The sequence below is a fragment of the Emydura macquarii genome, unplaced genomic scaffold (assembly GCF_026122565.2).
Source record: "Emydura macquarii macquarii isolate MOO-44397 ecotype Brisbane River unplaced genomic scaffold, CSIRO-AGI_Emac_v2 contig_1477, whole genome shotgun sequence".
Taxonomy (NCBI): Eukaryota; Metazoa; Chordata; order Testudines; family Chelidae; genus Emydura; species Emydura macquarii.
In genome coordinates this window covers 14,977,579-15,049,667 of record NW_027131614.1, presented here as the reverse complement: position 1 = coordinate 15,049,667, position 72,089 = coordinate 14,977,579, and the positions used below count along the sequence as shown (strand labels likewise).

At 39.1% G+C, this 72,089-nt stretch overlaps 1 long non-coding RNA gene across 1 annotated transcript; it reads left to right on the top strand.

Annotated features, from left to right (window-relative positions):
* The first annotated feature begins 45,961 nt into the window (after positions 1–45,961).
* LOC137156843 (uncharacterized) lies at positions 45,962–65,189 on the top strand. The gene is made up of 4 exons (XR_010920925.1): positions 45,962–46,046; positions 61,740–61,777; positions 63,449–63,578; positions 65,055–65,189. It is a non-coding gene; the product is annotated as an uncharacterized lncRNA (long non-coding RNA).
* Positions 65,190–72,089: the final 6,900 nt, after the last annotated feature.

Genomic DNA, 72,089 nt, shown 5'->3' with positions numbered 1-72,089 from the left:
TCAGCTCTCAGAATAGATAATGGGCAGCTTGGGTAGACTGTTGATAAGACCTAGATTACGGACAAAAGCTGAAAAAGTTAAAAAAAATTATTTAGACTGGAAAAGATCCATTTGTTTCAATGGATTCTTAAAAAATGAATGTACTGAAGGTTGACAGAAGCAGGACTAGAAAAGAAACAAAGTCTGGAAGCCTGAGTCACCCCTGTGGTCTTCTAGTTTTATGCCAGCATAAGTTAAAAAAAGAAAGAAGCCTGTTTCTCTGAGCTTTTTGAAATGCTTATAAGCAGCTATGAGCCAGCTTCCATTAAAATTAATGGGAGTTGGATCAGGCCCTGTGTTATGAAGATTTATAGATTGAATATAAAGCCATCATTTTCATATAAAATAAAATATTATATATTTTTATATATTATATATATACATTGGGCTGTATTTTATGTCAGGTGTGATGTCATGACATAATCATCTTGTTCTGCCCTTAATGTATGAATATGTCTCTGAAGATGTGCAGAAATATCAATGTTTTCCTGTTAAATTGCATGGGTCTTCCAAATTTCCAATAGGAAATTCAGTCATATGGAAAATTCCTGTCAGTAGTGTCGGTGATGACCTCAATGGGAGATGCTGGTTTTAGGCAGGTCTATCTCCTGGGTTGAGAATGCAGGTCAGTCTTCTCAGTTGTCTGTTATTCCTGAAGCTGCTGCTTTCCTGTAAGAGTAAAGCCAAGTAAAAGAGGATAAAAGCAGTATGGAAGTTAATAAAGAAAATAAATCTGAGAGGAAAGACCCAAGTAAGGAGAGTACCCTAGTTCCTGGGCCTTCTGCCCTGATGGCACCTTTCCCCTCTAGGATTTTGCCCCACTTTTCCTCTCAAGCACTCAGAGTCCTTGCCTCTTTGCAGAGTAGCAACCTGGGTTAAGTACTAAATGCTCCTGGTGGCTACCAATCTTGAAACCAGTTTAGCTTCTCCCTGTCCCCCTCACTTTTCAAGTTAGGAAATATTCTTGGATATTTTAGCATCAATTTCTTTTCTGTGAGACTATGATGGGCTCAGAACGTATAGAGTTCAGGCTCCTGGAGGAGAACACCAAAGAAGCTGAGCGTCTTTTTAAAATACAACCTCAAACTGAATGTGTGTGTCTTGGGGCAAAACCAAAAGGGGCCAGTTAATATATATGAGGCTGAATGAAATGTATGCCAGTCTAGAGCAATGGGCAGTTTAAAAGAAGTTCAGTTTAGATTCGGGAACATAAGTGAGATTTGTAATTTTATAGTGAATTGAACCGTGCTTTTCATTAGCTGTTAATGAAAAATTAGGAGATCGTTATCTTACTCACTAATTTTATGAAGGTCCTTCTTCCATGTCTTGTTGGCAGGGCAGTTGTCAGGAGTCTGTGAGATTCATAAACCCTAGGGGAGGAATTTGGCCCAGAGAGGCACAGACTCTGAGCTCTTGAGTGGAGCAGGGAAAATGTGCAGGTTGGTGCCGCTTGCTTCCCTTTGCATGCCTGACCAGTCTACAGGTTATTAGTAGTGGAGGAATTGTCTCCTCTCTGCCCATTCCCTTTATGGCCATGTCCCATCCTGGGGATGTAAAGAATGATTAGGGACTGGCCCTTGTATAGAAGGGAGGTTTCTCGCAGCCTACACCTCGCCCCTTGTAAGGGCCAGAGACAATCTGGACCCTAGAAAGTAGCTGTTTTCAGAAGTGGTTGAACCTGAAATTTTGTATTCAAATCTTTTCACTGTCAAGCACTGCATTCTGAATGAAGCCACTTACTTTAATCATTCTCCTTTCCTCCCACCCTCCCCAAACTGTGCTACCTTTACCACAGGCTATTTTTTGGTCCTACAGGCTGCACAAGGAGCTCACTCTCTTCACACAGCCCACCTCTGACTATTGGTTGTCTCTTTCTCTTTTGGGGCTCTTAGTGAGTTGTTAGGTGACTCTGTCTAATCCCCATCTCCTTTTAGAGTCTTCCAAAGAGCAGGTTGCTTTTCAGCCACTTTTTTCAGCAGCAGTATAATTCTCCTCTGGTTCGTCCGCTGCCACTGCTTTGAAGATCATACTATCTCATTTGGGGCATGATGTGTCCCTGAATACACCACATGATTAAAGAGAAACCTACTATCCCCTGAAGAGCTCAAGAGGGTGGAAGAGACCAGATGGCTACCCCCAAAAAAGTCAGGAGGAGACAACTGGATTTTTCAGACTTCCAGGCTCTCATCTCCCAGAAGATGCCTAAAGATAAGGAAAGGGGCACTGAAACTTGTTGAGGGAGAGGTTGTGTAGAAGGAAGTAGGATCCTGAGTAGCCTTGATGAAGGTTGGGGTATTGTATTGTATTGTATCAGCCTAAATCTTCTCCCAAGTTGAAAGGAAAACTTGGAGATTTTCAAGTTCACACTGAAACTCACAACTAGACAATGCCCCTCACCAACTCAGCAGAGGAAGTGTGTGACCTGACCAGCAGTAATGGACCCCCAACTCCCAGAAAACGGGGAGAACTATAAGAGGGGATATCAAGGAAATGGAGACAATGGAGCTCTGCCCCTTCCTCATGCCTGAACAGCTAAAGAACGTATCTGAGGGATAGAGATGGGGCTTCTCTCCTTCCATTGGCCAAATGGGGGGAATAGGTGAACCAATTGGACCCCTGCTCACCCTTCCCAATTTAAGTCTTCTCCTGAAGCTTTTAGAAGCCATTTTACCTCACTTTATAGCTCCATGAGGGCTTCCATTGCTGGGACTCAGTTTGCCCCAATGCAATGCAGGGGCAATGCAGCTGCAGAAGCACCGAATAGAGGGGAGCCTGCACCCCAGAGAGAAGCGGGGCCCTTTGCTGGCTGCAGTGGTGAGTAGAGCAGTGAGGTGATACTCTCAACATGTGGGGGCAGTGCACTTAAGACAACAGAGGCTTTTTTTAGCAGACAATCAGGCTGATGGCCCATCCCAAAGAATCAGGCAGCACATCCTTCCCTATAGGTTTCTGCACAGAGGACATAGGTGCTGATGTTAGGGAGCCATATGTGAGAACTGATAGACCTCTTGAGGTCATTTTTAGGCTGTTAAAGTTTGGAAGAGAGAGTATGTGGATGTGTTCATCTTTTTGTGTTGGGAAAATCAGGTGAAATGTATGGATGGAAGAAGGAAGGCGAGAAACCCAGCTAGCCCAATGGCTAGGACATTAGAGAATTGGACTGCAGCCTTATGTATATGTGCAAATGTAATACACAAAAGGATCCAGATCGGAGTGTCTCCCTTCTCAAATTTTTAGTTGGGCTATTATGGGCACATACACGTAGAGGGACAGGACAGGGCATGGCTGAGATATGATGAGGTGTTTAGACTCAAGGAAGCAAAGGAGCCAAACTTGCCCCGGGTTCAGAAGGCTCAACATCCCTGGGTAGAATTCAAGACTCAGTGCCACCTGATCCTGCATGTTACACAGACAGTGGGCTACCTGTACCAAAACTATGGGCTTCAAAAGCAGGTATCAGGTCTAATATCTGTTTTGCATTTAAAAAAAGGAGTGTTTTTGTTCCTGTTGAAAATACAAGCATTGGTGTAAGAAATGTGACGGCCAACGTGATTCCCATATTTATTGTGTGGCTAGAAGAAAGGCCCAGTCTGGTGAAAAGCAAGGTGGTCATTCCTTGCCCAGCACTCCAATAAGAGCAGTGGAAGGAAGCAGCAGTGCTGGGATAAAGCTCATGTCCGGTTAAATTAGAGGTCTTAAGGACCTTGTTATGGGATTATCCTAACAAGACAGATGCAATTTATTTATGGAAAGGGTTTTTGGTAGGTTTTCAGATCCCAACCGGGACAACAGCTTCAGGTATGGGCAGAGAATTTGAAATTCATTAAAGGATTATAAGGAATAGTTTGTAAAAAGATTCAGGTGGAGGTAGCAGCCAAAAGAATAGCTGGGCTTTTTTACCAGTGCAGGACCTATAGCTATTCCCTCTGGGTGTGTTGCCTGAAAAAGCTAAAGGAGAATACAGGATTATCTACCATTTATCTAATTCTTGGGGAAGCACGATATGGATTGTGTTCAGTCTGGTGTTCTTTATTTGATGCAGCCATTGTTTAATAATGCGACCCAGGGGCACAATTAGCAAAATGTTACTTTTAGTCTGCATTTTGATTACTTCCTGTTCATCATTGGTTTCTTCCTGTTCAAGATTTTAACTTACTAGGTTTTGAGTTTTGAAGGATGTTACTGTTTTGACAAACCTATGCCAATGGGTTGTTCCTTGTCATGTTTAGCCTTTGAAAGGTTTGGAACAATGCTGGAATGGGCAGTCGTGTGGGAAACAAACTTGCATCAAGCCATTTACTATCTCAGGGACTTCCTGTTTGCAGGGCAGGTGACTACACCCACCTACTCGTTGCAGGAGAGGGCAGATGACTTGTGCTTCCCATTAACCTCACAAAAAGTGGAATTCCCAACAAAGAAGTTAATTGGACACAATGCAGAGTGTATCACCACGACCCAATGAAAAGTTAAATTGTGTCAGGATGTTGATAAGGAAATCAGAGTTCTAGGAAAGTTACGTTAAGACAGGTACAGGTTATCATGGGTCACTTAAACTTTGCATGTATGGTGCCAGTAGAAGGTAAAGCCTTTTATGCCCTCTTGGCAGCTACCATTTGTGGAGTAAAAAAGGCCTTTTTGTAAGGGATACCCAGGAAAAGGAGGAACATTTGGGGGTATGGGAAACATTTCTAGAACCGTGTAATGGGTCATCAATTTGGTGGTCTGATTGGATGCTAGGAACAGAGCTTCAGGCGCAATCTGTCACCTATGGAAGAATCGGTTTTGGGGTGTATTTCCAAGAGAATTGGCATGCACAGAGGTGGTCGTAGGAGTGGACAGGAGGGCATACCAAGAGAGATGACTTTTCTCAAGTGTTTTCTGAGATTGGTTCCAGCCACTGTCTGGAATGAGAAATTTAGAAATAAGTGAGTTCATTTCTGGTGCGACAACCCAGCAGTGGTGCACATTTTAATTGGCAGTTAATGAAGTTGCTACAGGTAATGTAGCTGGTAAGGGCATTTGTATTTCACTCCTTTTATTTTAGCGTACTTTTCTGGTGTTGATAATGGCATTGCTGATGCTTTATTTTGATATAAGGAGAGCAGATTCTAGGAGTTTGTGCCATTTGCCAGCCGAGACCCACAGGTGTTCTCTTCCTGTTTGTGGAATCATGGCTTCTGACTGCTTTAGGATTGGAGGAAAGCTCCATTGCCCCAAGGACCTTCAGGGTTTACAAGGCCAGTGTTGCTGACTTCATTGAATTTAGTTAAGGAAGGTCCCCAGCATGTTTGGCCCATCCCCTGGCATCAGGTGGTGAGATATGCAGTGTCTGTGGTGCACCATTGATTAGCTTCATCCGCAATATTTTTTTCATTTTGTTGGAGGCTGGCAGGATTTGCTGACCCAGATGGAGAATTCTTACTAAGAAAGTGCTTTGATGGATGGTCCAGAGATGATTGATGCAAAGAAGACAACAAGCAGGCTATAATCATATAGGTTTTGTTAGGATTCTTGAAAGCTTTACTTAGAGAATGCGGCAGTGGGATGGAAGCAGTTCCATTAAAGCAGCATTTGTGGCAGTCTTTTTTGGTGCTTTCAGAGTTAGTGAGCTGGTGCCATTTCTTCACAATAAAATGTGATGATCAGCTCAACTTCTCCTATACATTTCAGAAGCTGGAACGCTCAGCTTTACACATTTCATTGTCGTACTTAAAAGAAAATCTTAGCTCACAATTGGCCTAAATCAGTGGCAAGTCAGTAATTTTCCATGGTTTAATTTTCCTGCGAAGGACCACACTTCTGAAGTCTGGCACAACATTGATCAATGATAGCGTGCAATCTCAGAACTCAGTAGTGAACTTGTAGTGCAGCCAATCATATAGATAGTGTATGCAGTTTTCTGCTTCCTCATTGATTTATCTGAAATCAGTTCAGCATTAAAGCATTAAAAGAGGCGTGTATATTATGATCTAATATAATGACATACCATGGCAATTGTTCGGCATGAAGCAGAAGGCAGAGTGCTGTAAAGCACCAAAACATGCCATTGTTAGACCACAATACACACCTTATTATGATTATAAATGGGGAATTTCTAAAGAAAAAAATGCAAGATGAGAGGGGAAATTACAAATATTAAAAGAAATTACTTTTTAAAGGAGGAATTAGGCTGAATTTGAGGAAAATATTCTCGAATACTTTAGAAGTTTTAATCATAAACCATCAGTATTTTAAAGAGATACAGTTATAAAAATGAATAAATCATTCATTCTCTACATTGTACTTGAAAGTGATAATTTTAAAAAGTCTGGTAACATTTTAGTAAGGTCCTGATTCTTCTAACTTTATTCAGGTAGAGTTAAGACTGCTCTGCAAGAAATCCCACTGGGACTACTTCTGAGTAAGGGGACTAATCAATATAAGTACAGGAGACAGAATCAAACCCTATTTTACTAAACAGCTAAGGTCAGATTCTAATAGCATTACTCATGTTGAATAATACCTTACTCCAGTGGTTCCCAACCTTTTTGGCTTGAGGGCCACAGATATCATTTTTGCAATCCTAAAGGGCCACCGGTCTCTGCCAGCAGGCCTCTCCCCTCCCACAGCCAAATGGAAGGAGTTCTCCCATCTCCCTGGCTGCAGCAGGAAAACCACATATGTGCTGAAGCCCTGCTCCATCTGGGTCCCTAGGCAGTGGCTTCATTCTGTAACCAGGGGGATGGAAAATCCGTGGTCCCCTCCCTCTCACTCCAGCAGGGACCCCAGCACTTAGGGACCCAGGCGGAGCACTTTGCCGTGTTCCCTGCTACAGCCAGGAGGAGGGGAGCACTAATCTCCCATCCCCTTGGCTGCAATAAAGAGCCTGCACTGGTCTTTTAGCCCCATAGATACACGCACTGTGTCTGTCATCAGGCAGCAGCTTCCTTCTGCAGCCAGTGGGAGGGGAATCGCGGGCCACTTGAAAAGCTCCCACAGGACACTTTTTGCCCCTGGGCCACAGGTTGGGAACCACTGCCTTACTCAATTAATAGTCCCATTGAAGTCAATGGATTCATGGAATAAATCATAGAATTATAGAAATGAAGGGCTGGAAGGGACCTCAAATATCATCTAATCCATCCTGCTGCACAGAGGCATGATTAAGTATTCCCAGCCCAGCCCTGATGATGTTGTCTATCCTGTTCTGAAAAGCCTCTGTTACATGGAAATAATAGCATCAGCTTCTGACCCTGAACTGAAATGTTGTTTATATAGTTAATTTTCAAAGTTGATATGAAGATTGCCATGAAAGGCCAAAACTTTTGCCACATGTTAGTGGAAGGTCATTTGACGGACTTGTTGAGTGGTTTTAAATCTCAGTTTCAGTTTAGAACAAACAATTACCAGTATTCTCTTGGCATTTTCAAAGTGATTGAGGTTGAGAGGAGCCTGGTCAGAAAAGTCTGCTTTTAAATAGTTTCTCTCTGATTGGATTTAAGTTTTTGAGACTTTTGAGCCTGACCTAAATTTAAAAAGTATTTTTTCCTTTGAATGAGTAGGCTTTCCTGAGCATGTTGACTTTTCTCTCAGTATCAATTAGTTTTCAGCAGTCAATGGACACGATATACTCCATTTGAGCACCACTAGAAAAGGTGTATTGATTTTAGATATGTTGAGTTTTGGACAATAAGGAAGATCCAAACTATGTAGTTTAAATAATCACAAATCATTTAAGTGGTGCATAAAGCCTTGTATGAATGTCTTTCATGAGGATGAATTTCATCCTTTTATGCATTTAAAGGCTGGTTTGAGCTTTCAGTTGTAAGATTTGGATGTTTTCTTCAGAGCAATCACATATGAAAATTGGGGTCCGGGACCATGATTTTCAAAAGTGACTAGAAAGTGATCTTGGATGATTCAGTTTTTGAATGATCAACTACACACACTTTGAAGTGGCTAGATTTTTATTGCATAGGTATGCAGCAGTTGTCATGAGAATATCTAGAAATCTCTGCATTATAGACATGAATCTCTAAAGTGTGTTAAAATGTTTTTATTTGTTTGGCTGGTTGGTTGACTTATTTTTTTTTTTTAAACTATCATTCTGAATCCATTAAGGAGGGGAGGAATCAAGAGTTATAGCAAACCAAGATTACAAATTTCCCAATTTTCAAATGTAGTTCCTAAAGTAGACATCCAAATCTTTCCATTGTCTTCATGAATGAAGAATATTATATTAAACGAAGAATATTATATTATCAATATTACATCTTTTCCAGATGGAAATCATCATGCATACGGATGAGTGTAATCTATACCTTGTTTTATGGATTCACTGTCCATGCAAAACAAATCAATGTGATGATCCTGAATGAGCTGGATTATAGAGCCATGTTTATAGATTCTATCCGTAGTTAAGGCTGTAAAAGCTATCCCATTTTAAGTAGTATTGAACCTTTTCTAACTTTGCCACACAAAACAAACATTTTTCTTTTGACTTGATTCTCAAGTTTAGGCTCAGGTCAGGTCTTTAATTTAGCCTTATTAAAAAGCATATTGTTTGCTTGTGCTCAGTTTACCAAGCAATCCAGATCATTCTGGATCAGTGACCTATCTTCTTCATTACTTATTAGTCCCCCATTTTTTGTATCATCAACTTTATCAATGATGAGTTTGTTTTCTTCCAGGTCACTAATAAAAATGTTAAGTAGCATAGGGCCAAGAACCTATCCCTGTAGGACTGCACTAGAAACACACACCTGTTCAATGATGATTCCCCATTTACAGTTACATCCTGAAACCTATCATTCAGCTAACTTTAAATCCATTTAATGTGTGCCATGTTAATTTTTTATCATTCTAGTTTTTTTAATCAAAATGTCATGTGATACCAAGTGAAATGCCTGACAGAAGTCTAAGTAGATTACATCAACATTATTACCTTTATCAACAAACTTGTAATCACATCCAAAAAACATATCAAGTTAGTTTGACAGAAGGTATTTTCTATATGTTGATTGGCGGTAATTATATTCTCCTCCTTTAATTCTTTATTAATTGAGTCCCATATCAGCTTCTTCATTATTTTTGTAGGGATCGATATCAGGCTGACAGGCCTATAATTAGTTGGGTCATCCCGTTTACCCTTTTGCACGTTATCTGGACCTGCTGATTTTAAAATGTCTAACTTTAGTAGCTGCTGTTTAATGTCTGCTGGAATACTAGTGAAATGGAAAGAGTGTTATCATATGATATTACTACATTATAATTTTTTCCCCAAATATAGAACAGAAATATTATTGAACACTTCTTCCTTTTCTCCATTATTATTGATAATTCTACCATTTCATTCTACTAATGGACCAAAACTATTATTAGGATTCTTTTTATTGCTAATATATGAAAAAAAACTCTCATTCTTAACTCTGCTGCCCATGGAGTTCTCCTTGTGTCCCTTTGCTTCCCTTATCAATTTTCTAGAATTCCTAGCCTCTGATTTGTATTCATTATTATGAACTTCCCCTTTTTTCCATTTGTTATTCATTATTATTCAACTTTTTTTATAACTGCCTTTACTTTCCCGATAGCCCAGCTCATTTTTTAAACTAATGTGGCCTTCTTTCTTGATTGTGGCTTTTGGGGCATCTACTAAAGTGTTTTTAAATTCCCAATTATCATTCACATTTTTCTGATTAAATTCTTCCTCCCAGCTGATTTTGCTTATCATTGTTTTCAGCTTTGTGAAATTGGCCCTTATAAAGCACCAAATATATATATTACTGGTCTGCTCTTTATTCTCTTTGTGCATTATAAATGTGGTCAAATCATGATCACTTGCATATAAGTTACCATTAATTTTTAGTTCCATGATCAGTCCTTATTAATCTCTCAAGACAAGGCCTAATATAGAATTCTCCCATGTGCAACACAGAACTTTTTTGAGTTAGGAAATTGTCATCTATAATACTTAGAAATTGTAAGGATGTTTTAATAATGGCAGCATGAGATTTCCAGCTGATGTCACTCAAACTGAAGTCCTCCCTGATCACACAGCTTTTTTCCTGCTGCTTGGTTTCTAATCAGTGTGAATTGCACTGGTGCAAATCTTGTTGCACTGATGTAAACTATGTGTATGCTGGGGCAGGGGACGGTCGCACAAGTACAATGGCTTTGGAGGCTAAAATCCTATTGTAGACAAGACCTGAGAGACAAGGAAAGGTGGAAAAGCAGATGTCCTGAAAAGGATAGAGCAGTGGAGTGAAAGTGACTTTAGAAGTGAAGGAAAAGGGAACTAGACTGAAGAGAATGAAACTATTATCTGAAATAGACTTGGGTGAAAATATTGAATAAAGGAATTGGGGTTATACTTTGCTGCTGGTACCTATGGTACTGTGCAGCAGCTGAAGCCTCCAGGAGGAATTCTACCTTTCTCAGACCAGCAAATCTACTAAGCCACAGTTCCTCCTTGGGGTCTCCCAGGCAAAGTGCTCCATATGTATGTATTCTCACACTCATCATCATGATATGTGAGTGTTCTCCTCTCTGCACCCAGCCAGCTATTTTGGCCACAGTGGAAATTGACAGAAGCCTGGCCCCACCCATGTTCTGGCAGCTAGCATCTTCTGGTGTGGTAGGAAGGGGCAATCACATTGTGCTAGGCCCAAGCACAGGGATGCAAAGGGTAGGAGAAAGAGGTTCATTGTGCCCTCTCCTCCATCTGCATACCAATTCCCTTAGGGCCAATCCCTAATTGATCAGGACTAATGTTATAACTGATCCACAAGAAAATAATGGATGTTAATATCAACAAGAAAGACACTCTAAGATTTTTGCATTTCAATAAGATGTATAGAATTAAAAATCTGGAAATGACTTTAAAAAAACTGAAGATTTACTTAAACTATATTAAAAATGCAAGATATGTTTAGAGAAGGAATCACTGAGAAGATTTATAGATATATAATTTCTTTCAACAAAGTCTTCAATTTAAAATTCAATGAGTCAGTCTTTGCTGTCCGGAACTCATTGAATTTAAATGAGAATTTGGTCTTAATAAAAAAATTAGTACCATAACCAACCACAAAATGAACATTAACTGAACTCTCCATCACAGAATGCCTCTTCCAAAAGGACTTATCTGCATATGTGTATCCCTGTGGTTGTACAATAGATAGCTTTCTCAAAATTGTGCCAATCAAAATTCAGCACATCAAAAATTCAGCGGCATGCAACCTCTGTGAAATTTAATCCTGGTGCTGCAATCGTAATGCCCATAAAGAAGCCAAAAGGCTTTTGGCTAAGTTTTTTGTTTGGTTTGGTTGGGACTTTGATTTTGTTTGTTTGGTTGTTTTTTTGGATCAAGTACAAAAACTGCTTTAAATTTCTTCAGTGGATATGACAGCTTTAAAATTCTGAGAAAAAGTAGTGTTTTTCCATCATGAAATGGGAATCTACTTAATTCATTTTTAATTGTTGATTCTTTTGGGTTCATGTGGGATAGATATCTAAAAATAAACGTATGGACCCGTATTTATCCTCACCAAAGGGTTCAGAGTGGCTGGTGTTCCACTCTCACTCCTATATACACACAGATACATGCTCCTTTAATATCTATCTACCCCACAAAAGTGGCACATTGTAATGGTGGGTAGAAAATACAACACATTCCACTTTTAATCTTGAGTTTCAGATTTTGGTTTTTTAATATCTCCGTGAATGTTGTGACCATTTAAGGTCCTGGGTTGGTAGCCCTGGAAACTGAAGCCACAGAACAGCCATGGCATGGGCAGCGAAAGTGAAAGCTTCCACACACCTTGCTCGAGTACCTCAGCCCTAATGTGGATTGAGCATCCATGGGGTAAGTGGTTAGTTCAGTTTCCATACTGACACTACCAATGGAGATGCTGATTGTGTGAAATGAAATGTTGACATGAACTGGAATGAAACCACTAACTTATTTCACATAGGCCACATAACAACCATGAAATGGTGACATGTTACTGGTTACTTTTGCCATCTAGACCTTCAAATATTTGTTTACTTTATACAGAAATTGAATCCATAGTTAAATGCCCTTGCTATTTCATATGGGTCTCTTTAAGATTTCTGCTCACTATTTCCAAAGCTGAAGATATCAGCAGTTGGGTTGGATGTACATGCCTATAATAAGAAAACTATGCAACCTTCCTATGGAGGTGACATACAAAGGGTTTGTACACTATCAAAATAAAATGAAGTATTATACAGGACCAAGTTTCTCTTCCTACAATCCCTTCTCTCCCCTACAATCAAGGGGCGTGCCATATGACAAGGGATTGCAAGAACAGTGTATCTTTCCAAATCTGATCATTGCGTATGATTGGAGACTTAGAATGATCAATTTGTGGGCCTGCAGGACATTATAGCAGTATATAAAATAAAGAATGGTATAGACAAGATAGATTTCGAACATCTGTTCTGATGTAACAACAGAAGAACAAGGGGACAGTCAATAACATTAAAATATGGGAAAATTAAAACCGATAAAAGTAAATATTCTTTCGCACAACATGCAATTAAACTGTGGAACACATTGCCACAGGAAGTCTTGGAGGCCAATAACTTAGCAAGATGCAAAAAGGGATTGGATATTTATATGCATATCAAGAATATCCAAAGTTGTCATAATTAATTATAAAAATTTAATGTAAAGGATATTAAACCACATCTGTCCGGGCTCAAGCCAATCTCTGCTTCTTATAGATCAGAATGAGTTCTAATATAATTACCCCACATGTGCCTGTTGCAGTTTTCTCACACCTTTCTGAAGCATCTAGTTATGACCACTACTGGGGACAGGATACTGGACTAGAGGGACCTAGATTTGATCCAGTTGGACGATTCCTATATTCCTAAAACATTCGCATGCTTTATTTTTTATACAACCACACTTTAACCTATGGGTTTAGTGGCAATTAGTGAATTTTCAAATGAACAGAAAATAGGCTCAATTATAGAAAATAGCACAATATGATATTTATGAAGTGCCAATTTTGTATAATTAGAGAAAAATCAGTAATTATCTGTGGATCTATTCATTAATATTTGAATGTTGGTAAATAGAAATGTCATTTATTCATTAAAATTCAAGAAAACAAAAGAATAGCTGATGATTATTGTGCATTTGATTCTGGCCCTATGTATCTTGTAACAAGGTGGTTAAGATAATGGCACTAGTAGCGCTCATCTGAATATAGGTCGTCGTCTTTGATGTGTCAGATAATATTCTGCTGCAGTATGAAATAAATAATAATGCCAACAACCACAGTAAGAAAAAAAATGATAGCATGAGAATTAATCGCTTAATAACTGTAACTATTAGTATAAGGCAAAAGTGATCCCATTAAGTTATATAAAGGTCACAGGCCTCTTGGTTTATTTACTACCATGAAAAGAGCCATTTATCACCACCTGATTATCACCACCGTTCAACCTAATTTTAGTTATGTGATAAGTATATGAGTGAAAGTATTCCAAACAGACCATCAAGCTTGAGTTGATCACAGCGCCATTGAGAAAATGTGTAAATGCCTTTTAAATCTCATTCCCAATAACTGCTCTGAACTGTGATCATGAGACAAAATGTTTCTGAATATTTGAACCAAACTATAAGACTTTATTGTCTTTAGTAATTTCAAAAGTAAAGCTGACTCATGGTTCTTATTGAAGATCTATAATTACATGATGAAGGCTATCGACTTCACAAATATATTTCGGGTACCCATAGTTCACAATTAGCGCGAGACCCTACTGGTGACAGGGCTCAAAGCACTTGACTACAGATCCAATAGACAGTAGTTTGGAGACAGCAGAAACTTATTGCAGCTGATTTGGGAGTGTTTTATTGCTCTGATCTTGGAAAGTCGTGACTACAACTATTCACAATTGTGCCTTTACTGCAGATAGACCATTCCATGTCCGCTACAAGATACTGAGCTCTGTGGCCACCATCCAGCAAATCACATAAACACATGCTTCACTTTAAGTATGTGAGTATTAGTGATCCTATTGACTTCAACAGCATTTCACCCATGCTTAAGTGTTTTTCTGAATAGGGACAAGCAGGGCTAGATTTACTCCTTATGCGCCCCTAGGCACAGCATCTTCAGCACTTCCCCTGCCTACAGCAGACTTTCATATTTTCCATACAGAGGGGCAATGAGGGAGGTGGGGAGAGAGAAGGGCTGGGGTGACTGGCTCGGCCAGCTTCAGGAGGGGGGAATATGCTCACCCTGAGCTCTGGTTTCTGGCCTGGCCAGGGGATGGGGCCTAAAGAGGAGGAGCAGGGCAGTGGGGCCAGAATTTTGGCGCTTGTGCAGGGCCCCCAAATTGGCTGGGGCTCCTGAGCACGGGACCTGTTGGCCCGTGCAGTAATCCACCACTGTTTAGGTGCTCCTAGAATGCCAGCGCCCCTAGGCGCATGCCTACTATGTCTAATTGAAAATCCGGCCCTGGAGATGAGCACTCAGTACCCTACATGATTAGGAGCAAGTCCTGGATGGGGGCAGAATTCACTGAACCTTTTCCTACTAGATTTTTATGGAGACTACTTTGAAGGAATCACTATGATTTCTTATAAGATTTCAATTAATGTGGTTTTCCTAGTTAGAGTTTGGATACATCCTAAATTTTTATCAGACTTTTATCAGACTATTATGTTTATTTAGAATTAAATAGAAAATTATTTCATTTTCTGGTAACTACTTAGTTGCATACTCACCGCAGATGGAGTTTTTGCAGATAACTAAAGTAAACTTTGCGTAGTCTGTTTAAGGATCTTATGGAAGTGTTGTTCATGACTCCATAGTTGAAGTTGGATTCCATTTTGCACTTAAAACAAGGATCCAACCGTTTTATATGTATGAAGCCTATAGTGTATCCCCAAAATAACAGCAATTACTATCTGAGCATAGAATGAAGATTCTGAGAATTTACAAGTAAATTCAATAAGTGTAGAAGTCAAAATTAATTAAACACTGGGTCTTTTAAGAAACTGGGCATCTTTGTCAGTCTTTTCTTTGTCTCGAATGATCTTAATGGAATAATGCAGACTCTCTATATTTTCCATATAGTTCAAATTAATTAAAATCTTCTTCACAGGCTTTATTTGGTTGTAGTTTATATAGTTTATAGTTTATTAGGTTGTAGTTTATATAGTTATTAATGTTTTTGTATCAAATTGTTATGATTATATAGGCTACTGACAGGTTGAGGTAACTCTTAAGTGAGTCCACTGTGATATCAAAAGTGACTCAAAGAATACCACTCATCCTCTGCAGCTAATTTTTATTAGTTACAAAGACTTAATGGTATGAGGGAGACTGGACACATGTTCAGAGTTCTCACTGGTAGATTAACTGATGCAGCTGCCACTGCTCTTTAGAGATTTTGTTGCTGTGTACAAAGTGGGCATCAAGGCTTGAAATGTTCCTTATGGCACTGCTACCTCAGCAGCACTGCCAGCAGAACTGAGGCAGGAGTACAGAGACCTTGGGACGTGGGGATTAGAATCTCCCTAGTCCCCCTTTACATAGCACCAGTCTCATTAATGTAACCCTCTAAAACAAATAAGTCAATTGCAAATGAAGGGCCAGATTCAATGGTACACTGCAGCTGCTTTGTGCTGTTGTAGTAATGCAAAGCAGCTGTACGCTCAGCTTAGCTGGCTGTTTGCGTTACTTTGGTGTATCTGTGAATCTGCACTTAAGGTAAATTTTAAAAAAATTAATATTGTTAATACATGTCTTCTGATCACTAGATTTATCATATAGCCATGTTTTCTTTGGGTTTCCTGTTTAGTGTTTGTGCATAAAATTTTTAAATAATTTTAAAAACTAAGGAAATTCCCAGACAAAAAATTACAGTAATGTGGAGCTAAGGTTGAGGGCTAGGGTTAATTTAAGGACAAAAAATGTTACAAGGATATTGTATTTTGCCCCAAATCAATTATTATAACCATAAGAAATTAAAGGTTAAAAGAAATCTAAATATATTAACCTAACAAATGGCTTGTTAAGATACAAAACTTTTCCCTAATGAGGGTGAAAAATATGGGGAAAAAAATTGAATGTGTCATTTCAAATCAGTTAATCTAATCAGGTATTACAAACATCAAAAAGCCTTAACCATACTCATGTAGTTATTGCATAGTGTCACTAATAAGGAACAAGTATAAGTGCTCAGATACTATGGTAATGAAGGCCAAAATATGTAACTGGATAGATAGAATATGCTTTGAAAGATACTGCTGGTATTTTGACATTTTGGCTTATCAGTCTTGCAGTATTTGGATTTTAATACAGGCTAACAGAACAATCATACAAGGTGGCATGTACCTTAATATAAAGCAGCCTTAGGGGATTTATATGGAGAACATCCATTAAGCATCTACATACCTCACCAACATCCTACTTTAAATTTGTGTTATGTGATTAAAAATGTATTATTAAATACAGATATATATGAGGAAATAAACATATCTGAAATAGTTACATTATGTTTGAAGACAGAGAGAGAGAATATCCATAGAGGTATTACTCTATTCTTGCTGCTGGTTAGCACTAATGTCAGTTTGACAGAGTGATATTCCTACGCTAATCTCATTTTTAAACCCAAAAACAAACAAAAAAAACCCTTTTGTGAATAAATATATATTGTAGTAATAAATTAATATTTAGGATTCGTGCTTTAAAATCTTTCCTGTAGGAACAAAAACTAAAAACAGCCAATGTCTATAATGCAACTCTGAAGGGAAAAACGCTCCACTCTCACTTCGCTGTAGTTGGTATTGAGCATCACAATGCACGTGCAATTGGGTCTTACTTTTATACTTCAAGGGTTCCATACTATTTCTATTTGAACCCATTTTTTGATATGGCTCAGCTCAGCAGTACTAGCTGCCTCTTGTTATGCAGTTGAAAAACTGTGGCCATTAAAAAGAGGATACGGTGTGATTTTGTTTTGCAGCACTGTATGGAAAATCAGTTGCTGTTCATAACAGCTCTGTGGTTGGTTGATTTATAACAGGAGGGTGACTTCGAATTGACAAGCAGGCAGTTCATGAAAAAGAATATTGTATCTTTAAGGCTTTCTGACTGATTGTGTTTAACTGCACTACTCAGCAGGCAGTAATTAGGCTGTAGCTTTGCTGAGAGACTTAAAGCAGGGACTGCGTTGCTCTGTGCACTTGATTTTTTTTTTTTTTTTTAAAGCACAACAATTTCTGAATTTGAACAAATGGGATTTTTACTGTTTTTTAACCAGTATGGGAGCAAACAGAAAGCAGACCCCTAGAGGCTCCTAAAGTTATCTTCCCATGCAGATAGTCTCTAGGGAATTATGGCTGCTTGCAAAAGGAAGCAATGAGAACCATTATAGACGCACATGACACTATTGCTGAAGGTCAGAGTAGTACTGGAATAAAAGAGAGGCTGCTGATACAAAGTGACATGGCTGCCCTGTCTTTTGGCCCAGTTCACAATCGTGATTCGAATGTAGCTCAAATACATTGTTAATGTGATTAATAAATAAAAGTGCAAATAATTATGAGGGGAGTGAACTGGTGCTTACCCACACTGCTGCGGGGCGAAAGAGAATGGGAATCTCAGTTAAAGAAAACAAACAGGATATGCAGTTAGAACTGCAGCCTGAGGAAACGTTTGAGTTGGAAATACTGCTGCAGTTTTATGAAGTGGACACTGCAGTGAACAATTGCAAACAATGTCACATTGCATGTGAGAACGACTTGTCAACCTTTTCCTGCAGAGCCTGGCGATAGTGTAACGTAATGTGGAGGGGAAATATCACAAGCTTTATAATTCAGTCTCCATATAAACAGCACAGAATCCTCACCACTAAATTCGTTTGGCAACATTGTTCTCCACTCAGACCTCCAGCTTTTGTTCTTGTTGTTTTGGTATTTGTGCTCTGAGATATCATCAAATAATACCAGTTAGGCTTTTGTAACACTTGAGATTTTATTACATAGTTGCTCTCTGAAATATAAATTAGATATATCCTCTCCTTCTCTACTAGTTTTGCTTTAAAAAATTATACTTCTTGGTTTTTTAGCCCTATTATAGATAGAGAAGAAATTATTCTCTTGGTGGTATTAGCCTCTACTGTGTTTAGCTACAGATACTAGATTATGCCAGTGGATCATATTTCAAGTTGGAAGAATAAAGGAGTACTATGTATATTTACTCCAGATTGCAAGATTTTTGTGCAGGGTCCAACAAAACTGTTTTGATGAATATGACTCATTCTGAATAACATTGCTTCTAATAATCCAGATAATAGTGCTGCTAACTTTGAGGTAAACTCATGTTTCTTTTAGAAATTAGTCTCCTTCACCCAACTCTGCTGTTAGATCAACCTTTTAGTTTATCTCCTCAGTTCATGTTAACAAGAAAGTAAACTAGCGTGTAAATTGGCAGGAGCAGTGCATTGTCCTGAGGTCTGTAGTTTTTAAAAAGGTTTGATCTAAGTACATTATGAAAGTTTATAAAAATTCTCTCACTGAATGATAAGAGCAAAAATTACTTTCCAAATACAGCTGGACTTGCAACAGCTAGATGGATTCAATGCCAGTGCCTAAGATTCACCTTTCTATATTTCCTGTTATTTTCAAGGTTGATTCATTTTGTTGTAGTTGATAAATACTCTTTGGAATCAGGGTATACAGAAGATCACAGATTAAATTGCAAAAGTATTTTTTCCAAATGACAATGAACCTAATTCACTGTCAGCTAATGGCAGGTGTCTCCTTCCCCCCTCCCCCCCCCAGTGCTTCAAAACAGTGGCTGTACAGGACACCATTCATAGAGGCTTAGTGCAGGAAGGAAAATGATTACATGAAGCTGAATAATATGAATAATTCATGACATCACATTTTGTAATCCTGGTGTTAAGCATAAAACCAGTGGTTTATTTTTCAACAAAATGTTTTTGTATCATTTCAGAGAGCACATAATGCAAAACAATAACTGCATACATAATGGGAAAAGTGTACTGGCAAATAGGACGCCTTATAGTGCTTTCAGTGTCATCTGGGGTATCACATTAAGCATGCTTTAAGGCAATGCCTGTGGGTGCCCATCACACTTTGGAATCTTCTGGGGTCAGTGGAATGGCTGACTTTTAATTTATTTTTTAAATATTGCCCCAGATCTTTACTTCTTGATAAAAATACATATTTCCCTATCCCATAACCCCTGTTTCTTTCCAGAGTTATTCTACTGAGAATAAACACAAAGTGATTAAGCACTCTTTATTTTTCCATTACATACAATATATATATAAATACAATATATATATAAAACTGAGAACAGTGATAGTGCATTGAGTGAATGCTTGCATAAAGTGTTATTCATTCTTAAAAAAATGTATGGACGTTTTAACAAAACTTTACATTTTTTCTTTCCTGCCCTGAAATGTTTGTTATGTAGAATAGTGGGACAGAAGAAATTGTAAATGAAATACAATCCAGTGTTGTTTGAAGCTTGACGCTATCATCTGACGAAGCATCTTTCTTTCTGGAAATGACCCTACATGAGAGAAAGGTTGTTTTATGTCCTCAGTGTAAAAATTTCCAGGTCACAGTTACTGTAACAATGCTCTTACATGGGGCTAATATTTACTCCATCATCCATGCTGAAATAATTGTGTACCTGGGCCATCTGTGTCTGCCTTTTCCAGCACCTTCCTGTGGACAGCTCCAGGGCACTCACTTGAGGTTGGAATGGACTCCTACTGGGTTGTCCACATATTTGTCTTATAGGAAAAACAATCTGTCAATGGATTTCAAAGCTGTTTAACAAAACATCCACTGCTTCTAAATATAACAGCACCAAATATAATACATTTGTAAACTCCAAACAAATGTATCTATATAATTCAGCAAACATGTCAATTAGTACAGTTATAACTACTAGAATGGCATTTTAATCCATTTTATTATTTACAATTAAAAAATGATTATTAATTATAGTAGTCAGTCATCTTCAAACTGGATTAAGAATCTGGAAGGCCATGAGAGTGATATGTGGGTATTTGTTTCACATTTAGACATGTTATAGCCATTTTTGTCTTGTTTATATTTCTGAAAACGTAGCAGAATGAATTTGTAGAATTCAGGGTTTTTAAAAATGATTTTAGTGTATTACTATATAAAACAGGTATTTTTAATTTAGTCTTTTATTTAAAGAAATGTTTTCACCCAATATACTAAACTAAGAACATTATAAACGTATTCAGGGCAAAATGTAATAGATTTAGAGTTTAATTATAATATTCTGTTAAGAATTTTTAATGGAAAACCTGATGACCCAATTATAGAATGAAAGTAGAAAATCAGAACACAGTATCTGGATTTGAATATAAAAATGCTGAGATGCATAATACATAGGAGTTTGAGATCTATTCTGCTTCTTGTCAAGAAGGTATAAAATTATCAAGAATTAACAGAGAGCACAGACATCAGACCCTGAAAAAGAACTGATCATTCTGTGGAAGAATATAAATTATATTTAAAATCAGAATAATAGTACCATAGAATTTATTCCTAAACAGCTTCTCAGTGCAATGCCAAAGAAGTGATTTTCTTTTTCTCCTGTGCTGTCATCCCATAATTCTCTATAACATCATTGCTTATAGTATCACAGGTGTTAGCTTCTGTCCAAGACACTCCTGCCACTACGGACAATCGATTGTGGAATCTGCTGGTTTGGGGAGAGATTTTTGAAGGCATAAAGGCAATCAGTCACTTGACTGGAAAGCCAATGGGAGCTGAGTGCTTAACTGCTCTTTGTGCCTTTGAAACCCCCCCCTTACAGCATAGATCCTTCTAATACCTATTCTCTCCCTCCCTTTCTAAAAGAATAGCTGCATAATAAAGACTCTTTGCACAGAATGACAAAAGAAGACAGAGTAAGAACTTTTAATCAAAATGTACCGGTCCCACGACAGGATAGTGATCCACTACTATATGGTACTGAGACAAAATATTAGTCTTCCTTCAAGAAATGATACTTTGGGTTCTTCTTAAAGGTGGAAAGGAGTGATTGAGTGTGGCTCTGGTGATGTCCTGATTTGGGGAAAGAGGTTATCAAGCAGAGTTCTTAATAAATTACCCTTCACTTAATGAAAACATGCAGATGTGCTAGTGCTAAAGATAGCAGACACATTAACAGCATGACATGTACCAGTTTTTTGTAGGTGGTCCTAAGCTCCCAGGTTCAGAAAGGCATCATCTTAGATCTTGGGTCTTTCAGTAAAAAGGGCTTCATCTACCTGAGTTGGTCCCAAATTGTGCGCATGGGAGGTGATGGCTCAGTCCCGTGTTGGCTCTGTGGCACCAACCATTCTTTGGCAATCCTTCCTTGTTAGTAGGTCTGCTGTTGATCAAAGCCAGCACCTATAGAGGATTAGCTGTTGGGTGAAGGGTGTTGCCAAGTACAAACGGGCTATGACAGGCCTTTTAGTTCACAATGTGCAGATGTAGTTTCAGCCTCCTTTCTGGACTTAAATCCACCGGGGCTCGGCCAGCCCTTCACTACTCCAAGTGACACTCATTTGTATCCGACCTCACAGCTTTGCTTGTTCTTATAGTTTTTCACAGAGATGTGACAGGGGATTAAGCACCACTCTCAAACTGGATTATGAGCCAGAGCGTCATGCACTGGGCAAGCAAACACACCTTAGCTCAGGAGCCCATTCAATAGAGAGCCAGAGAATGGAGCATGACATTACTTATGACTGCCCTGGAATCCTTTGTCCAGGTGTCTCCAACATGGTAGCCAATGTTTTCAACCTGGAAATTCTACCATGGATTAAAAATTCATTACAGGCTTTGCTGATGGAGTATGTTAGCTAAGCTCAAGGTGGTTGGTTGGTCATGCGAAGCAGGCGTGAGTCCAGCTACTGTGCTGAAGAGGGTTGGATTTGCAGGGATTCCTATGGTTTATGTTGTTATACCTAGCTCTATTGACCCTCCAAGATTCAGAGTTCCTTCTGGGTCGTGTTGAGTACCCTCACCTCCTGAGTCAATTGGGAATTGCGGGCTGTCAGCACTCTTCAGAAGCTTCTCCGTTTCTTGTAAGATCAGGTTCCCGGGGACAGAATGCTGGTGGAACAAAGGTGGAGCCTTACTTCTATCTTCTATTGCCAGACCCAGTAAAGGGTGGGATCAGAATAGATAAGACTTCTGACTCCCAAAGAAGGTATCAGCACAACTGAACTATTGGCCCCTGAGCTACAGACTTGGGAACTTCAATTCTCTGATCTTAATCCCAAGTAAAGGTGTATATGGAGTGTTTCAAAAAGACAAAATAAATCCCAAATAAAATATTCAAATCTAACAGGTTCAGCCAGTCCCTAAGGCTCATTTTGAATAAAGCCTCAGTGTAGCCTAGACGGAACTCTATTTCCAAAGCTGCAAGTAACATAGGCAGCCCAGTGTGACCCTCAATCACAGTAGGATTTAAAATTACAGACTAAAAAAATATTTCAGAGTTACTGATCCAGGCATTTATTGAGTTTCCTACTAAGGAGCTTTGTTAGTATGTTCAGGAAAAAGGTACTTAGAAACCTAAAAATAACTATAGAACATTAGTTCTATATTTAGTTCTTGCTCTTTCACTTTGCTGGCTGGGTGCGCACAGGCACACACACACTTAAATACATATAACCCTGCAACCAATTAAGGCTGATGAGGTACTTATAACCCTCCCCCCCTCAACCCAAATAAGTTATTTCAGTAAGTCGAGCAATGGAGAAGTATCCTGTGGCAAAATAAGCATAGTTAAGTGGAAAACATAATCAATAATTAATCAGCTGAGTAAGATCATACATTTTTAATACATGTTTAGAAGAATCTAAGCATAATGCGCGACATTTGTTGCATACCAAAGAATTTGCAAAGATATGAAATGCACAGCATATTGTGTGCTAACTTTGAATAGTTCAACAGGTGAGATTGATGAAACATCATTGATCTTTTATTGCCTGTCCTGCAAGGTGTGGTGTGCCTACCCTGAAAGATGTGGAGCCCCATTGACTTGGATATTGAGGGTAATCGGGAGAAGAGCTTGGCACCTTTCAGCATCAGAATCATACTCACTGTTTCCAGACAAAGGATGGGTGTGTGAAAAGTTTTTATTTGCTTTACACATAGTGTGGAAAAGTGGCTCTTTATTTACTGCTGCCTTTAACGGACTGCAGCGTTGACCAACAGATTATAATAAGATTGAAAATTTTCTAGTTTCACAACAACTCAAAATTTCTTCAGAAAACAGATATTCTCCAAAAAATTAGTTGAGTCAAAAACCCAATTTTCTGTTGACAGAAAACTTTGAAGTGCTTGAAGTGCCTTGTGAAATCAGGGCCACAATTCATAAAAGAAGAAGAATGTAGTGTTATGCAAATCACCACAGAGTAATGCTATGTTGAGAAATGTAAATATCATGCAAACTGATTTTTAAAGGAAATTGTTGGGCTCTGTGCATGGCTCTGCCTCAAATTTACATACCCATGAGCGAGTCTCTTACCCTCCCTGTGCCTTATTGCCCTCATTTTACACAGACTGAGAAACGAATATCAATCCTGTAGAGGTGTTGTGAGACTTAGTTAATTGCTTATCAAGCAATTAGATCCTCCAATGGAAAGTGGTTCTGAAGTGCACAATGTCACTTTTGCTTTCAAAGCTAAAGATTGTTCACAACCTTTGCTGAGATGATCATATGACTCAAAGTCCCTACTCCTACTTACTGCCTAATACGCCGCTACCAGTATGTTTTGGAACGCAGCCCAAAGAACTGTTAGAAGCATAAGATTCTGGATACTAGAGAGAGATTTGTTCCCCTTCTTCCTGGGATAGTATACCTTGAATTTTGTCAAGCTGATTTGCTTGGCGCTTGCATAGAGGACAGTATGAATCGGTATGAACTGCCCCTTCATCTTGAAACTACCTGCTGGTCATTCCATGGAGCAGCCTTAATGATGACTCAAAGAGAGACAACATGTCCAGAGTTTAGGCAGGATCAATAGTGCTGTGGTAATAGTCACAGTAAAAGGGAGAAGAGTCAAATGGGGAGAGGGCAACATGGACAGATACAAAAGAGATGATTCCAACTAAAGGGGGATAATAATCCATTGTGGAATGGAATGCCTATAGGGTATGCCAAAACAAGACTGAACCTTCCAGGAAAAAAGGACCTTGGATGTTTTTACTTAAACCATTACATTGCCACTCTCCAGGCTGCTATAATTAATAGTTTTACAGTATTTCCATTATAATCCCTCTTTCTCTCACTGAACTTCAGGCTGAGAGAGGGTGAGCACCAAGGAAATAGTGAATATAAAGTGACTAAAATAAGTGAAGTTTCCAGAACTGGTAATAGAATGGAAGAGGTTTTTTTCTTTTTTTAACAGGAAGAAACACAGAAGCATCAAGACTAGTGAATATTGTAAACAAAACCTGACAGGCTCATTTACTTAGAGCCAACAGTATATTTTAAAAACACTGAGTGGGACTGAATTCTGAGGATGCACTACGATGCCATGGTGATGGACATCTTTATAACAACCTAAATAGCTAGCAAAGGAATCAAGAGAGTAAAGAGCAGCATGATTGATCAGTGAGAGATTGAACAGTGTGGAAGAATGCCTGGAAGAAAGATATAAGAGAGAAAGAGCACAACTTGGAGGAGTCAGAGGAATAGACTGAGTAGAAACAAAGGCAGAAAGAGATCTGGGTTCATAGAGAAAGAAGTCCACAGTGGAAAATACAAGGCTTAGAAAGAAGCAGTTAGCCTTGGGCCATCAAAGAACATCTGGAACTGAGTGAAAGAGATGCCTGAATAAGAGGGTGTACATGGGGTAAAGGGAAAAAAGCTGGATAGTATCTATACATGGGGGTCAGTGTGTTAGCTGGAAATGGTCCCAAGAAACAAGAGACCCTGATATTTGAAGATGTTGGGCATGGTGACTCAGTCAAGAGCTGACAACTGTTTCTATTGATGAGGTACAGTCCAATTTGTTTGTTTGTTACCAAAATTGTTACAAGGTTTCCTCTCTGTCCCTTAAAAAAGTGTGTTTCAATTAGATTAAAGACACATTCCTATTTGCCTTCACCTCAGATGTCTGTGCCTTAACCTTATTTCAGCGCAATTAGCTGCTCCCCTCAGTTCTAATCTCTCCCTCAGTGCTGTTCCTTGTCTTGTAGGCATGTGCTTTCCTGGATAACCTTTGCATAAGTGCAATAAGCAGACTCAATATTCTTGTCAAGCCATCTACAAAATGCTTATTCACATTTTCATATTTTTTGTTTTCTCTCAGGCTTCGGGGCTCAGGTGAAATTCACTCCTGTGCACAAGGACCATGCATCACTTTAGTTTCACATACATCCTCACAGGTTTTGTGCTGGCTTGCTGCAAAAGGGGGAATTTCACCCTCCGTACCTTTCAGTAGCTCTAAAATCTCTCTCTAGTGTGCACAGTGAAGTAAATGAATTTCAGACACATAACATCATCATGCCCCTCGTCATCAATTCTTGAACCTGACTGTAGACCAGTAGCTTCTTGTCAATACAGTAGGCTATAAGAGTGATGAATTTAAATCTCCCAATCTTTTCTTCTTTGTTTGGTTCCAGCAATATGAGTGGGACCTTCAACTCTCATTTTACCTCTTCTATCCACTGAGTATAAATATCAAAGCAAATTCATTGACAAAGATGCACTTTCTTACCCTACCTCAAACGCTGAATCAGCATTGGTACAAGCTCTATACTTTCCCTAGTAAGTACCTACTGGATGACTTTGTTCTAAGTAAGCAGCTATGTATTTTTTAGTGTAGATAAGCAGACCACTATGTAAACACTACTGTTTCTGTAACTAATATATTGAGAAATTCCCAGTGTTAGTTGGCTGTCAAACTCTTATTTCTACCTGTGTATTTTTAGCTGAATCTCTTATTGCCCTTGGTTACTGTAATATAAATTTCAAAAGGATCTCAAAGTTGTTCAAAAATTGTCAGAACTGATGAAACAGTTTGCAAAGGAACTGACACTGCAGTTCTGTATCCAATAACGCTGTAGGGGATTGATAATGGGGAAATGCTTGTATTCTGGGACTCGAGGTCAACCCAGCAATCTCCTGGAGAAAGTAAAAATGAGTAATCATTTGATCAATGCATACAATGAAGTACCAGAAGATTAAGGGAAGGTGTAATTTTTGCACTTAAATTTAGAATCCAAATATCTTTTAACAAGGACAGCACTTTACTGCTTAACTGGATCCCTCCCCCTTTGATTATGAAACTAAGAGCTAAAATGAGTATACCATCATACAGTTATATAAAAATCATTCTTGGAGAACATCTGCTATAACTGCCTTTTATAATACAAAACAAGACAATAGCCCATATTCTTATTTTCATCAGAACTCTGTGCAGTGTAGCTGAGATGGGGGAAGAGGTCATGTTAAGATTTTTATAGACATGTAAAAAGATAAGGTTGCTGCCCAGAAGAGCTCATGATGTAAAGCAAGGAAACTCAAGCCTTACTTCCTATGGAAGTCAATGGGACAACTCAAATGCTCAGTATTATGCACTTCCCCTCTGCCTTCATCACTCTCTGTTACCCCACTCGTTTTACATCTATCTTGAACTGTTCTCCCTTGCTTTATTCTGTGGGGTGTATTCTCTTGATTTTGCATATTGGTTATTAAATGTGTAATAAAGGTACTGAAATAAATGCAGTCTCAGGATACATAAGGTGTTGCCTAAGTTTTGTACATTTGTGCACAGTGTGATGTGCTGGAGGAAAAATATTGTTATGAATAGCAATGGGACGAGTAATCTGTTTGATGTTAGGAAACAGTGTGTGGATTATATGATGTTATAGATCAATGTAAGTGTATGTAGATTCTGAAAGTTTATATTTTTAACTATCCTGTGATAATTATATGGCATTATAATAAGTTAACTTGTAGATTTTATAGCAAGTCAGGTTATGATATTTGTTATTGTTATATTTGAAAAGTATAGAATAGGAAAAGGGACTTTATAATCTCTTAGGCCTAGATTCTGTAACCCTTCCACATGATGAGTAGCACTTTCTCGTATAACTAGTCCCATTAATTGAAAGGGATCCATTTCCAATATACCATATTGCTAACAATAAAGGCAAACACCAGGAAGGAGATAAGTTTGGGCTAAATATCCAGAATGAAATTCTGTCCCATTGAAGTCAGTGGGAGTTTTGCCATTGACTTCAATGGGGCCAAGATTTCACCTCCTGTGTTTAGTCTCTGTGAATACTGGCATATTAGAAACATTATTGCCCTGTGCAATATGTGAAAACACCTATCACTTACTAATAGAATGACTTAGAGTGCTAGCATAACCACTAACAACTGAAGTGATACTGTGCAAGATCTTTAGCTTGTGTAAATTGTCACGGCTCCATTGAACTATCTGAGAATCTGTACCTATAAATGCTCTTGTCTTATTATTTGGATATACTAAAATTATATGAATATTCATCCTCTCTGCTAGATATTTTTTATTTTAATCTGGTTAAAAGTTTTGTACATTATAATATATGTTACATATTAATTTACCAGTTGGTGACATTTTAAACATAATCTGATTAAATTAACTCTTTAGCTGCTTTAAATTTTTATGTTGAACAGCAAATCTAGTTATTTGATGCAAATATTAACATAAGAGTTGAACAGAATGGTTCTTGAAAATATACTACAAATCAAGGACCTTTATAGAACGACACTCTATTGTCTTTCTTTGATGATAATTCTAACATATAAATGCAGGTGTACATCTCTTTTGTTGTTGTATGTAATATGGTTTAGTTCTAATTGATTGGAAGTTGTGCAAGTCTGATTTAGAACTGAATATGTAAAGAATAGCTAAATACATAATATGGGAATGTATTTTAAATTTTCAGTTCTTTTGTTCCCCTCTTAAGAAAATACATTTAGCTCTGAGCTGAACAATACTGCACTTCTACCATTGCACAAAGGCAATAACATATAAGGTCATTGTTTCTTTACTATTTTTTATTATAGCTTTACAAACTGTACAAAATAGGAATGGCTGTAATATTAGGGGACACCTAATTTCAGCATGGTTATAGGACAGTTTTCATCTCCCTGAGGAAATAATAAACAAATTTGCAGAGTAAGATTTCAGATGCAGAAGTGGAAGTATGAATGCTTCCCCCTTTCCTTTTATTATTCACTTTATGAATTAGCCCTAGTTTACTTGTTTCGATTGGTGTCGACATATTTTTGAATACTATTAGCATAGCAATCAGGCCTGTTCTCAGGTTATTGAATGGTGTGTTGACTTCCGAAATAAATAGATATGCAGAGTGAAGGGTGAGCTGTCACTGTGGGAGAGCTTTGCTGAGCTAAATTAAAAGGCACTTCTAATTGAAAACTGTAATAGCAGGAGAGTTAGGGAGACAATGGAACCACTCAGTACCTTTCAATTTTTGTGGGGTTCTGTTAGGAAATATAGGGAGAGGAGTAACATGACAATATTATATTACAATATAAGTAACACTATTAAACTATATTTACATAACTGTATCGCTGTGATGCACCTTCAGATATTTCCTTCAGACCCTCATGATACTTTACTTTTACCTAGAATACAGCTTTATGGTACTGATCCATACAAGGTATGACTTGTGCAATTCCCGTTCAAAGCAATGGATGTTCCTGGTGCCCAGCATGCCTTAAATCCAGCCTCTGCTCTGTCATCTTTGTTTCAATTCATTATGGGCCCAGTCCAAAGCCTACTGAAGGCAACGGAAAGACTCCCATTGACTTTAATGGATTTTGGATCAGGTCCTAAGGCCCTGATTCTGACGGCAGGAACACCAGTTTTACCATTATGTTGTAACCCCATTGACTTCAGTAGTCGCTCCTCATTTACGTCTGTGTGTGCATGCCATCTGAACCAATCTCACTGATAATGAGAAAAGCATCTTTATCCATGAAGCAAAATAAATAAATAAAGGCATAAATAAAGTTAAATATTTTGTATTCTTGTGTATTAGCTTCTGTCAAATGTTTATTGTAATTGTTGTGAATGGGTATTCGTGTGGCACTGATATACGAAATATCGTACTCAGGATAGTTTTGCAAATAGCTACACTTCTTCATCAGTTTTCCTAGTTACAAATTTTTTTCCAAAAAATAAGTTCACTTAAATAATTATGGAAGGCTAAACTAATAGCTAAAATAACCTATGATTTCTCTGATTTGAATAGCTACCAGCTATCTGAGCCTGTGTTTTTCCTTTTTTATTCTGGTCCTCTAAGGGTTAACAATTGAGGCCTGTCTATAGCTCATTTCTATAGTAACAGCAAGACGGAGACTTTTTTATGGGCACCTAATAATTAGAAAGTGCTAGAAGGTATAACAATATAATGAATCAAAACTGATAGACTTGTGGGTTTCCATAGAAACATGTATAATTATGATAATCGGTCCCTGGCGTACCCTCAGAATCGTATACATTCAGTTAAATGCAATAAACATTAGGCACTATTTAGTGAGCTGTGATGCAGATTAACAGTGTGAGATACAGGGAGGCTATGAATAAAATTGCTGTACAGTTTATCTCAAACTAATTTCCCAGATTGCTTTAATAGGCATGCTATGTGGATGTGAAGAATTGAAAGTGTATTTTTGTTAGTGGTAAAGCTAACAAAGATAATATTTCATAAAGTGGCTGACTGATTGTTAATTTCGATGCAGATCAAAATTTACTGCCGCATGTTATTACATGCGGGATCACAAACCCACAGAGCAAATTACATGGTGGGGTTCAACTGATTTATTCTGAAAAATATAAAGCATTCTTGTTTCCAATTTTACCCCCTACTTACTGGTTTTTTGTTTGTTTGTTTTTATTTACCTTGCTCTTATTTTAGCAACACATTCCACAATGCTGACAATAACAGGACCAAACGCTAATGCCAGATTATCTAGGGTAAAGCAAAGATTTAGCATTTTGGCATGTGACTATTCAATGTTACAGGATCTCCCTTTTGGTTTTCTAGGTGCCCTATGTTCTTATTTTTTCTGGCTTATGGATAAAAAGGATCTAAAATTTTGTGATTGCTGTTAATTTTAGATATATGGCCTGGGTGGGTAAAATGGAAGTCCCTGACACGGCTCACTAAGAATAAACTGTCCGTAGAGGATAAAGACCTTCAGGAAAACAATATTGGGGTGGGTGATGGAGCCTTGAGATCATGAATTCTGGATCAGCTGATCCATTTTATCATACTTTAATCAATCAGAGTAAAATGCACCCCCATTGCAGAGGTGCAGCGCTTAAATCCTACTTAATCCATTGTTTTGGAAAAATAAGTGGGACTTAAGTGAGACATTGATCTTGTGCTGTCCTTCTGCACCAGGGTGAGTTTCACCCCTTGTGAATCCTTTATCTTTGGGTGGTGGGAAAAGGGTGCCTGTCCGCTTACCTTCTCATCCTCTTCTAAGTGGTTCTCCGGCCACATTCTGAGGCTGGGAAATCAGTCTCATCCTTTTCCCCATCTCCAGCTACTGGGATGGAGGAGACCTGCCATTCTCTCTCTATCTTAGCTCCTAGAAGTGAGAACCTTCTTCTGATGGAAGGTAGAATAAATTCAAGAGACTTCCACGTTTTTTTCTTCGGAGCAGTTCTTCCTTGCTTTCTCCCCTCCCTGAAGAAGGAAGTGGGGAAATGAGTTGTCCATTTTTCTCCTCTTCTCACATCCATGCTGGGGTGAACTAGGAAACTCCCACACAACTAGTTCTGTTTCATCATCATTCCCCAAGCAGGGTGGGAAGCATGCTTCTTATTGCTGTTCTTCTGACGTCCAGGGAGAGTGAACGGAGAACAGAGTAGCACATTTGCACAGCGGACCAGGGAGGTGTGAAGTATTCTTGCACTGCTAGAAGGACAAAGTGTCTGCACAGTGCACTTTCATTTCTCTCACTCAGGCATTCATAAATGGATATTTCTAGTGTGTAAATATTTCAGCCTTCAGCACTTCCTATGTGCTTCCTTTTTAACAAAGAGTGACTTCCAGCTGGAAAAAGCCCCTTTGCTGGTTCGGTCAGGGCCTGAATTTTTTGATTTACCTGGAGGAATTTTAGTACTAGATTATGCCACAGGTTACCAGACTCAGATCCCAAGTCCAGCTCCCAAAAGGGGAGGAATATCAAAGTATCCAAAGAGCAACATAAAGACAAGTTTAGAATTGTCAGTCCCACTACCTTAGTGAGACAGATGGTGTCTTTTGGCTCACCTGATATATCTGCTGCCTTAATGATAAGTTTCAGGGTTGTAGTTTCAGGTGTAACTTACCGAAAAATATATTTGAAAGCCTCAATTTTTAAAAAAAAGTTCAATCCAACCTCTAATTTTGTGCCTGCAGTTTGCATCTACATTATAGTGAACTGTGGGCACGAATGATAACTATAGATGAGCAACTGTCTGATCTGAGGACTTCTTCAATTTACGCTGTGAGCTCTTTGGGGTAGGCACTGTGTCTTTTGTATGTTTGTCCAGTGCTATGCACACCTGGGTCATTATCCAGATTGGGACTTCTGGGAGCTAGTGCAATAGAAATAACATTAGGCACCTCCAGTCTAATATCTGCCTCCATAATTGACGAGATGTTCAGAATAGTACCCTCAATTGATTTCACCCACAAAATCAGAGGCCGTTTTTGAAAATTTGGTCTTTCAGACCCAGCCACTAGGTGGGGGATGCCATTAAATTATTAAGTTTGCTCTAGTGTCTGGCCTACGGTTAGCAGACACCACCATAATACCCTTCAGTTGTGTTTCTGCTTGTTCTGTGATAAAGTGGAACATGGGTCTCTTCCCTGAGGGAAAGTTTCTACCACTTCCTGAATGAAGATTTATTTTAGAGCCCCCATGCACAGCAGTTCTTGACTTTCACCTGTCACCTGTTGCTAGATTTCTTTGTACTGGCAAACATCTTGTTCCCCAGTGATTTCTTTTGTCATGGCAGAATGAACTCTTTCTCACAGGCTCACTCAGAATGTCCATAGCCATACTTTCATCTTACTTCTTTGTGAGTCAGAGCACCCTACAGCTCCACTTCTTGTTCTTCTTTCCCATGTTGCTAAAGTAGATTGCCGCTCTATGAGTGTACATTTCTAAGCAGCAGCTGTTGATCATATATATGCAGAGTTACTGACTTAGATTTCCATCGCTTGAGAAATACAGACTATAACATCTCTTATAACGTGGTTGTTCAAATGCTAGATATAAGAAAATTCCAAATATTGAAAACTCAAAGACAGCACTTTGTTGTGCAGAAGAAAAATCAGAATATGAACATACTGTGTTTTAATGTTTGTGAAGTGTGGTAATTATCACTACTGATCATTTTATTCATTCATTACCTGTGGTTACAATTCATTTCAGGCATCCACAGACCTTACAGCTGCAAAAGAGCTTCCAACCTAGGAAGTGGTGGATATTTTTGTGTTTAAAAATTAAAAACAACGATATTTCTCCCCCAGGGATTAATTCTCCCCATAGTTATACACAGGAAATGAGGTCCGGAGATATTAGACGCAAGAACTTATTTTGCATGACATTTTATTAAATTGAAGATAGTGTCACCCAGCCCGAGTGCAATGAATTCAGTTGTCTTAGTTTCTAGTAGCTAAGATAAAATAATAACAACTGCATCTGGCACTAGCTGGCCACCTTGTTGTCAATGTCGCAGAGAAGCCAATGAGTGAACGAATGTGAGGACTGAACTAAACTCAAGCTTGTCGTCATCTTGGTGTGAGCAGACATAAGCTTGCTTCACTTTCACTGCAGTGTGAAGGTTCCTTTTTTAAAGTCAAGAGAAGGTGACATGCTATCAGGCTGGTTACCCGCAGTGACAGTGTGTTGTATGTATACAGAAGAGATAGAAGACCTTAAAAATGTCTGAATACTTGCTTCTTTATGTACTGCCTGCAGGGGAAGAATGACCTTTTGCTGTTTTTATTACTGCTTATGGCTGAGCTTTTCACTACCTTCAAAATGGTCCCTCATTGGCTTTAGGAGGCAGCTGGTCCCATGTATTTAGTTTGCCTACATCTGACTGTTTATTGGAACCTTCCTCTTGTTTTGCGGATTTTTTGGACGTGGAGGGGGGCAGCTTTTCTTGGTCCAAATCCAACCCATGGTTGTTAAAGACTTGCTTGGATTTGTAAGTCTGAGTATGAAATTCAAATGAGTATGAGAAATTGACTCTCTTTTCCCAGCCCAGGCCCTATAGGAGGTGGGTCAGGGTGGCTAATGTTGTGAATCACGTTGCTTAGTGAGACACCAGTGAATTGTTTTCTAAATCACCAGCTGAAAGTCTTAAAAGCTACTCAGAAAACTGACAGCTGATTTTCATCTGATTGGAAAGCAGGACATTCTGGATGGCTGCAACATGTTCTGGAGAAAAACTTGCAATGGGTGGTCTGCGGGAAGTGTTACAGAAAAGAGTGGGCTATGTGAAAGTAGTGTAATTGTGACTGTTGGCAAAAATTCTAAAAGATACAGTATGCATATGGGGTGCCTTCCAGAGAGATTAAAGAGTCTGGGTGTACATGGTTGGTATGGAGAGCACAAAGGCAGACAGACAAATAGTGTCCTGAAAACAAGTTCTACTGCCATGTTAAATTCCTGGAGAAGCTGTAGGAATTGCAGTATAGTTGCATAAGTATCCAGTGCATGCTTCCATACGCATGTGCTCACACACGAGCACACAAAATAGAGTTCATTAAAAGCTTATTCATGTTGCTGTCTTTGAAATTATACTAAAGCAGTGCCATTTTACTATGCATATAGTATCTATAGTGCTATCATCACAGAGTACAATAAAGTAGTACCATTTTATCACTCAACCATTTTAACTGATATTTTAAGGATTTTTAGAATAATTGATTTGTTAAAATCCATTGCATTTCTTAAGATGTCATTCCCCCCCTTCTCCTGCTCACAAATTAGTTTGTTTTGGCATGTTGTAAAATGTTGTGTGCCACAGGAAAAGCAGTCAATTTTAATCCAGAGAGGGCCTCAGATTTATTCATTTAAAAATATTTTGCCTAATTATAAATCATTTTAATGACAGTTAAAAATACATGTGAAGCATTCATAGTTCAAATGAAAAGTTATACTAATTGTATTCTGAGAATTATGCAAAAGAAGAAACTCAGTATAAAATTACCATAGTAAATTTAGACTTTGTATTTAAAAAAAACACCCTGTGGTTGAACTGTAATTATTGTAATATTGTAGTAAATATACAGATAATAACTTGCAGCTATTATTCAACATAATTACTATAGTTTTACTATTATTAGGACCGATTTACTATAGTTTTAATAAACTACAGAATAATTACAGTGAGTTTACTATAATAACTGTAGTTCAGTTGTAATTTTATGACAAGATCTAGAGCTTTATTATACAGTAATATATATTCTGGGATGAAATTATAAAAGGAAGTATCATTAAAAATAAAACTGAGAAAGGTGATTTAATGTAAGGTTTTACAATTTTTTGGTATGGTATAGTGTATAAAACAAGAATACATACAAATTAAAGTAAATATCTTTATAATAAAAATAAATAAAATCTATCACTTTAATTCCTTCGGACAAAAGATCGACTAAAAACACAAGAACTAAGACTTTCTTCCCTGGTTAATAGCTTATTATGGTTACCTCATTGCTCCCTCACACACACAAAATTTTCAAGGTTTTATAAAGTGCATATATAGTACAGCACATGTTGTTTCCATACCATACACAGATATCAGCAGTTCAAATGTAAGCTCCTTGAGGTAGTAACTTGCCTTCCAATGTGTTTGTAATATGCTTGGTATACTTATGGCACTCTAAGTAACATATAATCAATAATAACAGCAGAGGGGAAGATGTTTATCCAGATTCCTAACTTTTTTTCCAGTCACCTATGGAATGTTCTATAAAGTTTGTGTCTACACCCATGTAACACCTGGGCCCAGACTCTCCCCTACAAAGGAAAAGCATCACATTGAGGCTAGGTTTCAATTCAGTTTGCATTTGGGGTAAGGGTTTGTATGGCTTTTGGGACATCTGCACAGAGCACGGGGCTTTCACCCTAATGCCAGACTGCTTTTCCAAAATGGCAGGTTGGCTCCTGAAGGAACCATCCTCATTGGCCGATGCCCCAGAACATCTTTTCATAATGGTTCAAAAAGTGATGGAGGAATCCATTTAAGATAATTCCAATTAGATTGAAATGATTTCACTCAGGGAGTTGTTCCCAATAGCACAGTGATACATCCCTACATGGACAGGGACCTTTGCCCTGATGTCAACCCATCAGTCTTGAATCTGGTGGTGCATATGTAGGATAAGTAATTGTATGTCTCCAATAATAATTAAGAGAATGAGGAGAGCATGCCATGGAAGCTGACCTTCCCCTTGTTGCATGCCTAGACCCACTTGATGTGCTTCCTCTGTGTTCATGGCAGAGGATGTTACCACTGGGCCTTAATCTTTTAATAAAATCTGTAACTTTATGAAACCATTTGGGCTCTAAGGTTTCATTTTAGTGTCAGGGAAGGTTTATATCTTCACAAATTACTCTTAGAGCACGGCACATGCCATGCAGATATTCACATAAACACATGCCTTCCCACAGAAAAGGACTTGAAGAAATAATTCTAGGTCTTTTTACCTCATGTGAATATTGTGAAGTAATAGCATTGGTTAGAGAGAGGCATAGTCTGGGCAGAGGCTTTTCAAATGTCTTTGAGGACCCAGTTGAACCACTAATGAACTTCTATCCATGCTGGGGATTCTCTTGAGCAGAAAATGATACTTCAGCTAAGGTATGAGATGGTTCTGTGTTGTGGACAAATGGATATTTTGGCTATGTCTATAATGATGGCGGCACAGTCGGTGCCACCAGGTCGATTCACCAGGATCGATCGAGCCGAAGTGGAGACCCGCTCAATCGACCCGGAAATCGACGCTGCTAATCCACCCCCACCAAGAATAGTAATGCTACATCAGTGGGAGGGCATTTCCCATTGGCGCAGCGAAGTGAAGTCTCTGCTGTAAGTAGAAATTAGGAAGTTAATGGGAGATATGCAAGCTACATAGAGCTGGAGACCCCAGTTAATCAATCCAGTGGTGCCCACTGTGCCGCCATCGGTATAGGCATGGCCTAAGTTGATGTAAATCAGTGTAGCTCCATTAATGATGATGGGGATACACTGATTTACAAGAACTATAGTGACACCATCAAGTTCATTTTCACTTGTAGTGTTCCTTTTTCCGAAGGATTTGAACCTGAGTTCCAGAATTGCACAAAGGTGCTGTGGCACTTAGCCTCCATAGAATCCTTCCTAGAATATTACAAAAGACCTTTCAAAGGGGAAAACAAAAAAATGTTAAGGATTTCTCTGAACACACCATTTGGCTATATTTATATTTCCCTACAATATTTAATGCAATGCAAGATACTAATCAGTTTGGATTAGCTGAACCTCAACCAAAATGGTTCATCAACCTCTGGGAGTAACTTATGGCTCAGTCTTTGTCATAGTTGTAAATATAGATCTAGAGATAGATAAAATCATGGGATTTATAAAGAAAATTCTTCAAAGCTGCCTTCCCATAGTACTTCATTTAAAGCACAGCTGCCAGGTCCAGACATCTATGTATGAAAAATAGAATGGGCATAAATGAAAAGAAAGATGAATTCGGATGAAAAGGAGGGGAGAACTGAACAGAGCAAGAAGCAAAGAGATGGACCAGTCAGATTTTTTATTTTAAGTTTGCTCCCTTGTGCCTTTTCCCCCTTTCACTCAACTAGACCAAATTGAAAGGGAAGATTTAAGCAAGTATGATGAAATCCAAGCATTAGCTACATTTGAAAGTTTGAAACTAATCTCTTTTTGAGGTTTACATATCCCTGTTTAATATGGTGCCAAGTCAGGGCATGCAGCAGCTATCCAGGAAAGGAAAACTGGAATAGCTTTTAGGCATGGCATCATGCATTCCACAGAGTCTGATGCAGTGCCTTTACAAAGCCCTAAATTCCTGAATACAAAGAGAGGCGTGGCATAAGAGCTCAAACAACTCTCACTGCAGAACCTTGAAAATGTACCAATCTTATTTATTTTGGCTTTACTGCATAGTTCTACTCTTAGCCATAGTTAATGAAGAAATGCCATCTCACTCAACAGATATATATATTCCTTGTGAGCACAGAGAGTCATCTCTGCTTCCACCATGACAAAAATAGATTTTACTACTTTTGTTTCTCCTCATAGCTCTGGAGAGCCAACACAGCTATGAGTATGTGAGCTAGATTTGATCTGGTTTGTGTAGAGTCAACAACAATCCAAGTTCTAGGCTAAATTCTGTTCTCACTTTATAACTGCAGAGAGGGGAATTAGTTACAATTATTCTACCCAATTGAACACAGTGGGATTGCACCACTGTAACTGTGGGTGTGTTCTGGAGACAATGGGGCTGCAGAGATGGCAGAATTTGGCTTCCAGCTTCATTATTGGTGATCATGCATGAAAAGGAAAGAGCCCATCTTGAATTCAGGGCCTCAAAGAGTTTACAGCACTGACAAACTCTTCTCTCTTTTCTGTAAATTGAGTAAATTTTGATGTAAAATGGTTGTGACCCTATAAACCTGGAATTTCACAGTACCAGTTTTAGAGTCATTCTCTAGGCTAAATGTGCATTTTAGAGTGATAAACTGCAGTCAGAAGAGAAATAGTTTCATCCTTTACAAATGAATCATTTTGACTCAGTCATAAAAAACAAGACTTGCCTGTTCCCTACAGTATTTGTACGTCAACTGCATTTGCATTGTGTTCTCTACAGTGTGCAGGTGTAGTGCTGGTATAACATTTGTCATATTCTTTAAGCATAATTCCTCTGCAGTTGTTTTTTTTTTTGTTTTTTTTTTACAGTTACAGGAAGAATTAAATCATTCCATTAACTTTATGGAAAATAACTTCTCCCAATATTCAGTTGCACCGGTGGTTTGCAATGTGCTCTCCAGGGATCTTAAGCCAATAGCCACCTTCCGGGAAAGTATATTTAATAACAGAGAGAGCACAATGAGCCTTTTATTTTGGTCATTCTGAGTTATGTCTGACTCTTGAATTTGTCACAATTCTGTGTTTAATCCAATGTTATGCTGGGGATCAGGTGAAATCACATTAAAGCTAGTTAGTGTGACAGTCACTCTTCATTTGGGGTCAATGTCCAAAACCATTAATCTCCTTTTGGAGTAACTTAGCTGAAACTATAGGAGTCACCACTCAAAACACAGGCCACATGGTAGGCCAGTTAGTAGCTGAGTGGTTTCACTGGGGGCTGGATGCAGACTCAGGGGTTGGATATAGTTTTGGTGGAGCTGCGTCTGAGCAGACACAATCAGAAACATCACAGAAGCAAAGAAGAAAGCTAAGAGCTTTGTAGGGAGAGTCCTGGTTGGAAAAAGGGGCTTGAAATACTGAGCAAAGAAACTGTCTCCTTTTGTTTTTATACCGACTACATTCAGAGAAACTGGACTTTGCATATGTTCTTTGTAAATAACCGGGATTGCATCTAAGAAACACCTAACTCCATCATCAATTCCCCCTTCTAATGCAAACGACACACAAGTCCCCAAATGTTGGCTAACTGCTCAGATCAAAAGGGGTAACAATGAAGTGGTATGCTGATATATTCTTAAACCGGATCACCATACAAAAACTATTTATGTGGAAGATTTAAGGATTACATAGCAAAGAGATCAACATTGCATTAAAGGAATTTGCCATGCTAATTTTCAGCCCTGACTGTTCAGTCTAAATACTAGATAATATCTCAAATTAGAAAAGTATCTCCTGGAACAGTTTTGAGACATACATGTGACATTTGATGTAACTAAAACTTGGACAAAGAGAATACAACAGAGAGAACTTTCCACAGTAAAGTGTTGACCCTGCTTTACTAATACATACATAAATGCTAATATATACATTAACATCAAGAATAATAGTCATTAGAAGATGGTCTTGTGGTTAAGGCATTGATCTGAAACTCAGGGCTCTGTTCCCACCTTTGCTAGATATTCGCTCTGTGACCTTGGGCTAATCATTAAGGGCTCCATCCTGCACCTATTTAAGTTAATGACAGAACTCCCATTTATTACAATGGTACAGGATCAAACCTCAGCTTCCTCTTATACTTTAACATATCAACACTCATTATTGCCCAATTTGTATGCAAACTCTAAGGAATACTAGAATAATACTGTAACATAAGATGGCAAAATGTCCCAGATATCTGTTAAGGAGTTTTTTGATCTTCTGGTTACAAAGTCCAGATCTTTGCACGGTTTTTGTTTCCACAATATGGACTTAATCCTGCTACATGCTAAGCACTCTGGCCCTGATCCAACTAAGCACTGTCATGTGCTCAGAGTTAAGCACATGCTTAAGTTTTTTACTGGATCATGGCCAGAGTGCTCAGAACCTTGCAAGACTGAGCCCTGTGCTAGCAAGTGCCAAGGATGCTGGAACTTTGGACTACTCCACAGTAAGGACTGTTTGAATGAACTCTCCAGCTAACAAAAGAGATTTTGGCTTTGCGGCTCAAACAGAATATAACTCAAGTTAAATCAGTAGTTCACGAGCATTGCATTGTGTTATACTTCCAACCTGTAATTAGCTCAGACAATAGAGAATTCAAAACACAAAAAGCCCAATCAACAAAAGCTATTTACAGCAACAACAAAAGGAAATTCTGCTGAAGTCAGATCCCATGTACTGAAATGATATTGACACTTTACAATAGCAGCATTTTTCAACATTTCAGCTCATGAATTCTTATCGTGAGAAGTTAAGGAGACCCTGGAAAAATTTTATTAATCTGTTGGTAGAAGGGGCACTCCCATATTTACTATGGGTGAAATCCTGACCCCATTGAAGTTAACGGCAAAAAACTCCTGTTGATGTCAGCATGGCCAGGAATTCACTCCGTTTCTTCGTAGATGTAAAGATGTTTGTTGCCATTTATGCTCCTTTTATAGAGGAAATGATATCAAAATCATTTCAGGAAGGTTTACTGGAGAGACTAGATCACTCAGAGATTTAATAATGAAATATAGAATGTTTTACTTCTACTTGACAAGTTTATATTTGGCCAAGATCAGAAGTGACACCAATGACTGCTTACTAACCTATATCAAATGAGCTGGTCGATTCAGTATATTGTCTAGTATACAAAAAGTTTTACACATCATAACTGTCACTAATGGGGATCCTGCCTGATAGTATTAGCTGAGAGGCCAAGGACTGAATGGGCCTGGAGACCGAAGTACTCTTTCACATCCTATTCAATTGTTATCCTCACATCCAGTTCCTAGGTCATTGTTGAGACTAAACTGACTGGTCAGTGTGGGGACACTTCAGCCAACTGTAGACAGCAGAGATAGTAGCAGTGCAACACACACCCCTGCACTTTAGTTGTTTGATGGATAAGATGTAAGTGCTATTATTGGGCACGTTACCCTAACACCAAATTAATAATTAACTAATTAATACATAAATAAAAGATGAGTTTGCTGAAAATCAAGGTTGCAGAACAGTAGTAAAATGGGTAATTTTGCCATTTGACAAGGTATATGTTAGCTCTGTTTTACTAGTTTTGACAAGGTGATAACTATGTTATAGACAAAAAACTTAGTTCTTTTCATATACCAGTTCTAATTCAAATCCACTGTTTCTTTTCTTAATTAAGCCTACCAAAACAAAGATATATAGAAACCATTATAGAGAGTGTTTAGCAGTTGTATTATTTCCCACTAGTCGCACTTGAAAAGAATGTGTTTTTCTTCACAGCAATGTTGAAATTAACATTTTGAGAAGTACAGTGTGATGAGAGGCACTTCAGAATTGCTATTCCTTTGCCTAAAAATATTGATGTAACAAAAGGGTGTATGCCAAGAAGAAAATCAATCTTGTTCCAGAAACTTTATTATATTAAGCTACTGTAGCACTGTGGGGTATCATTGTGCCTTTGCCTTCTTAAGGGTTTGCATGCAGAGAGGAAGTATCACAGAATCAAAAATGCCTCACTGGAGGATAAAAGTGATGATGAATACAGCAAAGGTTGAGAGCAAGGACATTTGAGATTATTTTAGGTAGATATTCAGACATGTCATAAAGTGAGTTTAAGACAAATTCTAATACTTGAGCAGTATCTTCTGTGATAGCTCACAGATTCAGCTGCACAAATTAGCGGTTGTTGGGTGGGGGGGTGATTGCACTTGCTCAAAGTTTCAGATGCTTCAAAACCAGAGGTGCCATGGCCCAACCACTTTTATGCAGTGGTCCCATACTAAATCAATATGGCCCCTGCCGGAGTGGTCCAAAGCATTGGTCTGGCCACATGGTCACAACACCACTGAAATTTGCCCCTTCCTCCCCTCCATCCAGACAGAAAGGCATCTGGGACAAATGGTGTTGTGACCTGGCAAACAGGGAACTTTTCCAGTACAGCAGAGTGCAGGAGAGTCTGCCAAGAACTTGACTTCTGCTGGCATTGCCTCATATGCTGTGTGGATAAGAAAGAAAGGAGATTTCCCGGCCAAGCGATACCAGGGGTCTCTGTGGGAGAAAAGTGGGGGGAATTATCAGGGACTAGAACTGGGTCTCTGCCAGGGCTGAAGGGGCAAAGCAATTTGCCCCTTTCACTCAATAAATAACTGATTTGATGCCACTGCATAATACCAAGGCCAAATGGAACCATTGTGATCATCTAGTCTGAACTCCTATATTACACGGGCCAGGGAAAATAGTTCCAAAAGCATATTTTTTAGAAACAAAATCTAAACTTAAAAATTGCCAGTGATGAAGAATCCAACACGAGCCCTGGTAAATTGTCCCAAAGTTAATCACTCTCACTATTAAAAAATAAGCCTTATTTCTAGTCTGAATTTGTCTAGCTTCAGCTTCCAGCCATTGGATTATGTTATACCTTTCTCTGTTAGATTGAAGAGCACATTATCAAATATTTTCCCCAAAGTGGAAACTTATAGACTGTAATCAAGTCACCCCTCAACTTTCTCTTTGTTAAATTAAATAGATGAAGCTCCGTGAGTCTATCACTAAAAGGCATGTTTTCTAATCTTTTAACCATTCCCATGGCTCTTCTCGGAATCTTCTCCAGTTTATCAACATCTTTCTTGAACTGTGGACACCAGAGCACAACATTTCAGCTGTGGTCGCACCAGTACCAAAAACAGAGATAAAATATCGTCTCTACTCCTCGACATTCTGCTGTTTATTCATCCAAAGATTGCATTAGACTTTCTGGAAAGAGTGCTGCACTTGGAGCTCACATTCAGCTAATTATCCACCAGGATCCCCAAATATTTCAGTGTCACTGCTTACCGAGATATCCTATAAGTATAGTCTATGGTCTTTTTTCCTAGAATGTATGTATTTACATTTAGCAGTATTAAAATGCATATTCTTTGCTTGCACTGAGTTTACCAGCCAACTCAGTTCATTCTATGTCCGTGACCTGTTCCCTTCGTTATTTACTAATCCCACAATTTTTGTGTCATCTGCAAACTTTATCAATGATCATTTTAGGTTTTCTTTCAAGTAGGTCATTAATAAACCTTAAATAACATAGCCCAAGAACCAATCCCTGTGGGATCCTATTAGAAACACACCCTCTCAATGCTGATCCCACATTTACAGTTATATTTTGAGACCTATTGGTTAGCCAGCATTTAATGTGTGTCATGTTTGTTTTGTGTTTTATTATATTGATTGAAGAAAAAAAAAGTTTGATTCCAAAGCAAGGGTGTTTGAAAAGATAGGGGAAGTCTATGTTAAAAAAATAGTACTCTAATTCACTAATATAGAAGCTGTAATAAGGTAGTATTTTAAAAATATGACAGGGTTAACTAAGGTTTGGTGATGTTGCTTATCAGCCACCGAATTGCTAATTATTCCAAAGAGCTTAACTACAGATGGAAATACTTTGAACTCAGTGGAGAGACTCTCATTGACTTGAATGGGTTTTGGATTAGGCCCATATAGACCTACAAAGTTCAGATCCGGAGCCGAATTTCTCCAATTCTTGGTTGTGTTCAGATCTTCAGAGTTTTGGTTTGGTCTTTATAGAGGGGAGAGGCTAGACAAGAGGTTTGTATCTGGACTTCCTTGAAGTTCAGGTGTTTGGTGTTTTTTTTTTTTTAAATTAGTTCTTCAGACCTCCTTCTATAAAAATTTGAGACTAAATTTGAATGCAAAGTCCAGGTGGGTAGTTGGACTAAAGATATACAGTACTTATTTTACAAGAAGAACTGTTTGCAGTTTTTTTAGAATGGAGGGAACAAAGCTTTATGGCAAATTTCTATCTTCTTGAAAACTGATAGACAAAAGGACCAAGAGTTTTTAAAAACATGTAGCCTCCTAAATTCATATGAAGGCCCCGGCCTTGAAAACATGTACACATGTGCTTAATTCTAAGCACACAAGTAGTCCCATTAAAGTCGATGGAATGGGACTGTTCACACACTTAAAGTTAGGTAGGTGCATGCATGTTTGCAGTACACCTACATGTGGGGCCATATTTTCAAAAAGTTCCAAGCCCCCAGCAGCTCCCATTGACTTCAATAAGAGGTGTTGTGTGCTCAGTACTTTTGAAAATCAGGTCACATTTTTAGCAGTCTAAATAAGAATTTAGAACTTTAGGTTCATATTTTTGAAAACCTTACTTTTGCTCTGTGTATGTACAGCACCTAATGCAATGGGTCTCCAATCTCAGCTGATGTCACTGAGTGGTACTGTATTATTTTTAATCATATTTCATCCCTGCTTTGTTTTTGTTCCCATGCCTGACTTTATCTATGCTTTCATTGTTTAGAAAGGCATTTAGTCACTTCTTGAATTCAGTTATGCTTGTTGTCCAGTGAGCTTTTTAAGGAAAACTGTATTCATAATATATTATTTCATAAACAACTTTCCTTATACTTTTTTATTTCCAATGTTCTAATAAAAACATTGGATGTTGTCATTTTTGCATTATTTGCAAATGCAATTATCTTGTTTTCCCCACAGATCATTTAAATTTTTTTTTCTCCAGTCTGATTTTGTACTCTGCTGTTATTTTGCGTATTGTGGGATGAATATGCTTTGCTTGCATTTGTTCCTTTTCTGAAATATCGTGGCCAGTATGGTGCAATGCTCTCAGATGTATTAGTGCCTTATGTGAACATAATTCTTGCTTTTATTTGCAATGTATTTCTCTAGGAGTACAACTCAGTATCTTGTTTGTCTTCGCTGCAGCTGTACATTGGGTTCAGTGCTGCGGGGATATTTTGCAATAACTCCCAAATCTCTTTTCTGATCAGTATGCCTCAATACCTTTCCAGTAAGCAGATATTTCCTCTTTTATATTCTTTGCTTTAAAGCTCATTATTTTGCATTTATCCGTACTGAACCATATTTGCCATCTGTTAGCCAAGGCACTTAAATGTTCTATGTCCTCCTATATTGGACTGCAGTGTTTCTCATTATTTACTCTTCTTCTCAATTCAATATAATCTGCAAATATTGAAGGGTAAAGGTATGGTAAGTGCTAGTTGGCCTTGTTTGTGTTTTTGAACAGATACAGGATGAGTTGCTTGGATATCAGTGCAGAAAAATAACGAAAAAAAGAGTAATCATGACATTGAGAAAGGTCCATTTTGGTCCATATGCATCTTTACAGTTCATAATGCATCTTTCAGTGCAGAACTGGGTCCAGTTTCAATATCAGATTCTATAACCCAAAATCAATAGATTCTGAATTATTTGTATGAAGATTTTTGCCAAAATGTAATGTACATATGATTATGAAGGTCTGTGTAACATCTAAAGTGATTTATTGTGAATCTCATGTAACAAACACACAACATTCTCATAGGACATATAGAGAGAGATCCTGAAGTGTTATCTGTTGGAGTAGCCCCGAGAAAGTCAAATTCACAAATTTTTGAATAGTGCAAAATATTGCTATTTTTAACTATGAAAAGAGGCGTTTGTTTTGTTTGTTATTTACCAAATTCTGCCCAGGTACAAATTGTGGGTACTGACAAATTGGCTCCAGAAGAAAAAAATCTAGTACAGCCAATCAGAACACAGAAAATTGAGTAATTCAGAAAGAGAACTGTACAGTAAATGTGCAAAATCTCTGGACTGATTGTTCCTGTATGGCATATAAATAGCTAGATGAACATGGTACACAGTAATATATACCAGTATTAGTAGAAATTAAGTAATAGTGGTCCAAAGCAATGTTGTGAATGTATTCCAAATCCTGGATAGAATTATTTAAGCAAGGGAATACAGCTATAACTTCCCAGTCATTACCAGTACTATGGTATATTTATGCAACATATTGATGCTGTTTAAAGTAGCATACTCTTAAAAGATTTTTGTTCTACTTAAAAGTGCTATAGAATGCAGCAACAATACTTTCTCTCAAGAATAATAAATGTCTTGATATTTTTTAGAACTATTGCATATAAAGAACAGAGTGTACAGAACCCATCTTGAAATTGACAGAAGAAACCGATGACCTTGCTACTACAGTGAAAGCTAAAATATTTAATCAAGTCAAAATTCACAGCTATTTCATGGCCAAGAAATTAGAAATATATTAATTTGTCAAATTTTATGATAGTACAATTTCTTTTCAAAGATGTGTGTGTGTGTGACGTGTCACTTATTATGTTCTTGACTTTGACTGTAATTGTTTGATTCATGCAGGTGCAGCGGTAAATGCATGAACAGTCTACTGCAGAATTGAAGTACCACTGGGCATAATTCTTAATTGGTGTGAGTTAGTCTCCTTGACTTCATTGTGATTACTTGCTTAACTAAAGGTGAGCAGATTCAGGCTTTAAGGGCCTAATCCAGACCATATTGAGGTCAATGGTAAGACTCCCATTGACTTCAGTGGTCTTTGGATCAGACCTAAGTCAGATGTCACACTGATTAACACAAATGAATGAATGAATAGTAGAGTTGGTCAGAGGATGATGATTTTGACTCACAAAGAATTTTGAGATTTTGAAATCTGGCTTAATTTCAAGTTGGATTGAACTCAAAACTTTAAAAATTGTGTAAAGCAAAATTTAAAAAAATTGTTTCAAAGCTGTCAAAATGTTCTTTCTCCCTGACATTTTGTTTCAATTTGAGCTTTTAATTTTTGATATTATTTTGTAATATAAATAGAAGACATTTAAAAAAAAATTGAAATGAAAATGTGTTTCAAAATGAAAAATTGAAACCTTTCATTCCAGACATGTTGAAATCATTTTTTTTTTTAATTGTTGGAATTTTTTTCTGATTTTTTTCCTAAATGATTTTTGGTGAAATTGACACATTTCACAAAACATTTCAATTTAATCAGAACTGCATTTGCTGTCAGAAAATGCTTCCGTCTGAATTTTTCCAAACAGCTCTAAGGGATAGTGTTTGCAGGTAGGGCAATAGAAAAAGCTGCATAGCTTCTCTGCACTGTCACTTGTATTAAGCTGTTAGTCACAATACAAGAAAATAAAGTGCATTGTTCCGTCCATTAATATATTACATATTTACCTTCATAAATAACTAAGTCCATGTATTATAGAAAATAAAATATATAATATTAAAGGCAAAAGTTTTCCCGATAGCACACAAAGAGTGAGGGAGATTTAGGTGAGTTTCAGATATGGTCAGTGTTTGGAGCAATGAGTAGCACAGTTGGGAATCATCTCCCCCACCCATTTCTTTCTTGCCTCAAGGTCAACAGCCATCTGGTCTGGCTCACACTGTCTCTCATTTGAGAGGGAGCTGCCTTTCCAGTCATGCCCCAGAACAAAGCCAATGGCTGAATTATGGAAAGTGTAGATTATGCTTGTTATAGCCATTTTCAGTATTCCAATTGTTCTGCAAATATGCTCCTGCCACATTTGATGTCCTAAAGTCAGCAGAAAGTTCAAGAAAGGAGTTGGGCAGGGGTGAGGGGGGAATGTAACGGGAAATGTCATTCTGCAACAATAAGACAGTTCTGCAACATGCTTAATTTAGGTAACGAATCAAAGTAGACATGTGAAACCTTTAAAAAAAAAAAAAAAAAAAAAGCCAGAGAATAAATGCTCTGTTAGAGTAAAACAGTGAGAGTTTTGTGGCACCTTAAAGACTAACAAATTTATTTGGGCATAAGCTTTCGTGGGCAGAAACCCACTTCGTCGGATGCAGTTCGTCAGACTACTCTTAGAGTAGTACATCTACATCAAAAAAGAAGTCCTGTCAGAGTGAGTCTCAGAGCCCTGGGTCAACTGACTCAGGCTCACATGGTTCATGACACAAAGCTAAAAATAGCAGTGTAGATGTTCATGTTTCCCCTCAAACTGGCGCCCCGCTATGAACCCCAGTGAAAGGGGTGGGTCCCGGAGCCTGAGCTCTAGCCCCAGTGAGAACATCTACACTGTTATTTTTAGCCCCATCGCATGAGCTTCGCAAGCCTGACTCAGTTGACCCAGGGTCTGAGACTTGCTGTCACAGGGCTGTTGGTTTTTTTGGCAGTGTGGATGTACTCTGTGCTCTCCAAGCTGATACATGTCACCCTTTCTACATTTTATACTTCTTTTAGGATTATATTAATTTTTTGACATATTTTTCCCACCAAGAAAATACAAAAGGTCTGTACAATGCATGTCCTTAAGAAACAAAAGTGTATTAATGCTAATCCTTTCATTCGACTGGCAGCCCAAGTATTGAGGTAGCACTTCTCATTTAATTTGCATACATTTTCTAACAAAAATAGCATAAACTGCATCCAGTGTGACTGCTATCCAAGCGATGAATTTCAAAATGCACTCTCTGCCATACAATATGTATAAATATATATCATCTTGAAAATACTTTGAATATATTGAAACATTCATACACGATGTACAATGCTCTCTCCAGTAAGCAAATATGTAACTGCCGACTATTTTGTTCATCCCGCGTCCTAATTCTGGTTCTGAAGTGACTCCCTCTCTTATCGTGGGCAAGTCACTTAATGTCTCATCTTCAATTAGCCCCAACGAAAAAGAGTTTTAAAAATACCACTGAGAAGTGAAGGAGAAGAAACTGCCTTTGGGAAAAGAAGGCTCCTTATCCAGTTTCTGAGACCTGAATGGAACCTCATTTCATGAGGGGGTTTTGTTTGTTTTAAATTTGTTTTAGGTATGTAGCTATATTAAAAGCTCTTGCTCTTGTTTGCTTTATATTATTTCTGCATACCTGCCCTGACACTTTACAGATTTCCAGTGGCTCAGGTGGGAGAGTGGAAGGATGGACCAGTGGTTAAGGTACTTTCCTAAGGCTTGCGTTCAAGTCCCTGCTCCACCAGACTTCTTGTGTGATTTTGGGCACGTAGATTAGCCTCTCTGCATCTCAGTTCCCCCTCTGTAAAATGGGGATAGTTTTACTTCCCTACCCCATAGGATTGTTGTGTGGATAACTGTTAAACATACTCAGAAGGTATGGTAATAAGGGCCATATAAGTACCTAAAATAATTGTGAACAGTCTGTATTAGTTTCTCTTTGACAGAAAAATTAGATCTGAATTTCCCACAGGGTTTGAGGCTGTTTGGACCTGGTTCAGAAAAATCAGACTTAACTTGTAATTTGCTTCTTCAGCAAACAATAGACTGTATCAGACATAGTGGGTGACTGCTTGGCCCCACTGAAAGTCAATGAGAGTTTTGCCATTGACTTCAGTGGGGCCAGTATTTCATCCAGCATGCTTATTAAATACAAATTTTAATTCTATTCCTGAAATTAAACTCATGCAAAATTAACAGTTTGTGCTTCCTCGTTATTCTGCATGTCAAATCAGATTTTTGTGACCATCCCCAAGAACTTGGGTATTATAAATGGGGCAAAGTTTTGGCTCTTTCTTCCAGCAAAAACAGCTTTTGCTGAGATAATGGCAATATTTTTCTGTTGTTATAAACAGGTGGATCTCTCACCACTTGTGAGAAGAATCTTTATTGTTTTCATGACAAATTGTTTCCATGATGGTAAATTAAAAATCTGAGGAGCTACAAAATATTTTGTGTTTTTTATGTGAGATCTCCAAAATGATGATTTTTTTTTCTTTTGTCAGTAGCCAGACTTTCTCTTGGTGTCTTAATCTCAATCTTCTAAACATAAGACAGATAATTTATCTAAAATACTAAAAAGCCATTGATTAACAACCACAGGAATTGCAGGTAGTAAAATAATCCACGTCCTCCCAGTCACCCGACAGTGTTCCATCAATTCATTAGGAACTTATTCTGTATTACAAAGAAGAATCAATTAAAAAATATAATGACTACAGAGTTCACATAAAGTATGCTCTCTTGAGTTCACACTGAGATCTATATGTGTGCAAAATGTCATAAATAAGATTTAATTTATGGTATAATTTGCTTCTTCAATAACAAGATGAATACAGAGAACAGTGATGACCGTATTTATGTATTTTTTATTGCTATTGAGTCCTTCATAACCAGTTTACCTATTACAATAACCTTAGTATTGACATCAGAGAAAGATGGTCTGAAGCACAAAATATTATCTTAGTAGTTGGAATTATAGCAATGGCAATATGGTAGAAAAGATAGCCCATCAAATTTGGCTCTGAAAACAGCAAACCATAATGCTCTTGTCCTCAACTGACCAAAGTTATTAGATTATCAAGCGACAAGTGAGTTATGAAGATCTTTAAAACATACAAACTTAACATAACAACACCCTTCACTTTCTGTTTATTCCACATATATGGCTTATTTTGTTAGCCTTTTGGGCTTCTATTAGACCCTCTGCTTCTCCCCTTCTGAGGCCCATAATAACTAATGGATACATTTTCAATGTTATTTAGGCTTTTAAAGATATGAATAGGTGCCTAGTGGGATTTTAAAAAATGCCTAAACATTGATTTCAATGGGAGTTTGATGCCTACCTACCTAGACATTTAGAAAATTCCTTGAGGTCCCTATCTGCATCTTCACCTCTGAAAATCTGGCCTTCAAGCCCTGATTCATCAAATCAAATGCACAAGTAGTTGTATTGGCCCCAATTAAGAAAAGTACTTAGGCCTAGATTTTAAAGCTATTGAGGCATTGCTGCTCTCAGTGTTGCAATGCTAATTGATTTCAGAGCCTAATTATCACTTTTAATAGGGATTTAGACAATGAGATTTTGGCTCCTAAGTGCCTAAATCACTTCTGAAAATGCAATTTCGGCTCCTAGATCAGCTAGGTGTCACAATGCTAAGAGCAGTAGCACTTAAATACCTTTAAAACCTGGGTTTTAAGCACTTGCTTAAATCCCTCCGTAACAGGACAGTACTCAAACATTTTTTTTAACTGCTGTCCTAAACAAGGATGTTTTGCTGAATCTGGGCTATTAAAGCTAATGAGACTAATCAGGTGCTTAAAGTTATGCATGTGATTAAATATCATGTTGAATCGGGGCCACGGCTCCTATGGACACAGTTAAGTTATTAAGTATGGGTGGAGTTTCGTGACATCCCCCAATGGCAAAACCAAGTCAGCCTCCACCATAGTTTGTGAAATATATAGGTTGATGATGGTTATGTTCTGTATATATAGACATCATAAACAGGGTATCTATCTGTCTATATACAGACAGAGACCAAACTAAGTGAAGGTATGCAGTAGAGCTTCTAACATTGTAGTCCTTTTAAAATACTTCACAATCGCATTTGGCATATAGAGTAAAGATTGTGTATGAAAGAGACCGACAGATCTGTTTGTTTTCTATCCAAATGGTTGAAAGCATTAAATTGCCATTATTGTTAAAAACAAGTTTGTCTTTACTGTGTAGTTTAAGTAGCACTGGCTGAATCCAACAACTCTTTGCTTTTAAAGCTTAAAGATTAAAATTGTATATATAGCAACAGCCTGTATTATTTTTTGTGACTGCTGTCATTTGTGCTCTAAGCATAGTGATATTTGGACAAGCATGCTAATTCAGAAAATATAGGCTTAAAAATTCTGTCAAAATATATGCGTTTCATCTAAGCAGGAATTGTGATTTAGTTTTCCCTTTTTTACTAGCCCCATCTGAACCCAAATCAAGTTGACTTTCGTTCCTCCTGCTGTTGGTTGTAATTTCTGTCGAATTCTACAAGAACCACAACTAAAGATACAAGGCACGATTCTGTCACCTTTATGTTGAGTAGTATCTTGCTCACGAGTAGTTCCATTGTAATTAATGGAGACAGCTTGTGGAATAAGGTACTACTCACTACAAGTAAAAGTGGCAGAATCTGGCCCACAATTAATTATTTAGGGCTCAATTGTGTCACCTAGTCAGTCCATATTAAATAGCAGCACGTTGCTGCATCATCCCAGGGTAGGCAATGTGGCTCAGGGAGACACAATTCCCTCTCTGCTTCCCACCCACTACTTCCTCCAAGGGTAGTTATTCACTGCAGATAGATATGAAAAGCAAATGTTCCAGCACACTGAGGAGTGGAAGGGGGGCAGATCCAAGGCCTGGGGACAGATTCCATCGCTACTTGCCCATTTCTCACCTACATGTTTAGGAAGGGAGAGCAACAGTTGCACAGCTTCTTCTTACTTCTGCATGGCCGGACCCAAGCTATGGGCATCCCACCCAGGGATATAAGCGGGATTTTAACCCTTAGAGATTGTTTGTAATCCTCTGAGCATATGGGGGTACAACTCAAGTAGACAAAAATTTACTTACTGTTCTCTTTATTTCTATGTACCTCAGATCTCATGGACATGTTATATCACCATCTACCCAAACTAGCAGTTTTAGAAAGAAACGAAAGCCTGAGTCATTTAGCTAAAACAGGAGAAGGTGAAATCCTGGTCCCTTTGAAATCAAGGGCAAAACTCCCATTGCCTTTAGTGGGACAGGATTTCAGCCTGGCTGTTTTTGCTCAGGGAACAATCCTTTCTGGATACGCAGCAGCAGTAAAATCATTTTGATTGGTCTCTGTGTGATCAAGCATGAGAAATAGGGAGGAGAAAAGGTTCTGACACTGCAATAAAAATGTTTAGAGGTCATTAGAACTATATTTCATGTACATTTTCTCAGTCCTTGCCTTTGTTTGTTTTTTTCCTGGCAGAGAGTAGAGATGGAGCTCCTTGGTCCAAAAGAGTTTGAATGCCACTGAACAGACAGACCAGTGAGTTGGCTGTGTGTCTGATTACCTGATTTCCCCCTGAAACTATTCACGAGACCATTTTGAATGACATTGCAGGAGGCGATCATTAGTTGTGACATGACAACATTCAAGAGTGTTGATTGGCTGATGAGAAGTTTAGGAATGTTTCCTGAGGTGATGACATTTATGATGACACCTGGGAAACTCATAACTTCCCGACAGGTAGATTGGCTATTTTTTAATTAGGGTTAGATCAACTTGCAGCCCTATCAGCGCACAGTTGCGGCCTATGTGACATCCTCAGGGCCATACTGGTAATATATATATTATGTGGATGCAGCCCACATAACACATAGAGAGCTGCATATGTGGCTCAGAATGGTAAATAGGTTGAGAACCACTGAGTTAAGCCGTTAGGGTAAGCCTGGAATAAAGGGTGGTATGTAACTTCTCCGCCTTAGGAGCAGGCCTCTCAGAGAAATACAAATCAGAATCCCACTCCTTTCACTTTCCCCTCTTGTTCAAGGGGCATGTAAGTTACAGCAGCCTTTAAAAGGGTACAGCTCATTTCAGCATTGGTGACTGCCTAACTACTCTTGGTGTGTGGAGGGAGTGGTGGGGGAGTGGTCAAAGCTCCATGTATGGCCTGCCCCTCTCCACCTCCTCACTGTCTTTTTCTACATCGTCACTGCCCCCTCCATCCTTTCACTGCACATTTGCTCATGTGGAGAGTGGGCCTCTATTGAGGAGAAACTGCACTCTGCACCAGACCCAATATCTGGGTAGGTCAAACAACCAAGTGGGGACAGGGGACTGCTCTCCCTTCCTCTGCTGCGTAAGGTAGAACACAATCTAACCTTTAGTTAGGGTAATCAGGTTTATCAAACACCTATCCGTCTCTACAGGAGAGACACTTTGAGGATGAGTATGTATAGGATACAATCCTTCTCTTCAAACTATAGACTCCAGAAAGCTGGAACAGGAAAAGGGAGACAAAAATGAATACAAATTTCAAATTTATTTTGGTTAAGAATCAAATTAAATAAAAAGAAATTATTTCTGAAGGCAATAGAGGTTTTAGTTTCCTCAAACATTTTGTTTGGACTTTCTGTATGTGCGTGTATGTGCATGTGTGTTTGAATATAGCATCAAGCTAAATACAAACAAAGCACAAAAATGCAATTGTTTATGCTGTTCTGCACATGCTTCCTCCCTGCTTTCACTGCCAAAGCTTTCCTCTTCATTTTTCATTTTTTAGCTCATTGCAGACCCTGTTCTTTAATATGAGTTACTGCCTTTTTTCCCCCCAAATCGTATTTTTTATAAAACTTTCAGTTTGTTGCTGTGCTTTCTATAACGTTAGAAAACATTACATGCCAACAGAACAAGCCAAGATTAGAGCCTGCATTCTGAGCCATCTGGAAGAGTAAATTCCAATAGAGAATAAAGCCTCAGGCTTTTTGACAAAACATGAAAAACTTTACCCAGTCTGACGTATGCTCCCAAATTCCATAGACGGTTCCTTACTCTCCATTCAACTATCATATGACAATCATTGCAATATTTCTCCAGTATATCAAATTCACCTTTTAGAGATGCTTGTTCCGATGATTCTGGACAATAGTAATTTACTGGATATGCCTTGGCAGCCTCCCTCTAAATCAGTACAAAGAAACAGTCTCTCTTTTCTCAGTATGGGAACCACATTGCTTAGGTACCACATAGTCATTGTCCCTCCTTATTTTATATTGTTTTGGAACTATTTGATACACCCTACCTTCATTTGCTTTCTGCAACATCAACATCTTAAGGTACTGCACTTACAACTATATATCTAGTGCCTTTCACTCCAACGGCTTGATGGTGAAACCCTCATCTGTATGGGTGAGGGAATTCATTTGAGGAGTCCCACTGAAGTAATGCAAGTAGGGGATTCACCATATATGGTTTACTGGAATGGATACAGATTACTGCCACCATTTTATCTATGGGGAAACTGAGATACAGGAAAGTTATGCAACCTGTCTAGATTTTATTATTCACTGTGAGTCAGTGGCAGTACAAATTATGACCTATTTTGAAATGGGATTAATATCTCTATTTTATTATTGGTCTGGACAAATCTGCAATAGCTTTAATGTTGGGTAGCTCTTTCTTTCTAGGATTCCAGACATGTTTGATTTAAAGAGAACCCCAGTTCTTAGGACTCAATCCTGCAAAGGGCTGAGCATATTTTGGGAGGTGCTGAATGTCTATTAGAAAGTGCAAACTTTCTAGAAATTAGTCTATTAGAAAGTGCAAACTTTTAACAATGAGGGTAACTAGTCATTGGGACATCTTTCCTATGGATGTGGTGGTTCCTCTATCATGTGAGGTCTTTAAATCAAGATTAGATGTCTTTCTAAAACAGATGACCAACTTTGCCAGGAATTATGGGCATGTTGCAAGAACCACAGCAAGAATTCTACATCCTACGCTATGCAGGAGGTCAGACTAGGTAATCACAATTTTGCCTTTTTGCTTTAAATTCTAAGAGAGGATGGGGGCTAAGGTTACTGAGCAACTGCTGGGGGGGAGGGCACTCAGCACTTTGCAAGATCCATCTCTTATGGCCTGGTTTTCAAAAGTGTTGAATGCCAGCAATTTCTGGGCTAAAGGGGCTAATGTTTTGCCTTAGTGGGTAGAAAGCTTCACAACTCTCATTATGATCAAGCTTAAAAATATATTTTAAAAAGATAAAAGCCAGAATTATTATTTTTTAAATAGTGGCTGATTGATAGCTTTTTCCTGCCTCTCCCTGGGAAATGTGAAGGCCTTTTTTAAAATTTATTATCTCTCATGTCCTTGTGTTTATGCTCCACTGGTTCCTGTGTCGCATTGGGAAGAAAAAAGTGATTTTACTTCTTCTTAGAGCACTTCCTCATGTCGATCCCAAGTAGGTGTGCACAGTCGTCGGAAGGTTTTTTCCCCTAGCAGTGCCTGTCGTGTTGGTACAGGCGCCCCCTGGAGTTGCACCTCCATGGCGCCACATATAGGGCCCTGCTGACCTGCCACCTCTTCAGTTCCTTCTTACCACTCATGATGCTTATTGGTGCTTCTATTTTCTCTTGCTTTGGCAAGCATCCCCCTTCCCCGTCCCTCTTCAGGGACCCCTCTCACAAGCAACTTTATATGCAGGAGGTGCAAAGGCTCCTAAGAGCAGGAGCAGTAGAGGAGGTTCCTCCTGAACTAAAGGGAAATGGGTTTTACTCCTGATATTTCCTAATCCCAAAAGCCAAAGGGGGCCTTAGACCTATTCCTGACCTACAAAACCTCAACAGATTCATGAAGAAACTGAAGTTCTGCATGGTATCCTTGGCCGCTATCATCCCCTCCCTGGATCCGGGGGACTGGTATGCCACTCTTGACTTGAAGGATACGTATTTTCATATATCAATAGTCCCATCCCAAAGAAGGTCCCTTAGGTTCATTAGTAAACCACACTCATTTTCAGTTCACAGTCCTCCTCTTCAGCCTGTCAATGGCCCCTTAAGTGTTCACCAAGTGTATGGCGGTTGTCATGGCATTACTAAGGAGACAATAGGTACAAGTGTTCCTGTATCTAGACGACTGACTAATCAAGGGCTGCTCCAGGGAGCAGATAGAGGCACATGTCAACCTGATCCAATCGACCTTCAGTACATTGGGTTTACAGCTAAACATACCCAAGTTGATCTTGTCCCCTACCTAAAGAATAGAATTGATAGAAGCAGTCTTAGACTCAGGCCAGGCCAAGGCACTTCTGCCAGGTCTTGCTTCCAGACCCGCCTCCATCATAGAGGACTTCAGATGTTTTCCCACCATGACAGCACAGAGCTGCCTGAAGCTCCTAGGTCACATGGCCTCCTGCACGTATGTAGTCCAACACACAAGGCTGAGACTCAGACCTCTCCAGGCTTGGCTGGCATCCACATACCAGCCACACACAGATAAACTAGACATGGTAATTTTGATTTCCCCTCAGGTCGCTGAGTCCCTTTTGTGGTGGCTCAACCCTCAATCGGTATGCAAGGGAATGCCCTTCTCCAGACCCCAGCCATCGTTGTGTCTTGTCACAGACACATTAGCATTGGGGTGGGGAGCGCATCTAGGAACACTCAGGATTCAAGGCCTCTGGTCTCAAGCAGAGCTATCACTCCACATCAATGTCAGAGAGCTGAAAGCAGTTCCCCTAGCATGCCAAACCTTCCAGTCCCATCTACAAGGCAGATGTGTATTAGTCTTGATGGACAATACAACAGCAATGTTTTATATAAACAGACAGGATGAAGTATGCTCCTCTCCCCATTGTCGAGAAGCCCTCAAGCTGTGGGATTTCTGCATAGCTCACTCCATACACCTGGAGGCCTCTTACCTCCCTGGATCCCAGAACAAGCTGGAGGACCATCTCAGCAGATGCTTCCAGCCCTGATTTAGCAAAGCTCTTAAGCACAATTAATTTTAAGCACATAGGTAGCCCTGCCCCATTCACCAAAGCACTTGAGCAGGTAGTTAACCTTACACCTGTGAAAAGTTACATTGAAATTCAAAGGGACTGCTCAGAGGCTTTAAGTTAAGCATCTGCTTAAGTGCTTTTTGGAATAAGGATGTGATTACTCATGTTTTTAACTGCTTTACTTTACTGGGATCTATTCTAGACATGAGCGAAGGGGAGATTCTTATGCTATGGTTTAGTTCTTGGTTGAACTCATCCTACTCATGGACTTCAGAAAAGCGGACTTTGATTCCCTCAGGGAACTGATGGGCAGGATTCCCTGGGAGGCTAATATGAGGGGGAAAGGAACCCAAGAGAGCTGGCTGTATTTTAAGGAGACCTTATTGAGGGCACAAGAGCAAACCATCCCGATGTGCAGAAAGAATAGCAAATATGGTAGGCGTCCAGCTTGGCTTAACAAAGAAGTCTTTGGCGAACTTAAACGCAAAAAAAGAAGCTTACAAGAAGTGGAAGCTTGGTCAGATGACTAGGGAGGATTATATAAACACTGCTCGAACGTGCAGGAATGAAATGAGGAAGGCCAAAGCACAATTGGAGTTGCAGCTAGCAAGGGACGTGAAGGGGAACAAAAAGGGTTTCTACAGGCATGTTGCCAACAAGAGGAAGATTCGGGAAAGTGTAGGCCCCTTAAAGAAAGAGGGAGGCGACCTAGTGACGGAGGATGTGGAGAAAGCTGAGGTACTCAATGCCTTTTTTGCCTCTGTCTTCACAGACAAGATCAGCTCCCAGACTGCTGTACTGGGTGGCACAGAATGGGAAGGAGGCAAACATCCCGCAGTGCTGAAGGAACAGGTTCAAGACTATTTAGAAGGATTGGACATTCACAAGTCCATGGGGCCGGATGCAATGCACCCGAGGGTGCTGAGGGAGTTGGCTGAGGTGATTTCAGAGCCATTGGCTATTATCTTTGAAAGCTCGTGGCAACAGGGGAGGTCCCTGACGACTGGAAAAAAGCAAATATAGTGCCCATCTTCAAAAAAGGGAGGAAAGAAGATCCGGGGAACTACAGACCGGTCAGCCTCACCTCAATCCCTGGAAAGATCATGGAGCAGGTCCTTAAGGAATCCATTTTAAGGCACTTGGAAGAGAGGAAGGTGATCAGGAACAGTCAACACGGATTCACCAAGGGAAAGTCATGCCTGACCAACCTGATTGCTTTCTATGATGAGGTGACTGGCTCTGTGGATGTGGGGAAGGCGGTGGATGTGATATACCTTGACTTTAGCAAAGCTTTTGATACGGTTTCTCACAGTATTCTTATCAGCAAGTTAAAGAAGTATGGGTTGGATGAATGGACTATAAAATGGATAGTGAACTGGCTAGAGCATAGGGCTCAACGAGTAGTGATCAATGGCTCCATGTCTAGCTGGCAACCGGTCACAAGCGGAGTTCCCCAGGGGTCGGTCCTGGGGCCGGTTTTGTTCAACATCTTTATTAATGATCTGGAGGATGGGGTAGATTGCACCCTCAGCAAGTTTGCGGACGACACTAAGCTGGGGGGAGTGGTAGATACCCTGCAAGGTAGGGATAGGATACAGAGTGACCTAAACAAACTGGAGGATTGGGCCAAAAGAAATCTAATGAGGTTCAACAAGGACAAGTGCAGAGTCCTCCACTTAGGAAGGAAGAATCCCATGCACAGCTATAGACTGGGGACCGACGAGCTGGGCAGCAGCTCTGCAGAAAAGGACCTGGGGGTAACGGTGGATAAAAAGCTGGATATGAGTCAGCAGTGTGCCCTGGTTGTCAAGAAGGCTAATGGAATATTGGGCTGCATTAGGAGGGGCATTGCCAGCAGGTCACGGGAACTGATTATTCCCCTCTATTCGGCATTGGTGAGGCCGCATTTAGAATACTGTGTCCAGTTTTGGGCCCCCCACTACAAAAAAGATGTGGACAATTTGGAGAGAGTGCAGCGGAGGGCAACCAAAATGATTAGGGGGCTGGAGCACAGGACTTATGAGGAGAGGCTGAGGGAACTGGGCTTGTTTAGTCTGCAAAAGAGAAGAGTGAGGGGGATTTGATAGCGGTTTTTAACTACCTGAAAGGGGGTTCTAGGGAGGATGGGGCTAGGCTGTTCTCGGTGGTGGCAGATGACAGAACAAGGAGCAACGGTCTCAAGTTGCAGGGGGAGGTCTAGGTTGGACATTAGGAAAAAGTTTTTTACTAGGAGGGTGGTGAAGCATTGGAATGGGTTACCTAGGGAGGTGGTGGAATCTCCATCCTTACAGGTTTTTAAGCTGAGGCTTGACAAAGCCCTGGTTGGGATGATATAGCTGAGGTTAGTCCTGCTTTGAGCAGGGGGTTGGACTAGATGACCTCCTGAGGTCCCTTCCAACTCTAATATTCTATGATTCTATGATTCTATGATACTCTTGCAGGAGTTGAAGATCATACCATGTTATTGGAAAGGTAGCTTTCCCTAGTTGTGCAATAAAAAAAAATCTAATCAAGATTTAATCTATGATCTCGAGTTGTTGGATTTGAATTCACCCTAAACTATTAGGAGTTGCAGATGTGTCATATAGTGTGTTATTGTAAAGGTAATTTTCAAAACTGAAAAGGGTTTATAATGTATGACTTTTACTCAGCATGACAGATCTCAGAGTTCCCAGGACTGAGAGTCAACTCATTACCCACCTGTCTCCAGTGAGAGGAAGACTTGTTTGTGCTTAACTGGGTGTCAGTTTCCTGACAGCTCCAGTCTATTAGCCATTCAAGCACTCTCCAGAAGGCTAAACCAGCCTTTACTTTGCCTTGCAGATTAACAATAGGTGCACTCTAGTCCCTGAGCCCCTTTAAAATGTTTCCCTGTAATGTTCAATTCCTTATCCAATGAATACTCACATAAATACCGGGTTTGGTATCCCCAGGAGGACAGTATATATACCAGGTTGAATGACTCAACTCAGGATCAGCTCTTTGTATGACACCACAGCACTGAGTTATATTTATAGTGAAAACAATCACAAGTTCATTATCAAAGATTAAGATTTAAGAGAAATCATAGAAGGATAATGGAAAAATTTGTTATAAAACAAAATCATAGCCTACTTTCTAGAGATTAAATTTAAACAGGCTAACCTTCTGCCCAGAGAAGTCTATCTCACCCAGATGTCCTTTATGGTGCTTCCAACCACCTATTTTCATGAGTGTAATCATATTGCCTGACTACCTCCTCAGGTGTGAAGGGTAAAAGGGTGTATTTTTTACCTTCCCTTTATATTCCCAAAAGTTCATTTTCTGCCCCCAGATGCAGAGCAGCTCCCTATGGTTAATTATCTGGTGTGCTCCTTTCCTGTTGACTCAGTATGTAATTGGAACTTCCATTGCACTGGCTTTCAATGCTTAATTTACATTTAGACAGAGATACACATCTTACCTCTTGTCTGGAAGAAACCTGTTTTTCTCTCTTTGGCTGCTGACAGATTTTAAAACATATTTTTGGTACATATACTCAGTTCCTTAAATGTCATCTGTACATACATCTCAATGATTATGAGGTTCGGTATGACATAAGGTTTTAGTAGAGAATTTATATGACATCATTAATGGATAAATAACATGAAAGCAGTGTGCTAGGTGTAGTGAGTGTGTTAGGCCTGTTAGGAGTTGCTGTTACACAACAGTGAACTCTTTGACTGTTGTCAGTGAGGGGTTCTTACAGTCACTCCCAGGTAAGGAGATTAGAAATAGAGGATGATTTAAAAACTAGTCAATTAGAAGTGGAGAACTAGGGCAGAACTATTCCATGCTATACTAGAATTGTAATAAATTACTGAAGGATGCTATTGAAGCAAGCTGTGTAAAAATTTGATGTGCCTAGTTATTTTAGAACCAAAGATTATGTTCAAAATGCAATAGAGAGGGCTATCTGGCCACATGCTTTTGTATATTTTTGAGTAACAAGATCTGCCTTGCAATATTTTATTTATTTACACGTGGGTGGACTGATGGTTTGGGTGACTTGTCACTGCATTTTCTTTTGTCATTCATGAGCAATATGTGTAAATTAATAAACACAGGATTTTTAAAAAGCCTTGATATATTCCCGCTATACAGCATGTGTATTTATATATAATACATATGCACAGACACCCACCAACAGACACAGAGGCCTCAGCTGGTCCAACTGACAAATCCACTTCCTAGGCATGATAGACTGAGCAGAGTATATCATACCAGTTTCCCTCACTCTGCACTGACTTGTAATCCATGTTCAGATCTTTCTGAAGATTTTTAAGAGTCTCCTTAAAGTTGGGTGGGACATAAGCTTCCTTAGATACAGTCTCTCTTCCCAATATTTTCCCACAAAACTTTTGTCAGCTAGGATGTTACAGTTGTTGGAGCCCAAGAGCAAACTTTGGAGAATGGGCATTCTCAGGCATAGGCCCCAACTATGACATTCCCTGCCACTAGAGATGAGAATGAGTTTAAGTCTTACCTCCTTCAGAACACAAGATACCATTTTTTGCACAAGTCTTCCCTTGATGACAATGAAGGCTACAGAATGGCCAGCAACACCCTTCCTGGAAACAGATTCACAGATATTCAGGCCAGCAGAAGCAATTTTGATCATCTAGTCTGATTTCCTGCATAACACATGGCATAGGATATCCCTGAATTAATTCCAGTTTGAACTAGAGCATGTCTTTTAGAAAAGCATCCAGTGTTGAGTTAAAAATTGCCAATGATGGAGAATCTACCACAACCCTTGGTAAGTTGTTCCATTACCTATTTACCCTCACTATTAAAATGATTTCCGGTCTGCATTTGTCTACCTTCAGCTTTCAGCCTCTGCATCTTGTTAGATCTCTGTCTGAAGAGCCTATTATCAATTTTTTGTTTCCCATCTAGAAAATATCAAAGAAGTCAGCAAAAATTATGAGATGGAGGTAAGTGTTCTTTTGTTTGGAATTTATGTTCTTTAATGTCTGTACATTGTGTCTTCATCACTACAGTACTGGCCACATTAAAAATGCCCAAGATCTTTCCACTCACTTCCGTTGCCTTTCAATTAACTACAGTGAGCTTCGGATCAGGCCCATACCTCTGCAATCTTATGTCAGTATTTTGCTTCTGTGAATGATACAGTGTTTAATTAGTGAAGTGGCATATTGGAATATATTTTTTCAAAGCAGAGTGAGGAATGCACACACACAAATCAAATCTAACCATTTGTTAATGGAACGTGTTCATATCCATCTGCCCCATTCCCTCCCTGTCACCCATGAACTTTCCCCATTACTGTGTAGCGTCTGTTCCGTCTGAGTGTGCTTGAAACCCATGGCTTTGAGTGAATGCTGTTACTAGAGGTAAAAATCCAAAGCCAGGCTCAATTCTTTTGCACTTGCAAGTCATCTACCTATTGGTATATGTCTAAAAATGGGATCATGAGAGTGAATTCTACAAATTATTCTGTGATATTTTTGAAGGCTGTTAAAGGATTTCACAAAAATATTTAGGGATTTATGCCTCAAGAACTATGTAATCTCAAATTAAATAGATACTGTATTAAGGCATCAAAGCAACAGTTTTAATCTGTTTTTCCCTGTTTTAATAGTTTAAGATCTGAACCTTATCAGAAACAGCTGCTACTAATGCCTAACATTTGCTATACATTTTCCATTATTTTTCCTCCCTGTATTTTTCTCTTTCAATCTATTTAACCTATTTGTAAGAGGTGATGGTTTAGCTATTGCCTGAGGGGTCATATTACTCACTTGTTTTGCATGCCAGGCTTAAATATTTAAAAGCCTACATTGTGGAAGTAGTAGTGTCTGGCTGGATTTAAAAAAAAGTACTTAGAGTTTAACTGCAGTATGGATCAGATGGAATTTTTGTGATTATATGATTACAGTAAAATCATTCTGATTATTTAATATTTCCTTTCACTATTTATTAATATGTCAGATGTATTCCAATGCTTTGGGATGGAGGCCATTGAAATTCAAAGGATAGAATGCAGCTGTCTGCAAAAGCTTAAGGTTTCGATCCTGCAATTTGTTCCAGGTTCAGTGGGGTGCTATTCAGGCAAAAGAATCTGCAAGACAAGTCATAAATGGGACTAAATGATTAAGGTTTGAGATGATTTCAAGTAGGCGACTATATTAAATATGTTTTGATAAAGTTAGGCCAAAATACATTCTAAATGTGTGAGTGAGAGAGACTATACACACACATGCACACACACGATGTGGGTTTAATCTGAGCACTGCATATTTTGAATCCCAATATTATATTTAAAAATATATATTCAGGGCCATGATTACAGATATAGATCCTATTGTCATCTGCAATATTACTTGTATTTGGTTCAACTTTAATGAGGGTGAACTTTGGTTCCTTTTGTTTTGATCGTGTTTTTATGATGTTGTACAATGCTCCAAGCACCTCAGTAGTCACGATGAGGGTGGAGCTCTATAAATAAGTTATTCATTATTATTTATAAAAGAGCATAGCTTCAGATGCAAAAATAATCTTTCCTCGCAAAATTGCTTTCATGGAAAAGTTGGCTTCGTAAAATATTTAATGTATTTCTGTCTTCCCTTAATTCAATTTAACAGCTGGAAATCAGGAGGAGAGCCATCACCATGTGACGTGATAGCCTCTGCAGATTACTCACAAGTCCTCTGCAGACCACAGATGGTCCATGGGCCACAGTTCGATAACCACATCACTAATCAATCAATACAAGTAAGACAGCACTGCCAATCATTTTAGAAAATTCAATCTTTCAATCATTGAACTGTTCTATTGCCTTCTTTTTAAATAAACAACCCCCTACAGGAAAGACATAAAAGGGCAACTATCAATTCTGAGCAGGGCAAGTCAAAAAAATTCAAATTGAGAAATTTTTCCGTGAAAAAAGTGACAATTTTTTTGCTAAAATATTCTTGAAAAATGGTCTTGTTTTCTGACCAGTTCTAATCTCAAGCAACAGAAACAGAATATGAACAGATGTGACTCAGTGATCAAGGTTTGACAACTTGCTGCAACAAACTTCTGTGAGCCTTCTGTCTGCAAAGCAGAACGCCTCATGTGCTAGATATGTGCTTGATAATGCTCTTGGTCTAAGTAAGGGCTTAATAAACCCTAGTTAGGCCTTTTCTAGGTTGAGACAAATTATGTTATTGGGATCATTTTAAAATGGGGCCTGCCAACATGTTATGCAATGGACATAAAATACTTTAAACATGTGTTCTAAGGCACACTGTAGTCTAGACCATTAACAGAGACTAGAATGGGGTTTTCAAACACTGGTTTCAGACAATTATGCCTGACCCACACTGGCCATCTCAACTATAGGGTGTGGTAACGGGATGCTTAGTGCTCTGCGATCCATACACATCTACCAACTTCCACATGGAAGGGATTCCTCCCCTCCTGCTTTTGGACACTGCTGTGTACTTCGTGGGTTCAGAGTCCCCAGGAAGGAGAGGGCAGGTTGGGACCAGAAAGAGGTAGGCAGTGGTGAACAGGATGGACACAGGTTCCTGTCTTCCTAATACTTCTGCCCCTCCTCATTCCTTGCAGGAGTGATGTCCATTGTCCTCCCACCCATGTGCTGGGCGTGGAGGGACTTGGTACGTGGTGCCCCCAGTGGGGCGCAGTATGTAGGCTCTCTAACCAAGTAACAAGCCACTTGTAAAAACTATCCTGGGCTAGATTCACAAGGGTAGCTTAGGCATGGTGACATTGAGCATCACCACACTGTGACACTCTGTGTCTCAAAACAGCTCCCCGGAACCCCATATTCCCCCCATCATATAATTATGATATATTCTGTACGAAGTATGCCTTGTGAGGTATCATTTTAAAAGTCTTGATCAGTTGAACATTAATATCCTGTTGGATTGTATGTGCTATCACGGTATGTGAAGCTGTGAAATTTTGCTATGTGTATGCTACTGAAAGATGTTGTAAAGAAACACCCACAACCAGCTTTTCAGGTACAACAATGGAATAGCTAGACATGCTGATGGCCCATGAAGGGGAATCCTCTCTCTCAATGGCCATCCCAAAAGACTTAAGAGCGGAAGCATGTACAAAATGGAGACAGCTTGACCAATGGGGAAGGCTCCTCCACACGTCACATGCATAGATATTTCCCAAGCTGGAAGAAGTTATAAAAGAGGGGGAGTGACATCATCACTTGTCTTCACTCCCCAGTTCAGCACCTGAAGTAACGTCTGGAAGACAAAGGACTTTGTTTTGCAGCCTGGGCTGTCCATCCCCTTTCAGAAACAACCCGTGTATCAAGAATCAGTAGCCTGCTTGTATCATCAATCAGCGTGAGATGTTGCTGATTTAAATCCTGCTTAGTGTATAAGAACTTAGAATGTAAAATTTACTTTTATTTCTTAAAGTAACCAACCCTGATCTCTTTAGTCTACCACTTGTAATCATTTAAAATATATCTTCCTGTAGTTGATAAATCTGTTTTATAATTTTACCTAAAACTTGGCTGGAGTGTTTGTAATTGAGCTGAGATTCCTCAAAGGCTGGTACATGACCTCTTCACATAGAGGGAGAGGCAGACTAAATAATGAGCTTGCATCGGCCAGCCGTCTGTCCAGGGCAAGACGGTATGCTCCTGTAGTGCAGGATTAGGGAGCTGAGGGGAATTGGCTGGTGCCGCTATCAATTGTTGGTTCGTGAGTGGCTGGAAAGCATTCATGTAACTCAGTTGTGTGCGTGGTTCCACCTACTGGTGCATTGGGTGATAACAGTGCCTGGAGGGGTCTGCTGTTTATCACCAGCAAGGCATGGTTGGGATTCAGCCCAGGCTGGAAGGGCAAAGGGGGCACAGCAGTTCCACAGCTTCCAGGTTGCATCCAGGGGCTGGGGGGGATCCCGTCACACACACTAACTTTTAGGTGCCTAGAAAGTCCTTGGGATTAACAAAGCCTAAATTCACTCCCTATAGAGTGAATGAGGAGGGAAAGCCTCCTTAAAACAGGATTCATAAGAACTAGCATGTAAGGTGGCTCCCTGCATAAGTAGCCAATGGGAGATGACAAGCTGAGGCGTGTGTGCTAAGCCTCACCCATCTCTTGGAGTTAGGTGACTAAATCAGGCCTGTAGGGAGACATCACCCTCTCTTTGGGATTCTCAGCTGCAAACCCTCTCTTGGCATTAGGTGCCTTGGCTGTTTTAGCAAAAAACCGGGGTGGAGGACCTCATGCATAACTTTTAGCCTAGTGGTAAGGATACTCATCTGGAATGTGGGATATCCCCAGTTCAAGTCCTCTTGCCACCTGAGAGAAGAAAGGATTTAAATTGGACACTGCCCCCTCTCAGAAGCGTGCCCTAGGTTATGAGATCTTGGCCAGGGGGGGACTCCCTCAGTTTTTCCTGTTGAAGCTGTTCCTCTCTCTCTGGCCCAATGATTCTTTCACTAGTTTATCCACAGTGGAATAGGCTTTAACCTCAGGCCAGTAAAAGGGAGCAAGCATGAAAATGAATCTGTAGCCTGGTGGTTGTCCACAGACATGCACTAAGCACCAGCGTAGTCCATTTCATTTTCAAGGTCCAATACACTAATGCAATGCTGCAACATATGGACTGTGGACAATGTAGAGCACATCTATTTGTTAAACCAAGGAGTTTTCTTAGGATTTATGGACTCAGTTCTGCAATTGTCTGTTGGGGCTGGGGGGCACACCTGGGCCATCATAGTCAATTGGAGGCTCAGGGCCTAAAATAATATTGATGGAGAGCAAAATTTTCCATTGATCTTTGGTTTTATAAAGATTTATTTTTCCAAAAAATAAATTTTGGGCCAAACTTGACCTAGTAGTGTCCTACTAAAGAAAAGTTTCCCTCAGTCCTGGATTTAGTTTCTCTGAATACATTTTTCCAGTGGAGTTGAAGCTAACTAATCACTTTTCTATTTATTTCACCTTTATAACCTTAATTACCCATAGGAGCTGTCCAGACTATAGAGGAAAACCATTGGTAAATTTCCTGGGAGAACCTAGAGTTAGCTGCATTTTGCGTTATAGCCATTGCCTATTTCCGCATAGTCCCAGATTGGCCACAAGGGCAGTAGTATATCTCATCACTAATGGGTGCCCTTCCACCTCCACAGTTTTACATGGTTGAAAGCAGGAGAAATTTGTTTACTAAACTCAGATCTTATGTAACTGGCAGTGCTAGAATTGAAACTGTTGGTCATAGTGTGAATGCATTAGCACTTGGCTCTATTTGAAAATATTGCAGGAATCAGAATGAAGATAAAGAACTGTGATTGAACCAGCTACTCTCTCTCTGTAGTTTTTGACTGATAGGTGAAGAATAATGATGTCTCCAAGGGGTCCATCCTTCCATCTGGTGCATTACACATTTAACTGGAAAATCAGTGCTGTTGAACCAAAAGCCCCACTGCTTGTACAGCTGACAAAGGCTGGATTAGAACATACTTAAAAATACAGATGAGAACATAGGTTTTATGAAGAGAGTGCCACCGGTGTGTGAGTTGAAAGGCAATGTTTGAAATCTCTGCTGATCATGATTCAGCCACATCGCTTTTCATTTATTGTTATAATTTAACATAATGGGGACCCTCTTAATTTTATATATACTATAAAACTATATATAGTTTACTATTATAATACTATATACTATGGATATACATATATACACACACACCATATGAATACTAAATACTTTTAAAGTATTAGAATACGTTTAAATTGTTCTAAACATAAATATGGAAGAAATTATATCACTAATATAGATCATTTTATTCAATACAAAAATAGGGCTGTTAAGAAAAAATCATTACATACATGTAGTATGATACACTGTTAAATTCCAGATAAAGGTGATGGAAAATAACTACTAAGCTGAAATTCACTATCCATATATTTTCTTATGGGGAATTCTCAGCTTCCACTTGAAATATAAACTAGATGCTTTTTTATTATACAGATGTAGTACAATGATGAAACTCAAGCAGCACTGTCCTTTGTAATTTTATGGCATCTTGTAGTGTAAGGATGCCCTTTTACAGGAACTTTTCCAGAATGTGGCTTACTGGAGCCGGCTGTTTAAATTTGGCACAGGCAAGAAGCTGTGGGCCTAAGGTGCCCATTTTGTAAATGGGTGCAGTTCCAGCTGATAAGTGTTTTTAGGTTTTCTTTTCTTATTCCTTTGGAGCTGGCACATTCTCACAGCCTCAAGGAACTTTTATGTTTTCCAAATTCTGACTCCTCCTCCTAATAATAATTATTCTCTGTTTTTTCTGTTCCCAGTACTACTACTCAGTATAGTTTATCTGGGCAATGCTTAGATAACTATTGTGATGGTTGCTTAAGAGAAAGCTGGAGAGAGATTATGAACATTTAACAACAGTGTCTTTATTTGGCACCCATTGGCTGTAACTAACCATGTATCTTACAGTCCTGTGTCCTTGAGGTTTTTCCAGACTGTCCATGTGGTAAAGAATTGTGTCTTGTGTTATTGGTTGCTGAGATCTTCACAGAAGGGTCAGCCTCAAAAGCATTTTTTCCCTTCAGACTAGAGGCTTTTCTGAGTTTAACTCAACCCTGTGTTCAGTGCACTAGATCACATTGCAGATAATCCTGGGGACATTGGAAGGAGGAGGTTTTTAAAAAAAAAAGTTATCTAAGTGCAAAAAAGACAGCTAAAAATGTATCTGGTAAAAAATACTATCTGCTCATGCTCAGATCTTAAAAAATCAGCCCCACAGAGTTATGTGAAACTTTCCAGAAGAAATTGACCTTTGGCTCAGGAAGGAATAGGAAGATTCCTAACAGAATGTAATTTTGTCAGTCAATGAGGCATTTGAAAATGGGGTCTTGCATTGAGGGGTCTCCTTCCACAGACGTGATTGGATGCCGGACTGAGTCCTTGCTACCTTTTTAAGGCTGGCTGGTGCACCAAAAGAACAGAGTAGAAGACATGCTTCACTACATCACCTTCCAGAGGCTGCCTATCCCTTGGCAGAATCCTTCCCTGAGCTCATTGGGCCTGTGGCAAAATGACACAATTTGGCCTCATATTTTCAGATAAACATCCAGTCAGAACTACCAGATGTTTTGGGTTTTTCTTATCGCTACAAAGATTAGAGCTGGTTGAAGTTTTTCATTCAAACAATGGCCTTGTCCAAAAATTGGCACAGAAAATCCCATTTCCCCTCCCAAATTTTTCTGATATCTTTCATGAAAAAAATTAAAACTTTTTAAAAATTAAAAAAATTGTAATGAAAAATATTTGGGGGTTCAGTTATTGTTTTCCCCAAGTTCTGACCCCTTCCCCCCCCCCTTTTTCATTGGCAGAATGGAAAAAGGGGGAATAAAAGAAGGGAATGCGGTAGGGGGGTGTAAAACGAGTTGAGGGGAAAGGGAGAGAAGGGGAAATAAAATGGCCACAACCCAAAATGATTTTGGTTTTGTGGTTTTCTTTGACCAAAAAATCCTAAAATGCTGAAATATTTTATGAATATTTTTGAGAAAACAAACTTTTTTCTGAATATATCATGAAATATGCTTATGTTTTCCTAATTCCAATATAGATATTTTTAAGGATTTCACTCATACAAAATCTTGGTTATTAACTTTCTTAAGTCCCATCTCTTATGTCTCTTTCCCTGGGAATTATTTTGGGTATTGACTACAAAATCAGGTCAGCTGAGGTAAAAGAACTGTCATAACTACTGTGAAAGAAGCAGACACTTAACAAGCATACAGTATCTCCATTCTAATTGCACTGATGCAATGCAGCACTTTACCACTCTAGGTACATTTGAAAAGCAAGTGATAGTTATTTTTAAGATTTTTTTCCTGATGTGAAAAGGTAAAAGTCTTTGCACAACTATACCAAATGGCTGACTCACAACCCAGCTTTATGCAACTGTTTTGGGTTTTTTTAACATATTGTCTTTAAGATATTACACAGGTTGTTAGACTGAGAAGCTACCAAGAGTTTCTCATTCTGCTATTTTAATATATCATAGGGAAAATCCTTAAAGCATTACAAAAGGTACAGTAATGACATTGGTATAAATATTGTCCTGTACAACAGCATTAATGAGCTAAGTATGGATATTCGGGATAAAAGAAATATTTACCTAGATAAAGATTAAATGTAGCACAGGCTAGGGTGTTTACTAGGGATCTCTACTATGACGTTTTGTTGCTTTTTTGCTTTTTACCTTCTTTCACTTTAGGAAATCATAAAATCTTTGTCTGAATTTGCTGGAAGTAGGGTTATTTTTTTAAATCTGGTCACTTTTACCATATATTGACTTTGCATTATGAACTTTATATGTTGCATACGTATGTTCTGTTACTGACTGAGACTTATAATGGAAAGTGAAAATACTTATCTGGTCTGTTTATCTCACTGTTGTTTTTTTATTTGTGCTATGGTAATCCCTAGACACCTTAGACGTGATCAATGCTGCATGGTGGTGGGCACTGTACAAATTCATAGACATGACAGACAAAGGATCAGAGGGGAAACAGAGGCAGAGAAAGATGAAGTGACTTGGACAACAGCAGGTCGATGAGGCTCAGCCTAGGTTGCAAGCTGTCTGTGTCTCTATGTTACTTGATTGTACAGTGCTTAGCACAATTCCAATGTGGGGTGCTTAAGCAATAAAAATAATATTTTTTTTAAATGTGACAACAAAGTTGGAGTTAATGGGTTTGAGAAATTAAATAAAACCCTTAAGTATTATTTGTTTGCATGATATTTCTATTTACATAAAGAACAATTCCCTACCCCAGTATTCTGTTACACCTTATACCCTCATTCCCACTTTTCTGCCACCTCAGTGTATAGCAGAGGCCAGCATGTGACAATGCTCATTACCAAAGTTATATTTGGCCAGCAGTTACCACACAATGGTATCTGAGACTGCCACGGCTTGCCTTGTATCTTAGAACAGAAAATATATGTGGGAATTGTTGACAAATATTGACTACGTTGTGACCTCTATGGTATAGCATTATTTGTTACCTCTGAATTTGGTCCACTGCTCACAAACAGGGAAGATTTGGTAGGGGAAGTAGAAGTGGATGGCAACCTAGGCAGCAGTGACCATGAGATGGTCGAGTTCAGGATCCTGACAAAAGGAAGAAAGGAGAACAGCAAGGTACAGACCATGGACTTCAGAAAAGCGGACTTTGACTCCCTCAGGGAACTGATGGGCAGGATTCCCTGAGAGGCTAATATGAGGGGGAAAGGAATCCAAAAGAGCTGGCTGTATTTTAAAGAAACCTCATTGAGGGCACAGGAGCAAACCATCCCGATGTGCAGAAAGAATAGCAAATATGGTAGGCGTCCAGCTTGGCTTAACAAAGAAGTCTTTGGCGAACTTAAACGCAAAAAAGAAGCTTACAAGAAGTGGAAGCTTGGTCAGATGACTAGGGAGGATTATAAAAATACTGCTCGAACGTGCAGGAATGAAATCAGGAAGGCCAAAGCACAATTGGAATTGCAGCTAGCAAGGGATGTGAAGGGGAACAAGACGGGTTTCTACAGGTATGTTGCCAACAAGAGGAAGATTAGGGAAAGTGTGGGCTCCTTAAAGAATGAAGGAGGCAACCTAGTGACAGAGGATGTGGAGAAAGCTGAGGTACTCGATGCCTTTTTTGCCTCTTGTCTTCACAGACAAGATCAGCTCCCAGACTGCTTCACTGGGTGGCACAGAATGGGAAGGAGGAGAACATCCCTGAGTGCTGAAGGAACAGGTCCAAGACTATTTAGAAGGATTGGACATACACAAGTCCATGGGGCCGGATGCAATGCACCTGAGGGTGCTGAGGGAGTTGGCTGAGGTGATTTCAGAGCCATTGGCTATTATCTTTGAAAGCTTGAGGCAACAGGGGGAGGTCCCTGAGGACTGGAAAAAAAGAAAATATAGTGCCCATCTTCAAAAAAGGGAGGAAAGAGGATCCAGGGAACTACAGACTGGTCAGCCTCACTTCAATCCCTGGAAAAATCATGGAGCAAGTCCTTAAGAAATCCATTTTAAGGCACTTGGAAGAGAGGAAGGTGATCAGGAACAGTCAACACGGATTCACCAAGGGAAAGTCATGCCTGACCAACCTGATTGCTTTCTATGATGAGATGACTGGCTCTGTGGATGTAGGGAAGGCGGTGGATATGATATACCTTGATTTTAGCAAAGTATTCTTATCAGCAAGTTAAAGAAGTATGGGTTGGATGAATGGA